A 72089-nucleotide genomic window follows, 5' to 3' on the forward strand; every position below is an offset into this window, starting at 1 on the left:
TCAGTTACTCAGATTCAGGAAGATAGTAATTCTAAATTTTCACAAGTACCTCAGCTGTCAATCACTGCAAAACAATGTCAAAAGCTTATGGAATTCCTACAAACCAATCCTCATCAAGTTTCCACCAATCAAGAAGGTTATTTACCTACAAACCAAGATCACATCATTTCAAATATGTCAATTAACATTTCTCAACATTTTGTCATTAGTGTTTAGTATTTTGTTTTTCATTCAAATTCTATTCTTAATATTCATAAGCTAGATCCAAAGGATAGTCATTAGATTGTTGACACAGGTGCAACTGATCATATGATCAGTTGTGTTTCCCTCTTTACAACCATCACTGCAATTGTTTCTACTTATGTTAAACTTCCTAACGGTGATTTGGTTTTTGTCACACACATAGGCACAATTAGAATATTAGAATATCTTATTTTACCTGATATGTTTTGTGTACCTTATTTTTCTTTCAACCTTATTTTTGCTACAAAACTAATCATACATCTCAAATGTTGCCCCATTTTCATCGACAATCACCGCTTTATACATAATTTGGTCAAATGGAAATCGATTGGAGTGGGTGGGAAAGATGAAGATTGTTTTACTTGATGTAACCGCTTGCACAATCTAGGGTTCTTTCTGCTTCTCTCAAAGATCATTCCACATACTTATGGCATTATAGGCTAGGTCATTTCTCAACTTCTAGAATAAATCGGTTGCATAATTTAATTCCTTCCATTTCCATTGATTCAAAGAAAGTCTGTAATATTTGTCATTTGACAAAACAGAAACGATTATCTTTTCTTGTCAGTAATAAAGTTTCAACACTCTTCATGTATCTTCAACTTCTTACTAGTTGATATCTTCATTAAACCACTAGATTTTGCGCAGTTTCATAATCTCTTATCCAAGATGAACATATTGGATTTATTTCGTCTTGAAGGGAGTAACAACATATTAACAAACTTTCCTAATTGATAATGCTAACTAGATTAACATGTGTATTCAAGTTAGTTAACATAGTTTGTTTGTTAGTAAGTTAGTTAATAGTTGTAACTGTTTACACATTCACATACTCTATTTCTTGTGTAAGAAAACATAATATATAATATAAGCACATTCAATGAGAATACGTTGATTTTTCTCATGTATTATTTTGTTTACACTAGATTTGATGTAGCATATGGACTTCTAGCAATTTTCTATTTCATTCATTAAAAAACATAAGTATCCTTAATAAAACAAATGTAGGATACACCAGACATCGACCATGTTCATTTTCTTCTCTTGTCATTCACATGGCAAAGCTGTAGTTGTCCGATCCAACTTTTCCAAAATAAGAAAAAAAGAAAGAAACAAGTCATCATATGGTAAAATGAAAAAAAAATATGAACGTTGGGCCCGGTCCCCTAAACTGGACAAAGACGACGTGGCAAAAAAGCCTTGCGAGCGTGTGCGCAAGTCATTGCACATTTTTGCACGCACAAACATAAACAAAAAAAAAATTCGACTTTTTTCCTCTCCCGTTTCGAAACGACTCAACGCACGTTTGCCTTTAGATCCCATCTCTCTCCCCAACCACCGGTTTATCTGAAAGCTGTTGCCGTTGATCCCCACCGGCGGTTTCATCGCTCTCCGGTCTCACGTTTTCACCCGCAGCGATCTGATACGACCAAATTCAAAGGAGCACAGCACACTCTCTCGTCATTCTTTGCTAGTGCGGCTGGCGTCCTTTTTCGCTTCCGCTCTGCTTTGAAATCTCCGAAGTCTTCCATTTCAAGGTTTCATATTTTCGCTTTTCTGTTTTGTTCGTTTACCTATTTCTCTGTTTGTTTGGTTGCTTGCGTTTTCGCCTGATATTGCAATAATGTGATCAGAGAATTTGGTGGGTGATCATGGAATCTATCGGTAGACTGTATTGAAGTAGAATTCGTATAATGTATCTGCATTGTCACCGATTATTTTTCTCTCTTGTTCTTAACGATTATTTGCAAGGATCTGGGAATGATGTTGGTTGATGAGGAAAATTATTCGTTCTCCTCACTGTTTGGCTGTTGAGAAAGCCTTACAGAAAAGGAAAGAAAAAGAAATAACATTTTCTATTTTGTGCTCACCAGTGGGTGCTTTATCGAAGTTTGGGGGAGATTATGAATATTTTGGGTCCCACGTTGTGAAAGCTGCATTTTCCCGTTTACAACAGGAAAGGCTTAAAGCAACCCATAAAACAGAAAACAAAAAGCACCCACTGCTGTTTCACATTTTTCCAACTTTTTCGTCATGTAAGACGATAGTTGTACGAAAAAGCATTTGGGTACAATAATTAATTATCTGTTCGGTTTCTGAGAAAATTATGAAACGGAAAGGAAATTGGACTTCCCAGTTTTTGTTACACAATATATTTGGTTTCTCACACCTACACGAACGTCTCTCTCTCATCGGCCATAATTTACTCGGACCCTTTGAAACCGACGGCACACCAATCTCGGAAATTTGGTTCCCATTTAAGCTCTCATTTGCAGCCGATTAATCTTAGATTCTTTCCCTCCGGTAAGAATCCACTTTCTCTCCCTCAATATTTTTTTTCTTAAAGATTTTTGCCTTCCCAAAAGTTGTCGATGATGCCCGTCATGTCCCAGCGTCTGAGACATTGAGTTACAAAGCGCAAAAAGCTTTCGTCTTTGAAGCCAGGAGGTCCAAGAATTTGGTTTCTGATTCATTTTTGGCTTCTGGGGTTTCCACACTCTGGTAATTAATTAAGGGTTTATTCTTGAGTTCCTGGGATTTTAGATTCTTTTTCCCATGCTTTGTATAGTTTTTCGTTTTTGGGATTTACTTTAAATGGTGGGTTCTTTGATCGAATTTGATTGAAGGACCTTGTTGGGCTTGGAAATATTGATGGTTTGTTATAAGTTTCAGTAAAAATTTAAAAATTTAAGGCAATAAGAAACAGGTCCGTGAGTTTCTTGTGGGCTTTCTCAAGTTTTTCGAACAATGTCTATTGCTGGTGTTGCTCTGAGTTCGATTTGCAAGGATCCAATGGATTATCGAAACCGGAAAGGATGAATGTTTGAAAATATGAGTGTTGTCAATAATATAATAAAAAAATAATGAAAAATGAAATTTAAAGAAAGTAGAAAAAAGAATAGAAAATATGTTGTAGTGTGTATTGAAAAAGTAGTAATTAAAGTAGAGAATTGTACTTTTTGGTTAGTTATTTTAACTAACCTTGCTGGAGATGCTCTTAGTGCATGTGTGGTGTATTTGGAATTTGTATGCCAATTGTTTTTTTGTTATTTTTAACATGTTTCTGACTTATATAACACGGCACAATTGCTTTTTGTCTGCTTATTGGGAAAAGTTGTATTTTGCTTGTTTGTAAAAGCTGCAGCAGTCAAACTCTCGGGGTCTAGTGTTAAAGAAATAAAGGTTATGGGAAAAAATAAAATTTATGAAGAAAGGTGTCACCAAAAGCTGTAGGGAGCCGATTCATGGAGTTTGGAGAGCATGAGATAGGCATCGAGGTTCGAGAAGTCTATGCAAATGGCGTTTGGATGAAAACAACAGAAGTTGAAGCAAAGCTTGATGAGGGAAACATTCAAGAAGCCGAATCTTCATTACGAGAAGGCTTATCGCTCAATTTTGAGGTTAGGATGTTCAAGTTTATGATGTTCTTATCAAGTGAACATTCATGCATTTTCATTTTTATGTTGATAATAACAAGCAATTAGATAGAGTTTGTGTTTTTTTTTTTTTTTTTTAATAAGTAATTCAATTTTATTAAAAAGCGCAAATGGGCACAACCCAAGTACACATAGAATATACAAGAGTGACACTCACTTAGGGATAAGAAGAACAAAAATTCTAGAATATTAGAAACGCGAGAACTATTGATAGCAACCGTCCACCCATAAAGGGTCTTGAACAATATGTTTTTCAACTCTACTACCATTTCACAATGTTCGAAGTTTCGGGAATTGTGTTCTCTCGAGGTACACCACAACACACAAAGGGAAGCCATGCTCCAAACTTCTAAATTATGGTGATTGCCAAATTGGCCTTTCTAACTAACCAATAACTTCAACACTTGTCGGGGCATTACCCCACTCTATCGCAAAACACAAAAAACCAATACCCACAAGTCTCTAGCTACTTCGCAATGGAACAGAAGATGATTGAGGGTTTTTCCACCCTTCTTGCACATGCAACACTGTTTCATCAGTATGACATGTATTTCTCAGATTATTCAAGGTCAAGATCATCCCTAACACTGCTGTCTAAACAAAGAAAGCCACTCTAGAAGGTGCCTTGCTTCTCCAAATGCTTTTCCAAAGGGAACGAATGCCCAGTGGGAGGGCTAAGTGTTTGATAAAAGATCTGACCTCCAATGATCGCCTTTTGGAGGGGGTCCAATAGATCCTATCATTGCCCCTTTGACTCAGAGTACAAGAGTTTGAAGAATGAAGTGTCCAACTCCATCTCCCTATCATGTCTGCATTTGATGAATGTAATTTTTCACCAATAGGTGTTATTCGAAAGCAGCATATGCCTACCACCGAAGCTTCTTTAAAGCATGCAATAATAATCAACACCAAAAAAGATTCCTTTAGGGTTTGATCTCCACACCATATGTCATGTTAAGATTGAATTTTAGAACTGTCTCCTACCTCAAGTCTCAGAAATCTAGAGAAATTCCCCCACCCCTCCTAATGTTTTTCCACACCTCCACCTCATAGGACCCGTTAGGGGTGGCAAAATGGGTACCTGACACGACCCGATTACGACCTGCAGGTACCCGTTACACGATTAGCCTATATCCAAACACGATCTGTTTAGCTAAACGGGTAATCGGGTTTGACACGATTATGACACGAAAATAGCCGGGTAACCCGACACGACCCGTTTTACCAGTTTAAAATAACCGGGTCTAATCGGGTAGACACGACCCGATTACCCTAAACTATAAATTTTTTTTTTAAAAATTACAAAAAAAATTTAAAATTCAAAATTGTAATAAATTAATAATAATACTAATACATCAATATAGGCAATGCAAAAAATTGAGTTCCAAGAGATTAAAGTCTTTAATAAAGGATAAGAAAAAAAAAAAAAATTGGAAAGTGACCGTAATTGACAAATTGTACTCCAAAAGAAATTACTAAACTCATAATTTCACCTAAACTTAAAAGTTAAAAGTTAAAACAAGTAAGTTCATTTATTAAAATAGTCCACTTATTATTTAGTCCCACATGTAACAAAAGTGTTAAAAAATTAATTTAAATAATGAAAATCACAGTTTCTTGTCAGCTTGATGAATAGAATTACTCCTTTGGAGTTTTCTTGTTGGCTTTCTCTTTTGTTGGTAATTATGTCCTTAACTCCTTTGAAGTTTGATATATATGCATCTGTTTGTGCACAAATGGCCTTAAGAGTACGGAAAATCTTCTCACAATAGTACTTAACTAGTTATTAGATCTGCTTGTGGATTGAGTGCCAATAACAATATTTCCAAAAATTTCTTCAAACAAAAGGTGGAGAAACAATTAAAGAAAAAGAAAAAAAGAGAGATAATTTTGGTAGAAGAGAAATTGAATCAAATAGAATCTGCTTTACCAATTAAATCGGAAACTTCCACTTCCACATGTGTGATTGAAAAAAGAGAAAAGAGAAAAGAGAAAAGAGACTTTTTGTTCAAAATGGTAAAGTAAAAAAACATGGTCTGTGGCAGTGAGACGTGAGTCGTCTGACTCCTCACGCGAGGCAGAAAAAAAAAAAAAACCGGGTCTGGCGGGTCGACCCGCCAACCTGCCAGACCCGCACAGTAATTGTGTTTGGCAGGTCGACCCGCCAGACATGAAAATTTCCGGGTCTTAATCGGGTAGGCTCGATTACGACCCGAACCCGATAAGCCCAAACCCAATACCTGTTTTTTCGTGTCGTGTTCGTGTCGGCCCTAGGACCCGTACAATGTATTGGAGCACCACCCACCCCACATGCGCTTATATTTGGTTTTTCCACACCTCCACCTCATAGGACCAGTACAATGTATTGGAGCACCACCCACTCTAACTGAAGGCATAGGTACTTCGTAGGTAGAGAGGACACCTTACAACCAAGGATACTGGCCAAGCCTCCAACATCTTCCATGGTCTAATTTAGCTAGGTTAATTTTCAATTCCGAAACAACTTCAAAACATAAGAAAAGACAAAGTAAATTACGGAGATGATTAGGATTTGCCTCACAAAAAATCAAAGTGTCATACATCAATAGAAGATGACGAGACAAAAGGACCACATAATTATTCCTAGATCCCACTGAAATTCTTGACAAAAGCTCTCTATCCACAGTGGTAGATAACATTCTACTCAACGCCTTAATGACAACAACAAACAATGGAGGGGATGAAGGATCCCCTGTCTTGCGCCATGGGAGTTGTTGAAGAAGCCGAATGGAGTCCCGTTAATTAAGACAGAAAAATGCACCATAGAGATGCAATGAGCTATCCATTTTCGCCATTTCTCCCCAAAACCACATCTCCTCAATAGGTGCAACAAGAATTCCCAATTAGCATAATTGTATGACTTCTTCTCTAAGTGCAGTTTGCAGAGTACATCTGGGACCCTGATCTAATTCTACTATTGAAACATTCATTCGCAATAAGGATTGAGTCTAAAATATGCCTCCCCCTAATAAAACAATTCTAAGGCCTGAAAATTACCTTCTCCAACAATGCTTTCAGATTGTTAGCTAGGACTTGAGAGATGATTTTATAGAGGCTGCTGACAAGACTGATAGGATGAAAATCCTTAATATCCACCACCTTGGCTTTCTTGGGAATAAGAGCAATAAAAGAGGCATTGAGGCTTCTTTCAAATTTACCTTGATCATGGAGCTCATTAAAGACGTTCATGACATCTTCGTTTAGAACCTACCAACAAGACCGGAAGAAAGCCAAAGAAAAACCATTTGAGCTAGGGGCCTTATTGTCGTTCAGATCTCCTCAAACACTCTTTCCAACCATGTAGCCTCTTCCGCACCAACAGAGTTAAAAGTAAGATCATCCAGTTTAGGCTGCCAATTGTTTTGAATAAAGAAGAGTGTGAAACTGCAGTGTATGCTTGCTTCTTTCTATATAATCTGAAGAGACAGAGCTGTTAACCACTAAGGAATCCATAATGTTGTTACTTCTATTCGAATTTGCCACAGGTGGAAAAAATTTGTAGTCTTGTCTCCCTCCCTCAGCCAAAGCCCAAAGGGCCCTCAATTTTTTTTTCTCCAGCTCACTTTTTCCAAAAGAGTAATCCTTTCCAAGTCATTAGTAATCTCAACCTTCTTTCCTTTTCCTCATCTGATAGGGGTATGTCTACCGCAAAAGCATTAAGTCAGTGTTCCTATGGGTTTGATGGCTATCTTCTGCATTATAGATAGTATATTTTATTTCAGAGACAATTTGCGAAAGAGGAGAATTGTGGTAGTAGAATGGTATTGTATGTGTAAGAAGAATGGGGAGTCCGTAGATCATCTGTTGATTCATTGTGAAGTGGCTACTCGGTTATGGAACTATGTTTTTACTTTGTTCGGTATTGAGTGGGTCATGCCGCAATGGTTCATTGATTTGATGTCTTGCTGGAATCAGGTGGGGGGTAGGGTTATCTCTAAAGTCATTTGGAGAATGGTTCCTTTGTGCATCATGTGGTGTATTTGGCGGGAGAGGAATGCACGAACGTTTGAGGATAAGGAGTGTTCGGTGGATGGGATGAGGAAGAACATGATCTCTATGCTACACTTGTGGGCGTTGGCTCATCATCGTAGTGTGGTCCCGACTATAGATGAGTTTTTGAATATGTGCTCATTGTATATTCCGTAGGAGTTTCTATTGTATATATTTTTTGCATTAGGGTTGCGCCCTTATGCACTTTTTCAATAATATTCTCATTACTTATAAAAATAAAATAAAAAAATGGTATATTTTATTTCTAAATTTATCAGGTGTAAAAAAGAATATGGTCTCATTCTAGTTCTTTGTTAACGTTGTTGTCAAGTGCATACTTTTTTATCAGCATCATTTACAAAGAACTTGGAAACATTATTGAGTAATCTGAACTTTATGTAATTTTTTTTTTTTTTCTCTTTTAACTGGGGTTGAGGGTGAGAAGGGGGATGGCTTAATTTAAGTTCTTCTTGTACATTTGAAATCCCACTTCATATTTATATTATTTATTAGCTATTTAGTGAGACAGAGTACCTGGATATAAAATAAAGCATGTCGATGCTTTGTAAGACCATGAAGCACCATTCTGATAAATGGTTAATTCTGTCTATTTAAACGTCAGAGGTATAAGAGCACGTAAGAGTGATGCTTTATGTTTAACTGTCATAATTTACAGGAAGCAAGATCCCTTCTTGGTAAGTTGGAGTATCAAAGAGGTAATATAGAAGGTGCTCTTCGTGTCTTTGAGGGCATCGATCTCCAAGCTGCTATACAGCGATTGCAACCTCCCATTGCTGAAAAAGTGCCTTCCAGGAGGGGTCGCTCTTACTCTGAGCCACTGCATGCGGTCTCACAGCATGCTGCTAGCCTGGTGCTTGAAGCCATATACTTAAAAGCCAAGTCTCTCCAAAAGCTGGGGAGATTAAGTGGTAAGAGATACTTTTAAGTTTTCTTCCCATTTTTATTTCCTTTTCGCTTTTTTACCTTTTCAGATTTGAATAAGAGCATGCATTGAACCTTGTATACTGGGGGTTTGCAGAAGCTGCTCGAGAATGTAAAAGTGTGCTTGATGCTGTGGAGAGGCTATTCTATCAGGGCATACCTGATGTTCAAGTCGACAATAAATTGCAAGAGACAGTCAGCCAAGCTGTAGAGCTCCTTCCAGAGCTTTGGAAGCAGGCTGGTCACTATCATGATGCGATTTCGGCTTATAGATGTGCGCTTCTTAGTCAATGGAACCTTGATAATGATTGCTGCACAAGAATTCAGAAACGTTTTGCGGTGCTTTTGCTGTATGGTGGAGTGGAGGCTGGGCCACCCAGTTTAGCTGTCCAGATTGATGGTTCATATATACCTAAAAATAATCTAGAAGAGGCAATTTTACTTTTGATGATTCTTATGAGGAAATTTATCCTTGGTAAGACCCAGTGGGATCCATCTGTAATGGAGCACCTAACATTTGCACTATCTTTATGCCGCCAAACGCCTGTTTTAGCTAAGCAACTTGAAGAGATCATGCCTGGGGTATATCATCGAGTTGACCGTTGGAATTCTTTAGCTCTTTGCTACAGTGGAGCTGGACAAGACGATGCTGCGTTGAATCTATTGAGGAAATCTTTACATAAACATGAACGACCAAATGACCTCATCGCACTGTTATTGGCCGCCAAGATATGCAGTGAGGATTCCCATCTTGCTGCTGAGGGAGTGGTATATGCACAGAGGACAATTAATAATGCTCAGGGGATTGATGAGCACATAAAGAGTGTGGGTCTTCGTATGTTGGGCCTTTGTTTGGGAATGCAAGCTAAAGTTTCTTCCTCTGACTTTGAGAGGTCTCATCTTCAGTCCGAGGCATTGAAGTCATTAGGTGGGGCTATTGCTTTGGACCGCAATAATACGGACTTGATTTTTGAGTTGGGTATTCAGTATGCAGAGCACCGAAATTTGAATACTGCTTTACGCTATGCAAAGAAGTTCATTGATGTAACAGGTGGATCCATATTAAAAGGTTGGAGATTGCTTGCTCTGGTTTTGTCTGCTCAACAGCGATTCTCAGAGGCTGAGGTGGTCACTGATGCTGCTATAGATGAGACTTCCAAATGGGAGCAAGGACCACTTCTCAGGCTGAAAGCAAAGCTAAAGCTCTCCCAGTCACTACACATGGATGCTATTGAAACTTATCGTCACCTCCTTGCATTGGTTCAAGCCCAGAGGAAATCTTTTGGGCCTCTTAGAATGTTTCCTCAGGTAAGATAATACATCTACTCTACATGCTGTACTTGAATTAAAAAAGTGTTTGTTATATTTTCAATCATAATTTCAGGCAGATGCGAGAGTCCATCTAATCTATTGGTATAAGTGGGGCAGAAGTGGTATTATTCTGTGATCTTGTAATGTCTCTGAGGGATGTTTAGCCATCACTTATTAAATCTTTGACTTGGAGGGACATTATGTAAGTTCAAACTTTGAAATTTAATCAGATGCAATGGATTATAAGGAACTAATCGTAGAATCATTCCTTTCCTTGGTTTAGGATATTTAAATCTTGCTATCCTTATAAAGGGGAGGTAACTTCACGTTATAAAAATTATAAATGGTGCATGGGAAAGCTACTATGCATGAAAACAATAAATAGATCAATAAATTAGTAAGTAAAGAGTGGAGGACAAAGCTATATGTTAGAATAATATGATTTGTATATATTCTAGAAGTGGTGTCATGTGTCCATGTTCGAGAAACATGATGAGGTGTTCCTAGTGAGCTGTCCTATCCAGAATATTGTACCAAGACTTCTATTTATAGAAGTGAATGTCTAATAGAGGGCAATGATAATGAAGCCCATTTTCACATAATCTGCGTAACACTATACAATATATTAAAATGATCCACTACTTTCTAATTTATTATGTACTTCCAAGTTTTCTATCTTCTAGAAATATTACTTTGTTGCAATTCATATGTCCTTAAACTTATTTGGTTTTCGTTTGGTTCTTTATGAAAAGATAATGTTTGACAGTGCAAAAAGAATTTTGGACTTCCAGATTGACGAATTATTGTTTCATAATTCATCTTTTGACTTTTTCTTATATGATAGGCTGAGGACGATAAAGTCAACGAATTTGAAATTTGGCATGGACTGGCAAATTTGTACTCTAGTCTTTCCCATTGGAAGGATGCAGAGATATGTTTAGGGAAGGCCAGAGAGCTAAAACAGTACTCTTCTGAAGCACTGCACACAGAAGGTAAGAACTGATACTTTAGTTACTAACAAATAAATTTCTGAGACTTCTGTTAAAACTCCTTGAAAATTGACAATATATGCCAATTGCCCAAAGATATCTATTACATGTTTCTGGTCATCTACCAAGGAGAAATGCTGAAACTGATTGACTTATTTTTGTTTAGAAATATGTATGCCCAAAGAGTTTTCAAATACTAATGTTTTCATATAGAGGACCAATAATAGTGAGAAACAGCCTGAAACTGACTGACTGACTTATTATCATTTAGAACATTTTGTCCTTCCTTTACTGGACTGAAGAATTGCTACAGATTACTCCTTTTTGCAATAGTAGCCTTTATTCTTCCAAGTTCACACCAAGTTTGGTACATGGAATTACTAATTATGCAATGCCAACTCACAAAGTTATGCATGGCCACACAGTGGGAAGGATTTATGGAAAAATTGCAAGAACTTTTAGAGTTGATCTCTGATACAACTGGGAGGAGAAATATCAATGTATTGTTGTGTTTTTTAAAATTACAATGTACCAATAAAAGAGACATTGTAGGCTGAATTTTAGGAGATTCAACTTTGAACATGAAGGGATTGTAACCCCAAGGGGTTGGCCCATGTGGTTGAGGCCTTAGTCTTGGGGTTTGCTTCCTTCAAGGTCCAAGGTTTAATACCTCATGGGTGCAAACAATTTTTAGGGGCCGCACCCCTTGGTGAAAAGCTAGCGATTTAACCAGTTCCGTATAAGGAAACTTTCGAGGGTGCAGTGCACGGGACCGGGATTTACTCTGCAGGTGTAGGTCCAAAGGACCCTGCCTTGGAGAGGTTCCCCGATATCAAAAAAAAAAAAAAAAAAAATGAAGGGATTGTAGGTTGAATTTTAGAAAGGTTACTGTAAATTCCCCTTTCCTGTAAGAAGATATAAGAATTCTATAATTTGAAAGCAAACTAAATGTCTCATTGAAACTTTCATTTTTATTTTATTTTATTGTTTTATGACGAGGAACCCCTCCAAGGTAGGGTTACTTCGTGTACCAACTTTAATCAGGTAAACCTTGGACCCATGTAAAGTGTCCCCTTCTCATGGATTGGGTAATATTCCAGCTTCACCGACAGGCTGGTGCCAAGGAATTGTTTGCATCGAAGGAGATTCGAACTTTAGACTTGATGGAATGCCACCAAGACCAAAACCCCTTACCACTTGAGTCAACCTCTTGGGATTAAAATGTCTTATTAAAACTTAAAAGGGGAAACTATATTTACCCCCCTCAACCTACTACCCTTGTTGCAATGTCCCCGCTAAAGAAGTTGAGGAAAATCTTGGTTATCAGTGAGTTGAAAAAAACTACTTTATTGGAGGAGATAAGTTGGAGACAAAAGTCGAGGGGTTTTTTTTTTCTTTTTTTTTTTTGGTGGCTAAAAGAGGGTGATAAATGCACAAAATTTTTTCATAAGGTGGCCAACTCAAACGAGAAGAACAATTGAATCGTGGTCAGTAAACGACTCAGTTTCTTTTGACCACCAGTTTGCAAAGCATCCCTGGAACACCGTATTTCATCTTACTATCCAGACATTCATTCGTATAAGCACAAAATCAAGGATTTGTCTACCTTTAACAAAGGAATTATGGGGCTTCGAAATAATCTTCTCCACAACCCTTCTTATCTTATTGGCAAGGACTTTGGCATAATCTTATAAACTACTCCACTCACAAGACTAACAGGCCTAAAGTCCTTAAGATCGATAACCTCAGATTTCTTCGGGATGAGAGCAATGAATGTGGCATTGTGGCATTAAGGCTTCTTTTAAACTTGCCACTAGCATGGAAGTCATGGAACACCCCCATAATGTCTGCCTAAATCACCTCTGAGCAAAGATTGGAAGAAAGCCTTAGAAAAACCATCAAGACCCTGGAGCCTTATCACCGTTCATACCTTCACCACCTCTAGGATCTCACTCAATAGATGCTCTAACCAAGAGGCCTCCTCAACAACTATAGGTTCAAAAGCAAGACCATCCAACTTGGGCCGCCTGCTGAACGGCTTTGAAAAAGGGCTCCCATAGAACTGAACCATATGTTCCCTGATAACAGGTTGGTTCGAAGAAACTAAGCTGTTTACTAACTGCGATTCAATGGAGTTGTACCTCCTATTCAAATTGGCTACTTGACAAAGGAACTTTGTACATTTATCACCCTATTTTGGCCAAAGAACTTTTAACTTTTGTCTCCAACTAATCTCCTCCAACAAGGTAGCTTTATCCAACTCACTGATAGCCAAGCTTTTCCTCAACTTCTCTTTGGCAACTAATGCTCTCACTTCCTCCATTCTATCAAGGGTGCACAACTCTTCCAAAAGAGCTTTTTTATGGATCTCCATATTACCAAACACCTACTCATTTCAAATTTTTAAATCAGCTTTCGAGGCCTTATGCTTTTGAGCCAAGATGAAGCTAGGAGAGTGACGACCACAACTGCCTCACCCTATCCACAAAACCTTTAACCTTTAACCACATATTTTCAAATTTAAAAGATCTTTTACCCCTCTAAATTCCTCCACAGTTAAGAAGAATGGGGAAATGATCTGACCATAGCCTATGTAGCCTCTTTAAGAATAGATTGAAATACTTAGCTTCCCATTCCGGAGAAACAAGAAATGTATCAATTCTTGACCAAGATGGGGGAATCCCAATTATTAGACCATGTAACCCCTTATAAGGAGAAGATCCATGAGGCTCTGCTAAAAAATGAACTTAGTGAACTCCAACATAGCAGGAGAATACCGTGCTTCCCTCAATCTATCATATCACTAAGAAAAAAGGTGATGTTGAATCTATCTATCAATCTTCCCTAGTGATTAGTTTTCCTGATTTCCTTTTTATGTTCTCTTCTTATTTTTCTTTTTTTTAGTCGCTCTCTTGTATACTCCCTGTGTACTAGGGTTGCGCCCCTCTGCGCTTTGATAATGCATATTTACTTATCAAAAAAAAAAAAAAAAGTGATGTTAAAATCACCTCTAAGGCACCATAGCATATCCCACCAACTAATCAGACCACAACTCCTCCCATAAAGATCGCCCAACGCTTGCTGAATTAGGTCCATAAACCCCAGCAAAAGGCCAAATAGAGCCATTTTCTACGTCTCTGAAAGAGAAGACAACATCAAAATCCCCCACATACTCTTCAATCTTCTCCTCAACCCTCCTATCCCACATAAGCAAGATACCACCGGAGACCCCTCTCAAAGCTGAATAACACCAATCCACATGCTGACATCGCCACAAGCTTTGCACAATACTGATAGAAATGAGTTCCAGTTTAGTTTCCTGCAAACAAACGATGTCCGCCTTCCATTGCCTAAGGAGGTTTCCGACTCTCAATCGCTTGTCCCCCTCATTCAACCCTCTCACATTCCAAGAAAGAATCTTGGGTAATAAAAATCCACTTGCAGCCAGCCCTCCCCTTATCCCTACTATGACAAGTACTGCCACTGGTCACATCATAATTAATGGAATTGGATTACCTCCTTGGTTCTCTATTACCTTTCTTTCCCAAGGTCAAGCTTGAACCCTATCCCTCCTCATGATTGCTCGCTTCAATGGCCGCTAAGAGGGCCAAGAGTTCCTCTTCAAAACCATCGCATGAAAGTCCCCACTGAAAGGTGTATCTCCTCTACAATCTATAAAACCCAGGCTGATGGCAAAGTCCCAGTTTTTCTCTTATTCCTTACTGCTGGACAGAAATTCGACAGTGTAGTCTCCACCTCCGAGAACAAGTCCACCTCCAGACAGGGCCAGGTTACAATTGCATCACCTACCCACACCTTTAACCTTACTAGTCCCAGCACAACGCCCCTTCACCACATCTTTGGAAATAGAGAAGACTGGTAGAGGGACCCACCCTTCTCTCCCCTTCGGGATAATGATGAGACCTTTCTGGCCTCCCACCACATACTCCGCCAGCTCCAGGAACCTGCCTGAACTATTAGCCTCTCTCTGGGCAATAAAAGCTGTATTCCCCTCCCTACATGTATCAATAAACTCCAAGACCTCCGGCTTATTCACCAGCGACTCCAATGAGTTTTTAAGCCAGACAACACTCCACTTTCCCAACGCCACAACATGGGCTAAGCCTTTTCTTCTCTCAACCAATCGGAGGAACGAACCCCCTTCATCCATCAAGAGCTCAAAGGCTTTAGCATAAAACCAACTCACATACCCCATTGTCCACAATGTCCACCGAATACAGCAATCACTTAACCCCAGAGATGAAGGGCAATATTAGCACAGAAGAAAACAGTGTTGGCTTGCGCCTACACACGCCGATGGGGGGAGGGGGTGGGGGAGGAAAAAAGTAGAGAGAAACCAACCCTCATTATCACAAATCTGGAACATGTCAAGAACCTTCCACATATATATGAGAATAATTTGCAATATGACAGAATATTCTGGAAAGAGAGGTGGTGGGGCAGCTGGTCAGGGACACCTCATCAAGGCTATCTTCTAGAAGTGTACAACATGGCATAGCATTTTCTCTCTACAATCACAAATGCTTTCAATGGTCTTAAGGTAATCAATAGCAAATTGGTTACCTTTTCGGATTGTCTGCAGTTCTCAGAATAAGTCCTAAGTTCTCTTTCTTGGGACGCATCAGCTAGATTTTCTTCAACACAATTCCGGTTCTGTCTTGCTGTGGTTGAGTGCTATAAATCCATGCAATTCTGGTGTAAGAGTTCCTGAGATCAGTCTTTCTAAAGGCTAATCATTTTTTCCTCTAAGCTGCGCAGGCTGGGTTCCATTCCTGTCACCAACTATATTGAACTTTTGGGGCTCTTCTACTTCTGTAGAAATGTGATCAAGAAGATTTACATTCTCAAACAATGGAAGAATTCGATCCTTCCATGCTAAATAAGTCTTCATGATAAGCTTAGTAGTCGTAATTGAAGTGATTTGAGCTATCATGGCAGTTGTTAATGATGCCAATGACGAGAGAATCATGATTTCACACTCTTGATAAGCTCTGATACCATATAGGAAAGTTAGATATTTCTCCTCATGTTGTAGAATTGATCTATTTCACAACATGAGGAGAAAATATCTATGTATTATTGCATTTATTGTAATATCAATAATAGTCTTACAATATTGTACTGAAAATTTGAAAATTTTGTAGATACTGTCACTAAATATCTATTTAACCAGCAAAATTGATAAATATGTATAATAACAAGAGTCACAATGGTCTGTCTTTTTTATTTTTTTTTTTATTTTTATTTTTTTATGATTTGTCAAGCATCTAAAATAACTAGTGAATTACAACACTATTGTACGCGCACTTTATGCATTGGTCTTTCCAGCTTTAATACTTTTTGCTGGTTGGTTCCAATACCACAAAGATGCTTTGTCGAGATTTTTTTTTTTTCTTTTTTTGCGTTAAATCCACACAAAAGAAAGGAGTCCTCAAACTATCGTTAATAATAATATCATTAATGTTGTTGTTGTTGTTATTGTTACTGCTATTATCACTTATAGTTAAAAAAGTATTGTTAATATTGTTGTTGTTATTGTTATTGCTATTATCACTTTTGAGTAGAAACCATTAGTTGTAAAGCTTGTTACTACGGGCTTAAATGAGAAGAATCTCTTGCCAGACCTAATATGGCTTAGAAACCCTATATTCTTTGTAAAAATTGTCATTTTTCCTGGTAATTTCTACCAGGTTCACTGCGTGAAGGTCGTGGACAGATCCGAGAAGCTCTTGCTGCTTATATTGATGCCCTTCTACTGGAACCTTATTATGTTCCTTGCAAGATCTTGATTGGTGGTGTGTTGTCAAAGAGAGGCTTGAAGGTATTGCCTGTGGCAAGAAGCTTACTGTCAGATGCATTAAGGATAGATCCTACCAACCGAATGGCATGGTATTACTTGGGGATTGTTCACAGGAATGATGGACGAATAGCTGATGCTGCAGACTGCTTTCAGGCTGCTTCCATGCTTGAAGAATCCGATCCCATTGAAAGCTTCAGCTCTATTCATTGACAGCCTCCAATCTATCATAGGGTTATTTTATTTATTTTTTGTTTTTTATTAGGTGAAATTTTTAATATTTATTTGTTCCTTTTTTTTTTTTCCCCCTTCAATTTTCTGCAACAAAATTTACTCCCATGCTTGGGAATTGTTTTCTTGTTAAATATTTGTGTCTGACTCCTCCATGGTCAAGGCACAAGGTAAAGCTTAGGTTGATGAAGAGGACTTATAAACATGTCTTGGTTAATTTGCAATTGTTGCCCAGCTGTGTAAATCTGTGTTGTCTAACTTAGCAGCTGTTGAAAGAAATTTATAAACTCATTTTCTTTGTGATGTATCGATTTTTATTGTATATTGCTCTCTCTCTCTCTCTCTCTCTCTCTCTCTCTCATGTACCGATTTTATATTTTTTATTCTTTATTTGTTCTAGGAGAAAATTGAGGACAAAATCTCTGTGGAGCTCTACCACAGATATCACCCAATACATTCGAATATAAATCAAGAGTAATACTATTTAATCAATTGTCACATCAGACAGTCGTATAATAACACTCATAAATCAATAGGAAATTTGGAATGCTAAACATAATGGATCAAACCATAAAATCAGTTGTATGATCTTTCCCTTTATAAATGTATTTTATGTGTGTGTGTATATATATATATTTTTTTGCCATGACGGAGAACCCCTTAAGGTAAAGGTTACTTTGTGTATCAACCCATAAAGGATAAACCTTATAACTGTGTAACACACTCCTACCACACGGTATGGATCGGTTAAATTTGGCTTTCACTAGAGATGTGTGCCAACCCCCTGGGATTATTTTATGTGTATATATTAGCTTATAGATACATCAAAATAAAATTTTGATAATAAAATAACTCCTATCAATATCATTTAAAATGGAGGGATCCTATGCCTTTTACAATAAGGTTGCCAATAAGCCAATTCCTTTGTTCCTTTAATTATTACGAGTTTGTAATTAATCCCTAAAATGATTTCAATCATTCAAATAGAAAACTCAATCCATCACTGCAAAAAGTAATTCCCATTCAACATAAAATAAATCTCTTTATCCTCAACAGCCCCCCCAAATCATCCACCTCTGGTGGCGCGTGAGCACTGTTTTGGTGTTTAGTTTTTAGCTTCTTGGTTAGTGTCATGGCTGGTTCGAGAAGGTGGTTTGTGGAGTCCAAAGTTTTTGATGTGCAGATTAAGGGAGGGGCCTTAGGGGTGACGATTCTTGAAAGAAGCAACAGGAAACAAAAATTCATTTTCTTGCAGAAGGACGAGTTAGTGTGGTTGGTGCGCATAGTGGGGGATTTGGTGGCAGTGGAAACTTCTGAGGTCTTTTGTGATCAATCCAGAGCAGGGTACCCATGGATAATTGCACAGAAATGCTCCAATAGACATGGGCGTTTTCTGACAGTAGGAGAATTTGATGGAAGGCAAAGATGTGGTTCGATTATTATTCCAAAAGGACGTTATGGACAAGGTTGGGAGCGCTTTATCATGGAGGTGCGCCTGGCAAAGTCATCTCTTTGTGAGGTCAGAGAGGCCAAGGAGGGGAATAAAGATAAGGAGGGGGCGGGAAGGAGGAGTTATGTGGAGGTTTTGGGGTTGTCATTGCAACCAGCAGAGGATTTTTTTTACTCTTTTTCTGAGCTGATAGCCAGGGTGCCAAGGTGGCTGAAAGAGGCCTCTGCAGAGATGGACAAGCAAGAACAAGTTTCTGCCAAGCAAGTGGTGGGTTCGCAAAAGATCAACGCCCCGGTGTGGACTGTCGGTGGTAGTGTGGAGGGTCCGAAGAAGATTCATTCTTTTGTTGTGGCGGGAACAAGCAACCCAAAGGAAGGGGAGCTTTCGAGGGATTTCAGTAGGGCTCTGGCGAGTTGTTTACCACCTCCGGTGAGCAGCTTGTATCCCACAGCGAGGATGCCAGCATCGAAACTTGGTGCTGATAACGTGAAGGGGTGGGAGGGGGATGGCTGCTATGATGTGCAGTCCTTCTTTCGTGTGAAAACCGAGCTCATTAATGCTAGGGAGTCGTTGAGCAGGCTAAAAGGAGAGGTTGACGTGGGATTGGAAAGGCTTGATATAACAATTAAATATTTAGAATGTCAGAGCTTTACTTCCAAGCCTGGTGGGGCTTGCTTTTGTGGATCGGCAAGAAGGAATAAAACCAAGCTCGGTGTGGCCCAGTACAAGAAAGATTATATGGTGCGGCCCAAGTTGAATCGTGGAAAGCCCTTGCAACCTATTAAGACTTATTTCAGAAAGAAGAGTGCACGGCCAACTTGGATAATGGTCTCGTTAATGGCCCTGTTAGTAAGGCCCTCTTTTTGCAAGATATCTCGGCTGTGGAGTTTGGGGCGAGGCCAATGGAGAAAGGGAAGGGTTCACATGCAGGGTTGGAGCTGGTAGGTGCACTGGACATTTCGGCGGGCGGTCCCAATGCTCAGGTGGGCATCGCCAGTACTCTTGAGTTGTTCGTTTCTAGGTCGCTCCACTTCGCCAGGGATGCCCACGCTGGTTCTCCCAAGCCGATCATTTCCGCGGCTATGACAGAGGAGCCGATGAGGGTAGCATCGTCTGGAAAGGGGCTGGTGAGGAAGATTCCGGTGAGGGTTGGTGTTTTGGGTATTGTTTTGATGGTAGGTTCCACTATTCAGGCAAATTCGACGATGGGTTCTGCCTCGGGTCTTTTGGTAAAGATGCAGGTTGTCCTTCTCGTTCCTGACGCCTCTCCTACTCTGGTATTCGGTCTTTCTGATCAGTGCTCTCCAAAGAGTGGTTCGAGCGTCTCTGCTATGGGGATTCTGGGTAAGAAGCCTGGCAAGTGGGTGTCATCGGTTTTCTCTGGGTCTGTTGCCGGTGTTTGTGAGGAGCTTGGGAGGGAAGAAATCTTGGGGTGCGGCCTTGTGGTTCAGTCTCTAGGTGGTTCTGAGTTGGGTATTCTGGGCAAGGAGCCGGGTACCTGCGCAACGCTGGTTGTAAATTTGGGCGGAGATTCCCTTGTAGAAAAGGTATCCTTGTCTCAGGAGTCTTTCGTCCCGAATTCACTTGATGAGGAACCGTTGGTGGTGTAGGAGAAGGCTTTCATTATTAAGGCTTGCAAAGAAGTTGGCCTCTCTTGTGATGGAGAAGAAAGAAAGCTTGAGGAGACCATTGGGATACTTATCGCTGACAACAAGGGCAATGAAATAGAAAGGGAAGGGGTTACACCTGCAATTAAAAAAGGTAAGAGAGAGCTTAATAATTTGCATTCTTCTGTTAATTTTTTGGAGTATTCTATGAGGGACAGGAATAAGGGGAGGGCCAATCGAGTTAAATCATGAAGCTTAAGATTCTTTCATAGAATGTGAGAGGTTTGAATGACAGGGATAAGAGGTTGAGGGTTAGAAATCTGCTCAGAAGTTGGAAGGCAGATTTAATTTGTTTTCAAGAGACGAAGATGGATTTTATTTCGTTCGGCTTAGTGAGGAGTTTATGGGGCTGCCTGTATGTGGAGTGGTGCTATGTTCCTTCTATTGGGGCTTCAGGTGGCATTTTGCTTATGTGGAACAAGAGGGTTGTTGAGAAGATAGATGCTACTTTGGGAAGTTATGTGGCGGCCTACTCCTTCAAAAATGTTAAGGATTGTTTTGTTTGGGCGTTTGCGGGGCTGTATGGGCCTAATAGAGTCAATTCCAGACGTCTTCTTTGGGAGGAGCTAGCAGGGGTTATGAGTTGCTGGGACATGCCGTGGTGTATTGCTAGGGATTTCAGTGTTACTCTTTATCCAAGTGATAGGTCGAGGGGAGCTTTTTCTAGGTCTACAATAAGGAATTTTGGTGAGTTGATTTTGGAGCAGGGCCTCATGGACCTTCCCTTAGTTGGGGGGATCTCTACCTGGTCTAATAATCGTTCTTGGTCTAGGCTTGACCGTTTTCTAGTTCCTCCAGATTGGGAAGCTCGTCATCAGGATTTGTGACAAAAGAGGATGCTTCGGGTTTGCTCCGATCATGCTCCTATTATTCTGGACTGCAATTCTTCTTCGGGAGGCAAAAGACCTTTCAAATTTGAGAATATGTGGCTCAAAGTGGAGGGTTTTGTGGATAAAGTTCGCAGCTGGTGGGACTCGTACCAATTTCATGGTACTCCGAGCTTCATCCTTTCTAAAAAGATGCAAGCTCTAAAGTGGGACATTAAAAGATGAAATGCTCAAGACTTTGTCAATGTGGGGGCTTGTATTAAGACTCGTATGGATGATATTAAAGCTCTTGATAGGGTGGAGGAAGACAGGGGTTTATCTACTGAAGAGATTGAGAGGAAAAGGGTGCTTGCTAGAGAGTTATAATCCTCCCTCCTACAAGAAGAAATCAGTTGGAGGAAAAAATCTAGGATCTGTTGGTTGAAAGAGGGTGATAAGTGTACAAAATTCTTCCATCGGATTACTAATGCCAACCGTAGACAGAATTATATTGAGTCATTGAACATTAATGGCACTACTACTTCTGATCAAGAGGCTATTAGTAATCATATCACCTGTTTTTATGAGTTGCTTTTCACAGAGACTCTTAGTTGGAGATTGAGGTTGGATAATCTTCATTTCGACATGTTGGATGTTGATGAGCCTTCTAGTTTGGAAGTTCCTTTCGAGGAAAGAGAGGTGGTTAAAAAAATGGATAGGGACAAGGGTCTAGGCCCGGATGGTTTTTCTATGGCTTTTTTCTAGGATTGTGGGATGTGATCAAACTAGACATTATGGCTGTTTTTGCAGAGTTCCATGATAGAGGTAAATTTGAAAAAAGTCTTAATGCTATGTTTCTTTCTCTTATTCCAAAGTCTCATGGGGCATTCGATTTGAAGGACTTTCGTCCAATCAGCCTTGTTGGGGGGGGGGGGGGGGGGCTATAAGATTATTGCTAAGGTTTTAGCCAATAGAATGAGAAGAGTTATGGATCGGGTCATCTCCAATCCGCAGAATGCTTTTGTCAAAGGCATACATCTTTTGGATTCGGTTCTTATTGCCAATGAATGCCTGGACAGCCGAATCAGATCGGGGGAACCTGGCCTCTTGTGTAAGTTGGCTATGGAAAAGGCTTATGATCACATGAACTGGAAGTTTTTAGTCTACTTGTTAAGAAGGTGCGGTTTTGGTGAGAAATGGTGCTTATGGATTGAGTATTGTATCTCGTTTGTGCGGTTCTTGGTTTTGATCAATGGTTCTTCTTCTGGCTTCTTTGTGAGTTCGAGTGAGGTGAGACAAGGCGATCCCCTTTCACATTTTTTGTTCATCATGGTCATGGAGGCGTTCAACACGATGATTAATGCTTCTATTAATAGGGGTTTCATCAATGGTTTTTATGTGGGTGCCAGAGAGTCTGATCGAGTTATTGTTTCTAACCTTCTTTTTAATGATGATGCCCTGATTTTTTGTGGGGCTGCTCCTGACCAAATTAGATTTATTAAAGCCCTTCTTATTGGCTTTGAGGCTGTCTCTAGGTTAAAAGTAAATCGGGCCAAATCTGTTTTCATCCCTGTCGGAGGTACTGGTGAGGCAGGTGAGTTGACTGGCATTCTGGGATGTGGCACCAGCTCTTTGCCTTTGAAGTATCTGGGTCTTACACTGGGGGCTTCGTTCAAGCTTTTGGCTATATGGAAAGACATGTTGGAGAAGATTGCTAGAAGGTTGGCCCCTTGGAAACATTCGTATTTGTCCAAGGGGGCTAGGCTCACTCTCATCAAAAGCACCTTATCCAATCTTCCTACCTACTTTCTGTCTCTTTTTCCTATCCCTGCCTCTGTGGCGAATCACATTGAGAAGATTCAACGGGATTTTTTATGGGGTGGGCTCAACGACGAGCCTAAGTTCCACTTGGTCAGTTGGCACGAGGTTTGTTCTCCGATTTTTGAGGGCTGTCTAGGGATTCGGAGTTTGCGGCTTTTTAATCAAGCTCGTTTGGGGAAATGGTTGTAGAGATTTGCTAATGAGGAAGAAGCTTGGTGGGGAAGAATCTTGGTGGCAAAGTATGGGGTGTTTTGGGGTGGTTGGCACTCTAAAGTTCCTCATGGTTCGCATGGGGTGAGGTTATGGAAATACATTTGTAGAGGTTAGAGGTCGTTTCACTGTCACTTTAGATTTGATCATAGCTTGGGGTTGAAAGTCAAATTTTGGGAGGATATTTTGTGCGGCGAGATGTCCCTCAAGGATGCTTTTCCCAGTCTATTCAATATTGCTAGCAATAAGGATGCTTTCATTGAGGATATCAGGGAGTGTTTAAATGATATGGTTCATTGGAATGTTATCTTTACTCGTAGAATTCATGATTGGGAGGAGATGGCATTAGCCTCCATTTTCTCGCTCTTGTATTCGCTCTCGTTGCGTGGGGAAGGGGAGGACCGAATGTGGTGGATCCCATCTAGAAAAGGGAAGTTTGAGGTTCACTCCTTTTATAGAAAGCTTGTCCTTAAAGAGCCCAACCTTTTCCCTTGGAAAAGTATTTGGCGCACCAAGGTTCCTTCGAGAGTGGCGCTTTTTGCTTGGTCAGCCACCCTTGGGAAATCTCTTACCTTGGATAATGTTCGGAAGAGAGGTATTGTTGTGATTAATCAATGTTGTATGTGTGAATCGGAAGGGGAGTCGATGGATCATCTCTTTCTTCATTGTGGGGTTGCGCTCATTTTGTGGGATGTTATCTTCTCTCGTTTCAACATGAGTTGGGTTATGCCTAGAAGCGTCAAGGAGATGCTCGCTAGTTGGTGTCGGTTGATTTGAAGTGCTGTGGTGTGGAAGATGGCTCCCCTGTGTCTTTTATGGTGCCTATGGAAGGAAAGGAACGCTAGATGCTTTGAGGATTTGTCGAGAAACCTTGAGGACCTTGTTCATTTCTTTTTGTACACGCTTTTTACTTGGACTGCAGGCTGGCTTGCATCCCTAGTGATCAATTTTCCTGATTTTCTTTTTATGTTCTCCTCTTCTTTCTCCCCATTTTAGTCGCTCTCTTGTATACTTCCTGTGTACTTGGGTTGCGCCCATCTTCGCTCTTTAATGCATCATTACTTATCAAAAAAAAAAAAAAAAATCATAACACAATCTACCAGCTTTTCTTTAAAGTACTACGAACTTGTACCCCGTGCAATGCATGGGTTGTTTTTTAAAATGACATGATGGAAAAAAAAAAAAATAATAATTAGTGGGTGGATAAATGACAGGAAAAAAAAAACAAGTTTGAGTTTGAGTTTTTTTGTGAGCATTAAACCTCCCAAAAAAGATCCATTGTGAGCATTAAACCCCACTACCTATTCTCAATGCAATGAATATCAAATAATGAGCCTAATGAAATATTTTGCAAATTATTTTATGATGACATAATATTTTGGCATGACAGGTTATTAATATTAGATTTTTAATCAGACTTATGGTTAGTTTGGCCCTTTTCCATGACTCATCAGTTATGCCAAATCTTCGTATTACCAATGGACATATTGCATCATTTATATTCTAATATAACATGTTATTTTTTACCCATATTATATTCTAATATAACATTCATGTAATAATGAGCGTAAGAACAATTTTTCATTTATGAGTTTAAGGAAATCTATTTGAAATTATTTAATTAGGACATTACTTTGAACAGATATCAAATAGTCATAGCAAGAAGCAAAAATGAGGCAATGTGAATAAGTATTAACTATATAAAGTAAAAGTTCAAGCATGCAAATTATGATTAAGTGGTGGAGTTATTTCCCAATTTCTTTTCTATAAGTAGTTTCTACTTTCTGTTTTTTCTACATTCGGGTTTGAATGCCAAATTTTGAACCATAAGTAATAAACGTTTTGAGATAATGAAGAGAGAAAGCTCATGTAAAAATTGCAGAAAAATTCCAAATGAGTATCGGTCAAAATGTTCTAAAACTTTTTGGGTTCTTATTATCATAAAAAATCATTAAAATCATTTAATGATTTATAAAAGTGGAATTGGTTATAAATGAAATTAATATCAAAAGTATTTACGAAGAAAACAGTCATCAAAACACTGCAATAGAAATTGAAAGCAAGAAAAAAAAAAAAAAATGGAAAAGGAAAGGCATTAACGAATTCTAAGTAATTAATTCAAGAAATCATTTAGCTTTTGAGGGAAAAGTTTGAACTATATGTTTTTTTTTTTTTTTTTTACTGTATTGAGGGTAGAAGTAAATTTCACCGCACAAAGGCAATCTTTAGGAAATTGTGAATGACAGTTTTTAAGAGAATTTTTTTTTTTTTTTTTTTGCAACATAATTTCCATTTCTTCCATTAATATAAAACCAAGTATCTAGAACCTATCAGGGTTCTAAATTTGGGAGAGCATGGAGCTCTAAATTCACGGTGTGCAAAATACATGTTGGGGTCTCATCCACCCATATGTGTTCAGAAGGACATTGGACACCCATCTTCGCCAAACCATGCGCAGCTTGATTGCCCAGCCTTAGGACATGACGCACCATCCAGCTTCTCCGCGTCCCGAGCAAGGCTCGTGCATCGTCGATTATATGTCCAAAAGGACGCAAGCTTTGCTGAGGATCCTTGAGAGTTTGAACCACCATCAAAGAGTCCCCTTCAAGTATAATATCGTGGATATTTTGCTCCTTACTAAACTCCACCGCCGCCAAGACTGCCATTGCTTCTCCCACAGTTGGCTCTTGGATACCAGTGAGCCTTTTACACATAGCAGCACATACTTGTCCCCAATGATCACGTATTAGGACCCCAATGCCCATACAGTGCTGAGTTTTTAAGAGAATTTTGATTTTGTAAGGAACAATTTTTAGACTTTTTTGAAATAACAAAAATGAAAACAGAATGTTTTTATTAAAAATGAGAACAAAAGTCTGGAAAATTCTCATTAACAAGAAAGGGCATCTTTGCATTCAGAGTTTTATGTGTTTGAACAATATGAGTATTCCAAAAATCAAGCAAAAGAACATCGTGCAAGAATAGAAAGTAAATCTTAACAACAGAGTAAATGAAATGTTCTGGAAGGAAAATATATCATATATAAACATAATTAACACAATTTAAACTAAATTTTTAAAATGAATATTCAAAACTTACTCGGAGTACAATGATGAATGGATGGTAAGCAAATTGTAAGTGTTCTAATGGTTTGCCTTTGGGTAAAATGATTTACTGTTCAACCGTTTTTTTTATTTTTTTTATTTAAAGAGTTGATGGTGGTTGTGGTTGAGGGTGGTTGGGAAGGGAGATAAGACTTTTGTTTTGAATGTCTGCACTGTTTCATTTTAATTTTTGAATGCCACGTGTATAGTTCTTATATTTGTCAGATATGCCCATTTTTTAATGCAACGTGTCAAGTTGTAACATTTATCAAATAAATGTCATGCCACGTGTCACAATATCAGACTCTCATGTAGAAAACTCCCCTGATAGGAAACTCTCTCTCACTATCATTTCTCTGAATTCAATGTAAAATTTACCAAAGAAAAACAATCAATTTGAATGAAAAATAATATATAATTTAGTAGAAAATTTAAGGAAAAAACAAAAATGGAATAACATAACCGCATGAAATAAAGATAAAAAACTAAAAATAGAATTTTTAATATAATTGAAAGTATTGTCTTTTTCTGCCGTATACTTTTCCTGATTCGAATGAAACCTTGAAAACCAATGTCATCCATTAATTAAGCATGTAAACAGAAAAATGAATTACTTAATGAACAACAACGCAAACTAAAAAATCATCAACTAAAAATAACGATAGAGAACCATCTTTTATTATCATTTCTTGAATTCAATGTAAAATTTACAAAAAAAAAAAAGAAAAAAAAAAGTAATCAATTTGAAGAAAAATAATGAATAAATTAGAATATATATATATAAGGAACAAAAACGAAAAATGGAAGAACAAAAATACACGATAAAGATTAAAAAAATGAAAAAAAATGAAAATACTAATATAATTGAAAAGAACTATTCTAACAAAAACAAAAAAAAAAAATAAATAAAAAAAAAAAAGAAAACAAAAGAAAGAAAAGAACTTAAGTATATTTTTTCATTTAGAAACAACAATTGGAAACTATCTCTCTCGTTTTTTTTTTTCCTTTTTTCTTTTTTTCTAACTAAATTGAGTGTAAAATTGGCAAAATAACATTGAGATATAAATAGAAAGTAAGAGAAGAAAAAAGAAAAATAAAGAGAGAGAGAGAGAGAGGGAGAGAGAAAGAATTTTGGAACCTTTTGTTTTCTTCACTAAGACATCAATTAAATGCATCCTAAATAAAACCCCTAGGTTTTAATTGTAGGATATAAACAGAAAGCAAAAGAAGACATAAAGACAAATAGAGACAAAAAGGCAAAATTTGGGAACCTTTGTTTTAGTCATTAAGAAAATTAAATATATTACAAATAAAACCCCAACGTTTTAATATAAAATTTATGAAAGATAAATAATCAATTTCAATTTCAATAATATATAAATTTCAAAAAAATGTAAGGGACACAAACGAAAACAGAAAGTGAGAGAAGATAAAAAGAAAAATAGAGAGAGAAAGAGAAAATTTGGGAACCTTTTGTTTTCTTCATTAAGACAATTAAATGTATTACAAATAAAATTCTTACGTTTTAATTGTCTCACAATATTGATATATAAAGAGAGAGAATTTCAGAACATTTTGTTTTCTTGATTAAAATAATTAAATGCATTACAAATAAAACTCTTAGCTTTTAAATGCCCGAAACTTGTTCATTCTTTAAAATGCCACGTGCCGCAATTTTAGGCACTTCCTAAAACATGGAGGATCCGACTTACATGCGGTTGATAAAATAGCCGCATAGCTGCTGTTAAAATTTGAAAGGTCCAGATTTAATACTAGTAGTTGAACGGTCTAGATTTAATAATAGCAGTTTCAGGAGACGTTGTGACTGACTGAAAGGAAAACAAACGCCGTTTATTTTCTGGCGGAAGAGTGCTTATGGAGAGACACAAGGCTTTGAGGAATGAGAAGCTAGAGAGAGATTTGGGAGAAAGACGATTAATACAGAATGCTCTTCTTCATCCAGTCACCATTTTATTTTTCAGTCTCAAGCTCTCTCAGTCTGTGCTCTGCTGAAAGGGGTTTCTGGAAAGGAAATTTGAGGACAAGACGCTGGGCATGGAAGGGATAAAAAAGACGAAACAAAATGGATTGGATAGGGACACTCCTTTCATATTCCTCTTTTCCATGTTTTTATTTCCTTGCTGCTTTACAATTACCAGTGTGTTTTTTTTCCCCTATTTTCCTCTTCAAAAGCCCCAAAAAGAGGAGTAATTGACGAAACAAATATTTTAAGCAAACTCACCGATCCAAGAAAATATTAACCATATTTGTGAACATCCACGCCCAGACTCATAAACTATTGATACCAAATGGGGAGATGTCCGTGGAATTACTGGAGTAATTGGGAACAAAGCTTTTAAGCAAACTCACAAATCCATGAAAATATTAAGCAGACCCAAATTTTTAAGCAAAGCTAACATCAATCTTCGAAGAGAGAGAGAAAGAAAGATGGGAAAGGAAGGCACAGCGGTGGGAAAGGAAGAGAGAGAGAGAAAGAAAGATGGGAAAGGAAGGCACCGCGGTGGGAGCGAGAGCAAGAGGTGGTGGAGGAACGAGTGTGGTTCAGTCTCTTGAATCCAACGCCGTTTGCTTTGCCTTCTTGTTAAATCAACATCGTCAGTGTAAAACTACTAGTATTAAATCTGAACCGTTCAAATTTTAACAGCAGCTATGCGGTTATTTTGTCAACCGTATGTAAGTTGGATCCAAACATGGAACCTTTTGTTTTCTTCACTAAGACATCAATTAAATGCATCCTAAATTAAACCCCTAGGTTTTAATTGTAGGATATAAACAGAAAACAAGAGAAGACATAAAGACAAATAGAGACAAAAAGACAAAATTTGGGAACTTTTTATTTTCTTCATTAAGACAACTAAATATATTACAAATAAAATTTCTACGTTTTAATTGTCTCACAATATTGATATATAAAGAGAGAATTTCGGAACCTTTTGTTTTCTTCATTAAAATAATTAAATGCATTACAAATACAACCCCTAGGTTTTAAATGCTCAAAACTTGTTTATTCTTTAAAATGTCACGTGTCGCAATTCTAAGTACTCTCTAAAACATAGGTTCAAGGCAGGTGTCGTAATTCTAAGCACTGTTTATATCATAACTTGACTTATATATATATATATATATATATATATATATATATATATGATTAGATGAGGGAGGCATTCTTGCTAAAACAGCTATCAAAAAACATTAACACATCTTTTTGATCTATATTCTTATTAGGAAATAAAAAAGTTATCTTTAATTTATTGTTAGAAATGGTCATGATAATTTTTTTTTGAAGTTGATAACTTGTGCTCTACTTGTTCTTTATTTGATTGGTTATAAATAAAGACTAGGCACAAATCAAGTCTTTTGTACCTGCCATTAGGAGGATGACATATCAACATTAAACTTTAAAAGTGAGTGTTGTGAAAGCACCAAATCCATCCCTTATCCACAAAATAAAAAAAATAAAAATAAAAATAATAATAATAAAAACCATGAGATATAGAACAAATCAAAAAAGAAAGATAAAGATTTGGTGTTTTCGTAACAACCACTTTTTTTGTTTCATGATATATTATCCCTTTAATGGAGGGTACAAAAAACTTCATTTATACTAAGTCCTTATAGAAGTTATTCTCAAAACGAATACCAATTGAAATCTTTTTTTTTTTTTTTTTGAAGTAATACCAATTGAAATCTTGAATAAGAAATGAGATACCAATTCTTGATACTACTATTAAAGATTATGTGATAGGGCCAAGTTCTAAGGATGGCGACCAAAGAAATGTAATTTTAATGTTAAGATAGCAGTTTGGCTTTATGAGAAATAGGATGTAAAAAGATTCCCTATAACTTTTCTTATCGATTTGGATACTGAAATTTAAATGTGCTCCTAAAATAATTGCAGGATTACCTATAAATGTGTACCTTATGAATAGTTAAATTGATATTGACTCTTAGGGCAAGTTTGCTATGTAGAATGACTATTTTATTGAAAAAATAAATATTTATGAGAGCCCCAACTATCTGGTCAATACTTAAAAAGTGGTGTTTTGCAGCATCCAATCACCTTATGACACATCATCAATTTAAGAAAAATGCAAAAAATAAAAATGAGAACAACCACAGCAAATCAAAATGAGAAAGATAAAAAAAAAAAAACAAAACACTCGTAGCTGGTGATGCTAGACCCACGAGACCCAGGCCAGATCCACGGCCTCAAACCCACTGTCCGTGACCCACAACAAACCCCGTTGGCGCCATGACCTGCCTCAAAACCCGTTTTTAATGCCCAAAATCCGTCTCTAAAACCTAGAGAGGGGCGGTTAACCTTTCAGGGATTTTATCACTCTAAAGGCTAGAGAAGATGACTGTCGACACCGAAGATGGTGACTCTCGGCGCCGAAGAGGGTGACCCAGCTAGCCGTGGGTCTGGCCCCAGCGCCGTTTCAAAAGACCCAACGCCATTTCTTCTTTCTCTGCCAAACCCACGCCCATTTCTTCTTTCTCTCTTTTCTACTTTTTCCTTCTCTCTTTTCTACTTTTTCCTTCTCTCTCTCTTTTCTTCATTTGGTGTATTTGGTTGTAAGTTAATTTTGTGCACTTGTTGTGCTTTAGCTTAGGTGTTAGTTGTTCATTGGGGGCTGTAAAGTGTGGGTTTTACACCATGTCCGAATGTAAGGTTTTCCCAATATTTATTATTGGGAATAGAAGAAGCTAGAATGGAATAACTATTATTATTCCTTATTCGGTTGTATTATTGAAATAGAACACTAAATATGTATTCATTTGTTTGGTACAATGCAATACATTGATGTAATACCCGCCCTAAAATAGGATTGAGAACACACTTTTAAGTGATGACATTGGAGGTGGAATTAGTCATTGGATCCCAAGAGGGAAGAAAAATGAGATTTTAAACACTCATGAGAAAATTTACGTGAAAACCGGCATATCGATATCTAATAAAAAAAAATAGAGGAAAAATATAAAAAGGTTATCCAAACTAACAGTTGTTTGCAATAGAGCCCAATAATGTTCAAAAGGTACTAAAGTAGCTCATCAAACTAGTAAAGTGTGTCAAAAATGCCACATTGTTTTTTATATTCCTATAATACCCATATTCTTTTAAAAACTAAATAAAAAATAATGAAAAATTAAGGGGCGAATAAATACCATTTTTTTTTTCTTAGAATGAATAAAAAATTAGTCAATATAGTTAGCTTAAATTATAAATCCCTCGTGCCGTATAAAAAATATGAATAAATACAAAATCAAACCCTGTTGTTGGCTCAACTGGTAGCCATCCCTTTCCTTTTTATTTATTTATTATTATTATTATTTATTTTGAAAAAATAATTTTTTAATATATTAATTTTTGTTTTAGTTTTTAGAAGAATAAGGATATTATAGGAATATAAAAAAAGCATGTGGCATTTTTGACACACTTTGGTAGTTTAATGAGTTACTTTACCACCTTTTGAACATTGTGGCTCTTTAAAAAACCGCTATTAATTTGGGGGGCTTTTTAATATTTTTCCTAAAAAATAGGAAAGCTATTTGATAAGTTTGAACAACCCATGTCAGTTTTGAAATTTAGTAAGTGTCCTAACAGTTTGAGAAGTGTCCGAATGGTGATAGTTTGCTTGCAAATCAAATGAAGGCTCAAGGAGGGTCTTTAAAAGCCCCAAGTTAAACCCTAGATGCCACTCTTGCATGTTTTTCAGCCTCCCAAACACCGAAGAGAGAAAGAGGAAGACTAGAGTGCCAAGAAGCTGATTTCTTGAAATTTTTAGCTTTAGCTTTAAATCTTTAAGGATTCGTTTGATAAACGATTTTGTTTTGGTTTTGGTTCGATACTGTAGCAAAAAGTGATTGATGTAAAAAAAAAAGTAAGAAATGTTTTTTTTTTTTTTTTTTTTTTTTTTTTTTTCAAGTGAAAAAGTAAGAATGTTTGGTATGGAAAAATGAAAAAATTTTGTTTTGTAGTGATTTTTTTATTTGAATAATAATAAAAAATAATTGATATGATGTAAAAAGTAAGAGAATATTGAAAAAATAAAAAAGTGAGATGAATAGTGTAGAGCCAAAATCTTGGCAAAATCGGTTGTCAAACAGAGCCTAAGAGAAGTAACCCCTATCCCAAACCTTTTGTTGCGTTAGGTTGTGAATAAGTTCTCTACTATGTTATTTTCGTGGGTGGATGGATGTATGTGCTAGAATTTTTGACTAGAAAGTAAGGGTTTTCTTTAGAAAAAATTTAACTCTAGGGTTTGGAATTTGAGTTTTAAGAATGTGTTCCAGAATGCTTTTCACACGGCAAAAGAGTTGATCTTTAGCTCTTACATTTGTTGATGTGTTGGCAAAGGAAAGTTGAGATTTTTGTTAAAAAAAGTGTTCTTGAGATCACATACAGAAAATCTAGAATTTTCCAATATCTATTCGCTTTACTTAACAACCATGTATAGAAAAATCTAGAAACACTAATTATTAGACCTACTCAAACTCAAATTCCTAGAGATAATGCAGAGGATGATAAGCATCAAGAAGAAGACTTATGATAGGACTCTAGTACTATCATAGTGTTTAAACTTATATTGTATTGTAGAGTTTAAGAGTTACTCTAGTCACTACAAAACAATACAAGTTTAAACACTATAGGATAGTACTAGAGTCCTATCATAAGTCTTCTTCTTGATGCTTTATCATCCTATAGTACTAGAGTCTTATCATAAGTCTTCTTTTGATGCTTATCATCCTCCTAGAGAAAAATGTTTTTGGCAGAAAATATTTTTAGGAAACTCATTTTTCCAAGATTCCAAAAAAGACATCTTTCTTGTTGTAAATGCAGCATCAGGGTGACCAAGAGCTCCACAATCATACTTATCAAACTTCATATAGCAAATTTTAGTGTCCTTCCCACCAATTAAGCGGAGGCACCTACAAACCACATAATGCCTCCCACTAGCATAATTCTCCGATTATTAGATTCATTTTTTTTCTGACAGTCCAAGTATAGATAACTACATGAATGTCACACAGAAGGAGACTATTACACATTAACCAACATCTGGCAAGCCATGGGAAAATGGAAGTTTTCCACAACATTTCCCAATCGGGCCAATCCAATTGGCTATAATGTGTTAGCCAGATTCCATGTTAACATACCTCCTATTGCATAATTATTATAATAATGGTGGGGCGGCCTAAATCTACAGCCGAGAGATCAAAAGTGGGACAGACACCAAGCTCTCCTCACCCATGACTGGCTGGAATAAATCCAACTCCCCATAACGTTCCAAGACTCGCATCCTGCAGTCTTCGGCGGCCATCAGTCCGGTCGAGAAAGCACCGTGCACCGACCCTGGGTAGTTAGCGCTTGTTGCCTCCCCTGCAAAGAATAAGTTGTCCACTGGGATCCTTAGCCTGTCATACAGATCATGGGGCTTGCCTATTGTATCATAGCTATAGGAGCCGAGCGAGTTGACGTCGGTGCCCCACCGAGAAACGAGATGTTGAATCTGAGTAATTCAAAATAAAATAAAATAGGTAAGTCTTCTATGTATGTTAACTCAAAAAATTTCAAAAATGGACAAATAAAATGAAGTGGAAGTATTACTGGGGCAGAAGCATTTGGAAGGATCCTTTTGAGTTGCGTATAAGCAAAATTAGCAGCAGCTTCATCAGACATTTTCTCAATGTCTTTGGCTAGCTGCCCAGCGGGCATGTACACAAGGACAGAGTGACCAGTAGCCTTGTGAAGATTTAGAAAGTAGCTGCATCCGTAAGATGTCTCAGAAACCACTCCCAAGAACTCGACATTTGGCCAGAACACCTTTTCGAAGTGCAACACTATTTTATTCTCAATCCCCACACCAAGCTCAGCAATGGCTGTTTCCTTCCACTCTGGGAGCTTTGGCTCAAACTTTATGGTCTTTGATTTCAGCACACCAAGAGGCACAGAAACAACAGCGGCGTCTGCCACAAATGTACTTCCATTTTCTACTGTTACCTTCACTCCATTATAACGCCTTACAATCTTTGTAACCCTGTGGGTAGGACAAGAATTGATAATTTACGTGACGAAACATAAGGATTGAGCAAATGAAAAAGAATGCAAATAATAATTTATCCATACCTGTGCCCCAAACGGATGTCGAGACCTTTGGCAAGAGTGTTTATAACAGGGATGTAGCCCCTGACCATAAGCCCATGACCACCAGGTAGCAGCTCTTCCTATATATAAGAGGAAAACAATTGCAGCATGCGGTCAATACATGTCTTTACCAATATGCCCAAAAACGCAACAAGCAGGAATGAAAAACAATATCATCAAATGTACACATTAAAAAGGACAAAGGTTTCTAACAAAAATTTCCAAGACTATTTGATATTGATCACCAAATGAAATCTTCTAATCTTCGAGTTTTTTTTCCTTTCTATGTAACATATGGCTTTAACATTTAATTCTCATTTTGTTATTTTCTATAACCATACTTGATGGTATATCCCCTAACCCAACATCAAAATGTTTCCCCAGAGGAATGACAGGAATATTTCCCGCTAGAAAGAGGTGGCCTTTATCTCTCTTTTTGACAACTATAATGAATAGAATCCAATATGACAACTTTTCCACATGGAAAGAAAGGAATATTTCTTGCTACAAAGGGCAGTGGGCTCACTACTCTCACACTTGCTGGAAGGCATATTATCTCTCTCACGATAGAGCTGTATCAGTACCAGAACTTATATCTGTCTTCATACAGCGATTGGAGAAACAATTTCATAGAAAAAGATATGTGGGCCTTTGGCTAATATTAGCTAGACTTGGCACTATGTTGTAGCTTTTATAATACTCTTACATCTTTAAAAAATGAAAAAAAAAAAAAAAAAAAGGGTGGGGGTTGGTAGGGAAGAAGTTATTAGATGTGTAAATAGTCCAAATTATTGATTAGCCTCCCAAGAACCACTACATCTTAAATGATAATTTGTCATACAAGATCAGGATGTCGCTGGATTTGTCACTATAAATTAGGAACCAATCCATTCGGACTAATAGCAATAAATAATTTTGAAATCCAGCAAGAAAAAAAAAATTAAGTTCTATCAAACTGAATTATAAGTTCACAAAGTCCAATTATGAATTGTTCCAATTCATTTAAAATGCAATCCATGAGAAAGAGTGGGTATGTGTCTAGGACAAGTATTTGTGAAGCTGGCCAGCAGTAAACCCAAAAGGATAAGCACAAGATGTAAAAATTCTAAAATGAACGCAATAATTTTTTTTTTTTTTTTAAAAAAAAGTTCTATAAAACTGAATATATGTTCACAGAATCTAATTATGAGTGGTCCCAATTCATTTAAGATGTCCCATTTATGCATCCATATGCAATTACAAAACATATTACACAATTTCAATATAGAAATAATGGGTATGCGCGTAGGACAAGTTTTCGTGCAGCCAGCCAGACGCAAGCCTAAGGATAAGAGCACTCAAACATATTAAAAGATTCTAAAATGACCTATTCTTAGAAATTGCTTAACTGAACAGAAAAATATTGCTAAGTTGATTATACTGCTTAAGTTTCAATATACAACAAATGCATAGAGGTGTTACATCAAAGTTATTATATAAAAGGTCTGTAAATTTTTGCATGAAGGACCCCGGACAGGAAAAAAAGAACTTCATTGTAAGACTCAAAGCAAAGCATTCAAAATTTTTATAATAAAGGTATTGTCTATCTATACATTCTGCGCTATGCAAAAGGCTTCCAGGACTGTTCCATTGAAATCCATTAAAAGCAACATCAACTTCATACAGAAATTTTATGGATAATGGGGGTCAGTATTTTCTCTATATCTGGTACATTTCGTCTTACAAATCAACTATTAGATTTGTATACTTATGTGAACCTTACATAAGTTAATGGTAGATCCCACAAATCTAATGGTTGATCTATTGAATTTGTATGAAAATATGGGCCAAATATAAAAAACTTGTTGACTCCTAGCATTTCTCATAATGCAATTGTCCTTGTTTATTTTAAGATCTGTGATCTGAATATTTATAACATAGTATTTCCTTTGGAAGTTAAGACAAGATTATACGAGGCGTTCCTGGGAGACAGGACTTCCTAATTCCATAGTTCTGCGGATTCAAAGTAACCACTTTGTCTATGCTACAAGTAGTAGAAGAATTAAAGAAAAAGATATCTATGATTGGACATGGGCTTATAATCTAAATAATTGAATACCATATAGATGTTACTCTGCATATTAAAAGCAAGAACAGTTTTCCACCAAATATTACTATGCTACATTGCCACCAGGTAAAATGAAAGATTGGGCACAAAGAAAAAAAAAAGCGCATTCTAAAAGCTTTAATCATGTCAACAAGCACTTGCTCATTTCAAGTTTCCACATAAGAAACCATCTAAGATTCTACTGTTGCCATTATACACTTCTTGTTTTGTCATTCATCTTGAAAATATAAAATTCCCCTTTAATGCACAATGTAGATTTCAAGAAGTCATGCAATATCTAAACTTCTGATGGATAAAACTTGCCTGATCCCAACATTTTAGCGAGATGGTATCAGCATCCCCAGAAAACCAGCCTTCCATTCTACATAAATACCACTGAAGCACATTATGGGCAAGGCCCTCCATCCTGTATGCAAGAGTCAATTTAAGTAATTCATCTTTTCAAAAACAATTATGGAAACATGCAGAATCGAAACAATAATGGAAAAATGCTATTAATGTGATTGAACCTCAATTCTGGCCTCCTGTCAAAAACAATTGTGAAAGCACGGAGGATGGACATGTCTTCAGCATATTCCTGTCTTATTTTATCTGTCTGCATTCATGAAAGAAAAACCAAGTCAATGAATGTCCATCATTAGACACAATACCACCTGAAGCTCAATTACTAGAAGCATAAGATCCAATTTGATTGCATTTGCAGCAACTACATTCGACTTTGACAATGGTATCTATGAAGAAAACAGAAAAACTAAAATCAAATAATTAAAAATAAAAGATCACTTGCCTCCTCCAAAATGCTCTCAAATACTTCACCAACTTTAGTGACCAACTCTGGAGGAACTTGATTCCCTTCCATATCAAAGAGAGCATAGCTGCAAAGAACAAAGAAAATATGAAATCAATACAATTATCCATTCAGAGGTTCAAATTTAGAGATTTAAGCAAAAATTACTTCAGAGTGTAGGAATTCCAGTTACTGGAGGAAATGTCACAAAAATAAAAATGGAGCTTAAACTCTCGATGTTACCAATACAATCCATAAAGGGAGAAAATCTTATGAAGTGAAATTACTGCTAATTTTACAGGAAGACACAACACAATAACATAAAATAGTACTTATGAACTTTTAATTAGTGACAACATAATCAACTAAATTTTACAAAGCTTTGCTATAATATTTGGGCTTTTCAACCACCAGTTTTGATACAACTACCAGAGTTTAAGCAATTTAAAAGAAAACCCTGCGAGAAGCACAATCATTAAATTCAGCCAGAGTTAGAGAGAGGGAACCTACAAGATGTGGAAGCCATAAACATGAAGGAAAAGATATAATAAAAATGTATCACCAATTTTAGCACAATCACTCGAACAGTACATTTTAACGAGTTATTTGTCTTTCAATGTATTTTAGTTTATGGCTGGCAGAAATGTTATATGGACTTACATTTCATTACAATACTGTGACATAGGGAGAAATATAAATGTAATATATAATTAAGATGCATATCTGGCTGAATGTTGGTTTAAAAATCTAAAAATGCACAAGAACCTCTCCTTGGTCAAAATTAAAGCAATCAAATATTTTAGCTTGACCTTCTCATACTTATCAAAAAAAGAGAAACAACTCAACAAATCCACATACCAGTGCTCAATAATAATTCAAAATTCAGTGTATCAATAAACCTGACTAGAACCAGAGGGGCATTGCCACATTAGGGAATAGTCTTAATGTGATTCAGTAAGGGGATCCAGTCCCAATTTCAAATGGATCTCTTTTGATAAATTCAAACTTTTTAAATTTTACATATTACAAACAGGCTGAAAAGATGAAATTTGGAATTTGAAATGACAGGAACCCATGCATGTTGGCAGAAATAAGAGAAGCTTTAGCACATCAAAACCAACAAAGTGCTACCTACTCACCTTTCCAAATCATGATCATACAGCACAGAGTTATCCTCACTAGTACGGTATAAGGGTAGTCCTAGTCTCCCAATCAATCGTGCCAAGGGATTCTCCTTGCACACTCCATGCAACCTAAGGCATCACCTTAGATATATAAGTTTTATAGTTAATAAATAGATGACACTCCAATTTCTCATAAGAGGGATACTTTACCATGATGCACCCAGGTCAATAGGAAAACCAAATGAGTAGTCAGTATAAACTCGACCACCAATCCTATCCCGTGATTCCAACACGACAACCTGAAAAAAGAAAAAGAGCATCTACTTAGGCAAATATAAATAGGGAAATGCATGCATCCAATTATATATTGGAACTGCTCAGGAAAAATAGTTTAGATCGCGTTATATATTTGATGCTGTTCTTCCTCTGTCTCTCTCTCTCACACACACAAACATCAAACTACAAATTATAGGTAGCAAAATTCCTACCACATTAGTCTAGTATTAGTTTGCTATCCAGTAAGCATAGATGAAGTCAACTAGGCTTAACTATGCTTGTGAGGGGTTTGAGGATACGACTTTGGCGCTCCTGATAGCCATTGAAGAGGATCACCATCTGGAGGTAAAGGGTGCATGTTCTAAGACTAAAGGTAGATGGGAGCTGTTAAACTTAAAATGCTCCATTAACCAAGACACTGCAGGCCCGTCCTCTAGGCGTGAGAAAGGCAAGGCTCATTCGTTGTAGTATTGAGTGCTTTGTGTGGGTTTCGGGTAAGAGGGCTTATGGTGTTTTGTGGGTTTTGGGTCAGAGGGCTTATGGTGTTTTGTGGGTTTTAAGTTGGTGTGCTTGTCTGGTTTGAGGGCTTTTCGGGCTTTGTGGTTTCTGCTGTTTTCTTGGGGTTTTTGTAGGTGTTTCCGGTGTATACTGTATGTGTAATTAGGGGTGCCTTACACTTTTTAATAAAATCTTTATTACTTACAAAAAAAAAAAAAAAAAAAACTATGCTTGTCTTTGCTGAACTTAAGGCGACACTAAAATCCTGAATTACCAGTCACAATACATCAGCTTCAACCAGGCATATAACAACAAATTATGCAGGCCTTCTGACATTAGATCACCTCTAAGACTCAATAGTCCTAGCTCCACCTCTACAGCTCAACTGAACCTCAACTAAATTGGGGTCAGCTTCATACATCCATTTTTCAACTAATCAGGGTCAATCACATTTATCATTTTCCAACAGTTATAATGCAAAAAATTAGGCAGCTTTTTAGCAGGGAGCTGGCAAAGAACCGATCACAGCCAAGTAAACACAATGTGTAACAATGTCAAGCCTAGAATGAGGCATTCTGAAGAACAACAGTTTCTTATACAAAATAATTCCATTCAAATTCTATTATGAATACCCCAAATGAGGCGTCATGAAGAGCACGAGCAGCAGCCATTCCAGCCATACCACCGCCGATGACAATTACAGATGGCTTTCTCTCCACATTTGAGTAGCAAAGACCTACACAACACACGATTGCAGTCAGATTAGCAACACCACCAAAAACGGCACAACAAATACAAATTGAAAAAATTCCAAATCATCACAATCATTTCTCTTGAACCTCTTTTCCTTTTCCATACCCCAAACAGGGCCTAATTAAAATTTTTATCACATAAACCTAAAATTACTCCTAAAATTAACCGCAAATTTCACAAACAGCACCTAAGAAATTCTTCTTTTGGTACCAGTAACCTCTTAAAAAAACTCAAAAGTACCTGCTAACATGTTGAAAGTAAAAACTCAAATTGCAATTATAATAATTCGATAATTTTGAGAAAACCGCAACGCAGATTTTTTATCTAAAAAAAAAATAATAATAATAACGAAGCAATCAGTATAGCAATAATTTTCTTTTCTTTTCTCCAAGGGCAGTAACAATAAAAAATAAATAAAAAAAATAAACAAATAAAATAAAACCCGCAAATAAAATTTTTTATTTAAAGAAAAAAAAGAAAAGCGAACCTCTGCGTAATTGGGGATTACTATTGGTGCGTCCAGACTCCATTTGGCAGCGACGATCGGCGATCAACAATACGGCAATTATTTAAATGATTAAAACTATTACTAAAATTAAAATTAAAATTACTAGTATTATTATTAATATCAATACAAATTAATAAAGGATCTAGGCTTTTTTTCTCGAATTTAAACAGGGACGGGGGCAATTGAGGCGAGTAATGAAGACTAAAAATTAAGAGACACGTGGTGAAATGATTGGAATTCGAAGAAGAATTCGAGTAATTCAATAAGAAACCCAGCTTCCCAGACCAGCTCATACAGTTCTCTCTCTTTTAATGTTCCTCCAACGGGTTCGAGCAATTCAATCGGATTTCAAAATCCTATTGGCCGATTTCGTGTAGAGGAGAGAAAAAAGGGAGAAGAATTGGGGCGCGACTTGCAGAGCATGTGAGGAAGAAAACGGATTCTAGGGATTTGGTTTTTCCGGAAACGAAAGGACGGAAATGTAATTCGGAAGGTTGAAGGAAAAAGGTGAATTCCCTAGAGAGAGAGATTGCTGAGAACTGAGATTGGTGTGGTTGTATGCCTCTGCGTCCGAGCTTTTAGGTGGGTTTTATAGAGACCAAGGCAGCGGGGAATTCGCATACTGTACACGCCGGCGTAGGGGAAAAGGTTGTACTCGCTCCATTTGACTAGGCACGTGGTATGGTTGGTTTGGTAATTCCATTGGGTTTACGTAAGTGGGTCAGTGGGTCTATTTGTCAGATTTTTCGGCATATTTGGGGCTTTTTCTTTCCTTTTTTTTTTTTTTTTTCCAAGTAGTGCAACGTTTGCAAGTTTCTTCTGTTCTGGTCTTTTCAGGCATATATTCTTTTGTTCTCACCAATGGTGTGCAACAATATCAAAATATGTTTATACGTAAATAGACATAAAGTTCAAACAACATAAATCTATCTGTTAAAATTGAAAACTTACAAAACTTTTTAATACCAGACAAAAACACAAGAAATTGACTTGATATTTTTTCAAAACGATGATAAGACTCGCATTTAAGTGTAAATAATTTCTTAGGGTCATGTCGGACAAAAGCCCAAATTTTACCAAACCTTTGTGGATAATATGTTTTGCACGGTGTTCAGGGTAAAGCCTGAATACTTTGATTATTAAAAAAATATAGTGAAAATGGGAAAATACATTTTACCCCCCTTCAACTATTCACTTATTTGAACTATCCATTCATTTGTACTTTTAACTTCAATGTTTAAAAAATAACACGTTACCTCCCAAAGTATTTAACATTGACATTTACCCACATGAAGTATACTTTACCCCCGTGAAGTATATTGAGTTGACACTTTACCCCTTGAAGTAATTAAGTTTTTGGGGGTAAAGTGTTAACTCAAGGGGGGTAAAATGTCAATTCAAAATACTTCAGGGGATAAAATGTATTTTATGGGGGTCAAGTGTCAATGTCAGATACTTTGGAAGGATAAAGTGTCACTTTTTAAATATTTGGGTTAAAAGTACAAATAGGTGGATAATTCAGGGGAGTAAAATGTATTTTTCCCTAATGAAAAAGATGGATACAGCTTAGGAGAAAAATGGAGTTGTTAAATGGAGGGCACTCATAGTGGGTGCGTGCCCCTCCTATGTTAGTTACATTGACAAGCATTATGCCTATACGAAGCAAGCATTACTCCGGTCCTTCTTCCTTCTCGTCAATGGGGTTGAGGCTATTATAACCTTCCACTGGATAGGTTGAGATATAGGAGAATTGCAAAACACTTTGCGCAATTGTGTGTGTTAGGTAGTGATAATGTCTCTCTCAGTGTATGTGTGTTCTAATGCTTTTAGACCTCGGGTTTGTGAATATTATTCTAGTTATTCGTTTAGTTTTAGGTTGGCTAATTCGATGTCCAAAAGTGTAATTTCTTCTCAGTTGAAGCTTCGTTTGCAAGAGCATTCGCTGGCATCCAAACAGTTGCATTATATACTGAAACCCGAGAGCTCTGTTCGCTGCATGTTCATTGGGCCGTCCGAATGTGATGAGTTACATAGTAAATCCCGAGAGCTTCCTCCGCTGCATGTTCGCAAGTCCATCCGAACGAAAGTCAATTACATATGAACGTAAGTGGGGTTGTTGTCGCATTAGGGTTTTCCATCTTCTGCTTGGATTTCTGTAAAACCTTAGGTCCATTCGAACGTGGTCGTCAGCTGTCCAAACACTGCCATAGGTTTTCCTTAATAAGGTTTTCTACTTCAACAAGAAAACCTAATTCTCAATTGCCTATATATAGGACTCTATAGAGCACAGTTTTTCTAAGCAACTGAGAGGGCAAATTCTATATTGTGCTAAGAGAGGATTATCAATATTTAGAGCTTCAAATCTATTTTCTCTTAGAGTATTACTGTGTTTAAGAAGCATTTTGTTCATCAATGATAAAAAGCCAACCCTGCTGAGAAGGGATAATATCTTGGGTAGACTATATATGATAGTTATGACCTATAAAACATTAATTTTGTTGCATTAAAATACTTAGGCGATTGTCGCCGGTAGTACACTACTCTCTTGTTAACCAAACAACACTTTTATGGTGTATTAATGAAGGCAATACCTCGTTTTAAATGTTTATCAAAACTGCATGTTTACTTCTACTTAATAATAATGAGCTCATGTTATATCCAATTGTGAGGTTTACTTACTAAGTCGTTAGATTTACGCGGTTATTACTCTTATAGGAAGCTTGTTCCTAAAACCCAAGAGTACTGCAGTTACCACTACAGACTTTGTCTTAAGATCTTCATGCTATTATTAGGTTTGCCTTATATTATTGATAGTTGCTCCATGTCTTTAATTATTGAGGATTATACTTGTGCCGTAATGATCTATAGATTTCTCAAATTTATTTTACATTTCTATGCATTAACTTTAATAATGCTTGAAGGGGCAGTTCCCCATTTAGCCACCAGTTGGTTAAACTGTGGTAATTGTCAGTAACCCTACCAGGCTGGCCAATGTCGGATTTGGGGGCGTGACATGATGTCATCCATGATCCACAAGCTCAAAGCTACTAGAAAACCACCTTACCAATGAGCAGTAGGTCCAAGCGATGATTTGTTCACTGCCTAGCTTCTGGGAGACTATGAGCTAGAATCTTACACACAATAAGATCATTAAAATTTTGATAATGTGTTGCATTATTTGGAAGTTGAAGCTAAGTGCCTAGATGCTAGTAGGACTAATAGTTTCACGTACCTGGTTGAATCAATTTCACACATGCAATTTAAGCCTAAGTGCAAGAACAATGACAAACAAGGAGCTGCTGGAGTAGCACCTAAGAAGGCAATGACTATCAAGCACAAGAAAAGTAAGTGCATTGGTAAAAAGGATAAGTCCGAGGTGGTTTGCTTTAACTGTAAAAAGGAAGGCCTCTTTGCTCGTGAGTTCACTAAGCCAGTGTGATGCCCCAAAACATTAGAAACCCAAAAAGAAAAATGTCACTACTTGAAAGCAACATTTTTACAATTTTCCAATGATCCATTAATTGCAAAGGTGCTTTAAAAACTCTCTACTTGAAAAACAACCCAAAAACCCAACTTCAGCTTCTAGCCGAACATTTGAAGGGGATCACTGAACGTTTGAGCTTAACCCCTAGTGTGAACGTTTGACTAGGGACCACACCAAACGTTCGACCTGCAGCCCTAGAATTGTTGGGTTATAGTACACCGAACGTTCGAGCACAATACCAAACGTTCGATGACAGTCTATAACCCATTATTCACCTTTTCAACTTTATGCACGCCCCTCCCCCTATTAAACCAAAAACCTCAATCTCAGAGTGAGAAAAAGATTTTAGAGAGAAAATAAGCAAAGTTTGAAGTAGAGTTGCCATCTCCAAGGTAAACCCCTTTGTGCTAAGTTTGTTTTCATATTAATCTTATGATTTTCATGCTTCTCACAAAGTTTTAGAGTGCCATGATGAGTTAGTGCTATTATTCTCTTTAAAAAGCAAAAATGTTTTCAAATGTTTTAAAAACACTTCTTGTTTGCGTAGGCTTGCATGATATTATGGTTTGCTATGTTTGTATGAACTTATTAAGAGCCTAGGATAAGATGTGTTACGTGATGATTTGAAGATATGAGCCTTGTAGGCATTCAGACTGAATGTTCAACCTCGAGTCCAAATGTTTGACCTCAAACTAGAAGGTCTGAACAGTATCCTGAATGTTCGAACAATATCCAAAATGGGTAAAATTAGGGTTTTGTGACCTTCTAACTAGTTGCTTCTCGGTTAGAACCTTATGTGTTTATAATAGGTTCTCTAGTATTACGCGTAATGATAAACTATGTTTCATTGTAGCATGGACTCGAAATATCTGAGGATATGAGCGGGTGTATGAGATAAGTAATATTTATGACTACTTTCTAAAAAAATGTGTTATATGTCAAATGATTGAGCACACATATGATGTGAGCATATTTACTTTTCATATGATTTGGTAAGTGCCTTAAATAATTGATTAATAAAATACATTGTATGACATGGTACACTAGTACGTGCGGTATAATGGCCATGAGCTTATTATATGAACTTGATTTTATGGTCAAATGTGTGTATGTTTATATGGATCTTGGATCCAGTGGTTATTCGTGACCGACGCAACCATGTTTGATTGGCAGGTCACTATATGACGTACATCATTAGTAGCGTAGGCCACCCGAGGTGAGACTTAGTCAGACTGCTAGTGTTATAGACGGTAGCGTGCAGTAGCTGGGGCACCGGTATTGTATTACAGGTCTATCGGGACAACATCAACCTTGGTGAGAATAGGTAATATCTCAGTAGACCATGTATGATAGTTATGACTTAAATACAACATTAGTTTTCTGCGTCAAAATTTGCAAGTAATTGTCACTGGGATTACACCTATATTCCTCAAAAACAAAACTATACTTTAATGGTGTAATGGAACATGCAATACCTAACATGTATACAAAAATACACGTTCATTTCTACACTCATAATGAAAGCTCATTTCAAGAGTAATGCTATTCAGAAGCATTTCTTGCGGAACCTGTCCTCAAAAGGGTTGGTTAACCTAGGTTGGGTTAACCAGCCTTTTTATTAAAAAAAAAATTAAAAAATTAAAACTACACGTACGTTCACTTTAGGTTTCACTTTCACTATTACCCCTCAAAATCCCAAATCTCCTGCCCCTCTCTGTAGTGCCCCAGAATTTTCAAAGCTATTTAAATAGATTATTTCGATAATGATGTTATTTTAATATACATTGGAGCCAAGGATTTTAATTCTTAGAAAATTTATGGTATTACAGAGAGCGGTAATTAGAGTATGGTAATTGGTGAAATAAAATGATAGTAAATGGTAGGAAGAATTGTATGGGTAGGTAGAATAGTAAAGATAGAATAGTCAATGGTAGGTATAAGAAATGTAGACTTTTAAACAAGAAGGTAGAATAGTCAATGGTAGGTATAAGGAGGGCAGAATTTTAAACAAGAAGGTAGAATAGTCAATGGTAGGTATACTAAGTGGGTAGGTGGAATAGTAAAATGAGGGTATAATTGTAAATTGAAGGTAGAATAGTATTTGATTTTCTCCTATAAATAGAGCTCTTCTCCTTCACAATTTCACTACTCCTATCCCATCTCTTGCACATATTCTTCCTTCTTCCGCTTTTTACTCGGTCTTTCTTCTTTCTAAGAGTGTTTACTCAGAACAGAGAGAGAAAGGGCGAGACCAAGCGCTACAAGAAAGAAAGAACACAAGAGATAGCAGACTTTAGAAATTAGTTTCAAAAGATATACTAGTGGTGTTAGTCATATTGTAGCAACTAGATTCCTTCATACCACTTTCAGCTTCAGTCTAGAGGTAAGTAAATTCACTACCCCTTCTAAAATTACTTCATGTCATGCTATTTATTCATTCTTTAGTAAACTGTAAATAATTATTTTATTTACGTATTATGAAGTTATGCTGCATACATGAAGGATTTCTAAATGAATTATGTAGAAAGTTTCTATTTCTTTAAACGCTTTCTAAGTACAACAAGTTTATATTTGAAAAGGTTTCCATTTTGAGAAAAGAAAGTTGATAAATGATGATGATTATAAGAAAGAAAAATGATGATAAACCCTCCTACATGTTGCCCTAAGATGCATCAAAAGAAGTACAAAGCAAAGTACAAGAGATGAGATAAATGTTTATGAAATGAGGGCACATGTATGGAGGAGAGTATTTTTGGTCCCAAGATAAGTAAGAATGAGAAGAGTTCGGTACTGATACTCGGATGGAGGCGAAACCACTGAAGGAGGCTATGCCAGAAGGTGGTATTCCATCAACCAGACCGTTGAGTGCACCAAGAAAGAGTTAATTGACGGTCGGGCATGGCTGAGGCCTCAGTTCAGTGCCATGGTCATAGGACCCGCAACCCTTGTACACAGGGGTAATAGTGTACATGGGCCCTATTATGAGAAAATGATACTATAATTTCAACGATGATATGCTATGATGATTTACAAAGATGATTTATAATGATGCATTATGATGATGATTTATAAAGATGATTTACAACGATGATCTATTACTAGATGTAATAGTATGTATATGTTACGGGAGATGCAATCGTACATACATATATTATTATGGCTAAAAGTATATTTATTTGCGAAAATGATTTTCAAAACTGAGAACAATGAGTAAAACTATTTATGGTTGTGGATTTTACTTGCTGGGCCCCTTTGGGCTCATTCAGTTTTATTTCTTGTTTTCAGGTAGAAAGGATGCTGGAATAGGAAGCCGGAATGGGGACGGGAATAATTATTAATTTTCAAAGTCTTTTCATATCAGTAATTGTAATAATATTCCGCACTAAAGTTTAATGATTTCTAATTTCACTTGTAATAAAATCTCTTGAATAATGTTTTATACATTTATCGTATCCTTTAAATTCAAGTACTCTGGTAGACCTTATAGATCTTTGCAAAAATTTTTGTTGTGAAAGAAGAAAAGTAGCAAACTCGGCCTTAACGAGCTGGGGATGTTACACTCTCTCTCTCTCTCAATTTCTCCCACCTCCACCCACCCACCACCACAATCGGCTGCCACCACTGCCGACCACACCATTCAGTGGCTACGAAGCACCGCCAACCACCACGTTATACTTATGGAGCACCAACCCGAACCTAGTTTCTCCCTCTCTCCCAAACCACCGGCCACCGCAATCCAGTGCACCGGCCACCACGAAGCAGCAGCGCCGCCGCCCTCCATGGCCTTTTCCCCTGTAAGAAACTCTTCTAAAACTTAAAAGACTTTTAGTCCGTTTGGAATAGCTTTTTGTTCAAGTTTTGGTATCATGTTCAGAACTAATTTTCTCAGCAACCAAACATAGATTAAGGATAATGGGACCTTTTAAAAAAAAAGGAAAATTGTACCTGACCTAAACATGAAGCTTGTGATTCACTAACTTTGAAACACCCCCACAGAAATAAATCATAGCAAAGTAAAAGAATTAAAAAAAAAAAAAAAAAAAAGGAAGGAAAAATTGAAGCAAATTATTGGGCACCGAATAGGACATATAATAGAAAATTTTGGGAAACCCTAGAAATTGCTTGGCGAGGGAATGGGAAAATTGGTGGGGTTAGAATGAGGAAGCTATGGAGGTCTTGGAGGTGGAAATGAGCTCCATTTTTTGTGGAGTTGGGTTGAAGATTCAGTGCTAATTTTGGAAGGTTTTGGACCATTGAGTTCATGTTTTTCATGCTTTGAGTTCATGTTTCTAATTTGAATTTTTTTTCTTGTAATAACTCCTAGATGGACTTAAAAAATGCGAAGATGACAACTTACATACACATATTCATGTTGGTGATGATCTACCCTTTGAAATTGTCCTTGAAAATGGTGTGTTAGGCTCTTCTTCTCTCATTCGTACATTTTATGCATCATTTGTTGAATGATGTTTTGTTGAATTTTTTTTATATACACATCTTGGTTTGTTTGTTTATTTATTTATTTATTTTTGTGTTGTAGATGGAAAAGAAACTATAAGTGATGAGGACGACAATAATGGCAAGGGCAAGGGCAAGGGCAAGTCTAAGTGGAAGCTCATAAGTGAAGATGAAAATTTTGAGCAACCTTAGCGAGGTATGACGTTTAGCTCCATGGATGAACTTTTCTCATATTATAGGCGGTTTGGCTGGAAAAGAGGTTTTGAGGTGGTAATCAAAAAAATTACTAAAGACAAAATCACTAGAGAAGAGATACGTGTCACCCTTGCATGTGAGCGTCAAGGCAAGCCACAACCCATGACAAATAAGCCATATCCCACAATAAAAACGGAATGTAAGGCGAAGTTGAATGCAAAGTCAGTTGAAACAAAGTGGTATGTGACTAGTGTAATTATTGACCACAATCATGATTTAAGTCCAAACAAAGGAAGATATTTTAAATGCAAAATGAATTTGAATTCTAACGTAAGAAGAAAGATTATAGTAAATGATATATCTGTGATTGGACTAAGTTAGAGTTTTAACTCTCTTGCTGTTGAAATTGGGGATTGGGGGGGGGGGGGGTATGAGAATCTTCCTTTTATAGAAAAAGATTGTAGAAACTTTATTAACAAGGAAATACACATTCGGCTTGGCCAAGGAGGTGCTAAAGCACTTTTAGACTATTTGAATAAGATGCAAGCAACCGATAGTGGTTTCTACTTTGCACTTGATTTTGATGATGATTCAAGGTTGAAAAATGTTTTTTGGGTTGATGCAAGAAGTAGGACATCGTATGAAAGTTTTGGGAATGTCGTGACATTTGACACGACATACTTGACTAACAAATACGGTATGCCATTTGCTCCGTTCGTGGGAGTGAACTACCATGGTCAGTCAACGCTTTTTGGGGCAGCATTAATATCTAGTGAGAATACATAAAATTTTGTATGGTTGTTTCAGAATTGGCTGAATTGCATCAACGGCTGAGCGTCGATTGCAATTATAACAGATCAAGATCGGGCTATGAAAATCGCAATTGCAAGAGTTTTCCCAGGAACCTGACACAGATATTGTTTATGGTACATTTTGAAAAAAATTTCAAACAAGTTGAAATCATATAAAAATTATTTTACCATTAAGAGTGTCATACATAAATGTGTTTATGAGTCTCAAACATGTGGTGACTTTGAGGTAGGTTGGCAAAGTCTACTAGATAGTTTTGAGCTTAAGGACCATGATTGGTTGCGCTGGTTATATAATGAGCGGACTTTTTAGGTACCGACATATCTAAAAGGTGTGTTTTGGGCATGTATGAGAACTACACAGTGGAGTGAAAGTATGAATGCCTTTTTCGATGGCTATGTGCATCCATCTACCACTTTGAAGCAATTTGTTGACCAATATGATGTTGCTTTGCAGAAGAAGGTTGAGAATGAGAGTCTTGCAGATTTCAAGTCTTTTAATACTAAGCTTCGATGTGTAACCTTCTATCCTTTTGAAGAAAAATTTGAAGAAGTTTACACCATTACCAAATTCAAAGAAGTTTAGCATGAGATAATAGGCAAAATTTATTGTGTTGTCTCCCTTTTGACTAAAGAGGGTGCAATTTGCACCTACCAAGTGACTGAACAGGTAAAAGTTTAAAATGAAGTAGTTGAAGATGCATACATGAAAGTAGTAACCTATGCTGTCTACTTCAATGAAGATGGAGATGAAGATGGAGATGAATTTGAAGTAAAATGCACATGTGACTCCTTTGACTCAAAAGGCATCTTTTGCAGACATAACTTTGCTCTATTGTGTGCACATAACGTTACATTTTTGCCTCCCAAATATTATCTTGACCATTGGAGGAAGGATGTGAAGTGAAGATATACTTTAATTAAATGTAGTTTTGATGCGTTGAGTGACAACCCTGAAGTACAAAGATATGACAGCTTGTGCAAAGGTATGCATACATTAGCAGAGATCGCTGCAAGAAACATGGATCACTACACAAAAGTTCGGACGCATATTGATATGTTGAAGGAATTACATGCTTCAAGTTGTGAACCCAGTCCACCTTCTCTTGCACTTCCAGGCGTATCTTTAACATGTAATGAGTCCATTGATGATGTTGAGTTGGCGGTAGATGGTGATGAGGTTCATAGTCCTATTGTAGCTAAAAAAAGAGGAAAGTTACCGCATAAAAGGAAGATGTCTACGGTGGAAAAAGCGACAGTGAATAAATCACAAAGAAAAAGCAATGAGCCACGTAACACTAATCCCATTCCGAGGAAACGAAAAAATAAGGTTACTTACTTTCCTTCCCCTAGTGCTTAATTAATATTATTAGAACATTTTGTGCATTTCTTAACATTTTTCCTTTTTTTTTTTTTTTTTTTGCACCACGTAAAACATTTACTTAAAGACTTCCCATGGAGATGATGTTTTGTATTTATTCGAAGCTCCTTGTGATGTTTTTGAAACTCAAGAGAGTGCAAGTACTCAGGTATTAAAAATGAAAATAAATAATTATTTCATAAGATTTGGTTTATATTGTGATCTGAAATCTTGATCATAATTTTGTAGGATATGTGCCCACCTGAGCTATTGGAACGGTAATTGGAATGGAAGGAATGCAAGTTACAATGCTTTTTTTTTGGGCTATTGTGCCAGTTTTTTTTTTTTTGTTTTTTGGCACTTTTTTGGTGTTGTATAGACTTGTTAGCCTTTTTTGTGGTGTAATGATTCTGGGTGTTGATAGTGAGAAGGTTATTAGTGGTTCTAATGACTTCAATTACTGTTGATGTAGTCGTACTTTCTTCTAAATATTATCAATTTAGTATTCAGATTAATGTTGACGGCCTATTGGTTGTTTGCAATATCTTTTTACTGCATACTATAGCTTTTTCCTTCTTGATTTTTTAGGTGATCAACATGAAAAATAAAAGCGTAAACCTAGAGGGTTTTGCTAGTCATAGTTAGTGTTTTGCTTATTGTAACTCTTTGAGGATGATAGAACCAAAAAACAAATTATGTAACTTTCTTGAAGTTGATTTTTTGTTTTAATATTTTTGGTGTTAATATGTATTGTGTATTGGAAATTATGTAATGGGAGAGTTAATTTGTTATGTAATGGGAGTTATCAGGATTACCAAGAAATGCCAAACCCTTCAGCAATACAAAATCATTTCCCACCAATATCCAGTTAAACCAATCAATTAAATCAACAAGGTACAAAATTATATAACAATATGAAGCCTTCAACATTACAATAAATATGAAGCCGTTATTATTATCAAGTTGGAATTCACAAATCCTTCAGCAATACAAAAAAATCATCTCCCAAAGCTATCAGGATTACCAATAAATGCCAAACCCTTCAGCAATACAAAAAATCCTTTCACCCAAATATCCAATTAAACCAATCAATTAAATCAACAAGGTACAAAATTATATAAAAATATGAAGCCGTCAATATCCTTGACAAGCCTTTTGCTATGATGGCATCCTTGATGGCATAAGAAAATCTATTATATCGTCATAAAGCTAGCAATGATCAGGAATTGTGCCTTCATCAACTGATAGAACAATAGTCATCTTTGGAAGTTGATCAACAATGCCTGCAAGGGCAAAAGCTTATAGTTTTCAGCACAATAGAAATATTATATCAACAGTGTTTATCATTCTTTTGATTGAGAAGATCAAAGTTACTACGTGTGGCTGACCATAAGAACTTGGAGCTAGGTAAGTTAAAATAAATCACTCACATAATTTGAAATTTATTTTTCATTGTTTTCCTCCTAACATATATAGTTTCAATCTTAATTTTTGAACAAAAAAATCAAAACATATATAGCTGTTTTGATTTTCTGTTCTTAAAATAAAACCGAAACCGAAACCAAAAAATCAAAACAGTTATAGTAGCAATCGCAACAAACTCATTAGAAATTTTCAAGTTAGGAAGGGGAGGTAAAAAGCCTAAATCACAACAGAAATCAATTTTTATTGTTCCACAAAAACACAAATTCCATTGAGAAGAGAAGCAAATTGATCTTGTGTAAATAAAACCAAATCTAAAACCAAAGAATAACCGAAGAAAGCTTCTCCCAAATCCATTCAGCTTAAATAGAGAAATTCCTAAAAAATTTCAATGCATTGACCAAGGAAATTAGGACTCAACAAAAATCAATCTTCATCCGAAAATCATTAATCCAAATTCCATCAAAATAGTAAAGAAATCAAAAAATTAGAACCAAACCCATAATCGGTTACCCAATGAAAAACAAAATATACCCAAAAATTCTTACTCATTTTCAAAATCAAACAAAAAACCACTAATTCTTACTATAATCAATCCTAACAAGAAAACGCATCATCAACAAGATAAACAGCATAATCAACAAGATAACTAGATTCTATTCCCCAAAACAAGAGGAAAACCAAATAATAAGAGAGAAAAATTACCGGTGTTGGCGTTCGGCCGGATTTTTGAACTGGTGACTTGTCGATTTTTGGATGGTGGGCTTCGCCGGTCATTGTGGCTGGTAGAGGTCAGCCGGGTTTCGAGTTGGTGATGTGACCGGTTTTGGATGGTTGGCTTAACCGGTGGTGGCATGGGTGGCGTTCAGTGGCGGCTGCCGTAGATAAGGGGAGGGAGGAAGCAACGTGGGAGAGGAGAGGGAAACGTTTTGGGGATTTATAGGAAAAAATGAAAAATTTGAAATCGTAACCTGTTTTTAGTCCTTCACTCGTGATTTTTTTTTTTCTATTTTTAATAAAGCTGATGACCGTGGTTCAGTTAACCACGCCAGCTCAGCACCTTGCTAACAGGTTCTGTAAGGAATGCTTCTGAATAGCATTACTCCTCATTTCAATGGTTGGGTAAGTTCCTTAATAATTGGTTAATAAGATACATTATATGACATGGTGCACCGGTACGTGCGGTATAATGACCATGAGCTTATTATATGAACTTGATTTTAAGGTCAAATGTGTGTGTGTTTATATAGGTCTTGGATCCAATGGTTGTTCGTGACCGGCGCAACTATCTTTGATTGGCAGGTTAGTATACGATGTACATCATTAGTAGCGTGGGCCATCCGAAGTCAGACGTAGTGGGACTGCTAGTGTTATGAACCGTAGCGTGCAATATCTAGGGCATCAGTATTGTATTACAGGTCCATAGGGACAACGTCAACCCTGTTGAAAATGGGTAATATCTCAGTAGACTATGTATGATAGTTATGACTTAAATACAACATTAGTTTTCTATGTCAAAACTTACATGCGATTGTCACTGGGATTACACCTATATTCCTCAAAAACAAAACTATACTTTAATGGTGTAATGGAAGAGGCAATACCTAACATGTTTGCAAAAAGACATGTTTACTTCTACACTCATAACAGAAGCTCATACTCAACTGTGAGATTTACTTATTAAGTCTTAGATTTACGTAGTTTTTGTGGCTTGTCACATTATCTATTTTAAAATGACTTTTTAAAGGAAGAAGCGAAGAGTTTGTTTTTGTAACGCTCCCAAATCTAGCCTGACCAGTCTGGTAAGGTTACTACAATTACCCCAATCAGCTAATTGGTAGCTAACTAGGGAACCACCCCTCTTAGCATAATTAGAGTAAATGCATAGGAAAGTGAAATAAATCTGAGGAATCTAAAAATCATAATAATTGCATACATTATCCTCAGTCATAGACATGGAGCTACTAATTGAAATACAGATAATCAAACATGACTAAACAAGGTGGGTCCCCATCTCATCCTATTAACCCGAAGTGGCAATCTCACCAATATCCTCTTACTAGAAAGAGGTTTCCTACGAAATGTAATAATTGTGTAAATCTAAAGATTTAGTAAGTAAACTTCACAGTTGGGAATGAAATGAGCCAGTTATCAATGAGCAAAAATAAACTTGCAGTTTTGATAAGAATTTAAAAGAGGTGTTGTCTCTGTTAATACACCATAAACGTATCGTTTTATTTGAAATAAAGAGGTATAATTCCAATGGCAATCGCCTAAGAGTTTTAATACAGAAAATTAATGCTTTCATATGTCATAACTATCGTGTATGGTCTACTCGAAATATTACTCATTCTCAGTAGGGTTGGCACTGTCTCAATAGACCTGTAATCGATGCCCCAGTCATTGTACGCTACCGTCCATACACTAGCAGTCCGACCGAGTCCGACCTCAGGTGGCCTATGCTACTAATAATATGCGTCTTGTAGTGACCTACCAATTATGGTTGTGCCGATCATGAAATAATCATTGGATCCATGGCCCATATAATACATCCGCACACGTTTGATCATAGAATCATGTATATATGGTAAGTGTATGGCCATTATACTGCATGTCCAGTGTACCATGTCATACGATGCATCTTATTAATCAAATTATTAAGATAGTTACAAAGTTACACAAAAAGTAGGCATGCTCATATCATACGCGTGCTTAGTTATCTGAAAAATCGCACATTTTTAAGAAAAGTAGTTGTAAGTGTTTACTTACCTTGTATGCTCGCTTGAGTCGTCCAAAATTTTGAATCCTTGCTATAATGAAACATGGCTATCGTTATACGCAGTGCTAGAGGGTTTACTAAAGACACAAAGGTCCTAATTGAATACAGCTAGCTAAAAGGTCACAAAACCCTACTTTTATGCATTTTGGACTCTAGGCAAACGTTTTGTCCAAGTGGCGAATGCTTGGTCACGGGGACCAACGTTCGGCCATACTAGGTAGAGAATGTCTGGGCAGAGTGAAAAATGCCAAGTTTGGGCTTCTATCCTCAGGTTACCATGCTAAAAACTACACCATAGGCTCTAAACAAGTTCATACACATAGAAAAACATGACATCCAAGAAAACCAAATAAATAAATGAGCGTTTCTAAAACATTTGAAAATTACTCTTTCTCCTAAGGGGGAAAAATGACACACAAGTCATAACATCTTTAAAAACTTAAAAACATCAAAGATAAAAGCAAGATAATATGAAAGCTTAGTGAAAGTTTAAGGGTTACCTTGAAGATAGCAAAACTTCCCCCGAAACCTTCTTCTTCCTCTTTAGAAACTCTCATCTCACTTTAGGGTTATGGTCTCTAGTGTAAAAGGAGGCTAAGAGACGAATGGGGTATTTATAGGGGTGAGGAGGCGTGCCCTTTCCTGCAGAGGTAAGAATGGGTTAAAAATGCCTTTTAGACTGTCACCGAATCTTTGGTACTATGGGTGAACGCTCGGTGTACTATTACATAATGGTTCTAGGTTGCAAGTGGAACGTTCGGTCAATACCCAGTGGGTCAAACTTCGGTCAACGAACATTCGCTATAGTCCCCTACTGAACGTTCAACCAGAGAGTTTGATTTGAGTTTTTAGAGCTAAATTCAAGTGAAGGCTTGGTTTAAGGTTAATGCACACCCTTGGGGTTTACAAAATTTTGGGATAATTAACGCTTGGAAACTAAGGGCATCACAGGTTGCAATGCCAAGTTTGATTAGAATGATCATTTTGGTTGTACGCCCTAAGTCTATGATTGATGGTAATACTTGCATAACTTATGATTTTTAGATATCTTAGATCTGTCACTCTCACCTTTCATTTACATTTACTTTGAGTATGTTAGAAAGGTGATCCCTTCAGTTAGTTACCACCAGCTAATTGAATTGGAAAAATTGTTAGTAACCCTACAAATATGGTTTATTCCAGTTTTGGGGGTGTTACTGTCAGAGAAGGTATATACTCTCTAACTTTTCTTGCTATCTTTTTGTAACTTACCATGTTATGGTTGCTCATTCCTCTATTGTGTGGATTGTAGACTCAGTAGCAACCGAGTATGTAGCACAAATTCTGTTCGGATTTGTGGAGTATTGCTAGATAGGTATTGGGAATTTAGACATCAAATTGGAAAATGAAGCTCGCGTGGAGGTACTTTGTATTGGTACTTACAAGTTGGACTTACGAGCTGGACACTCTTTTGCTCCACAAGGTGTCATACACTCTTGAGATTCGGCAGAATATTCTTTCTATAGTTACAATACTTAAATTTTGTTTTCAACTTGCATTTGAGAAGAATAGAATTTTTCATCTATTTGGGAACTTTATTATTGATGTAGTTTTTTTATTTTTATTTTACTTTTTATTTTTACACTTTTATGATTTTTGATATGGATTATTTTAATTTTCATAAGTCATTTGCTGTTTTGACTTCATCTGATAATGTATATTCAATAAAATGGCAAGCTAGACTTGACCATATTGGGCAAGATATGATGACTAGGTTAGTTAGAGAAGGCCTCATATGCAATCTTGTTAAGGTTTTTTCGCCTGTGTGAACATTTTCTGATGAAAAATTCAATTAGAAAACCGTTTGGAAAATCCTCTAGGGCATCTTTCTATTGCAATTAGTCCACTCGAGTAATTGTGTCCCAATAAATGTGAGGGCAAGACACAGGAGGGTCTATTTTATCACATTTATAGACAATTTTATGTGATACACTCATGTCTATTTGATCTCCCATAAGTCTACATCATTAGGTTGCTTTAGAAAATATATGATTATTGTTGAGAATCAATTAAACAAGAGTATTAAGGCTCGAAGAATTGATCGTGGACGTGAATATCTATTTGGAAAATTTAAGAGGCTATGTGATGAAAAGGGAATCAAGAGGCAAGTAATGATGTATATTGCAACAAAATGGCATGGAGGAAAGGAGAAATCGAATGCTACTGGAGATGGTTAGGTCAATGATGGCACAAGCAAAATTACCAATATCATATTGTGGGATGCACTTTTGACTGCTACCTACATTCATAAACGAGTGCCCTCAAAGTCAGTGCATTCCACAACTTATGAGATATGGATTGGCGAGAACCCAATTTGAGTTACTTAAGGCCATGGGGGCTCAACGGGTTTTGTTCACGACAATTCTCATAAATATGAGAATTTTGGCTACAGAGGAAAGAACTGTATCTTTATAAGATACTCAAAGCATTCTAAAGCCTATGTTGATAGGTGAACAAACTAATGGAAGTGTGATTGAGAGAGAGAGCCACGAGGTGTGAATTTCATCGAGGATGAGTTCCCAAGCAGGAGTAAGGTTGATAGAAGCTTAAAGCTTTTTTGAGATTGTGGATCAAGAGAAAGGTGTTCTAGTCTTAGTTGAGAATGAGGAAGAAATTCCTCAAACTCTTAGGGATATAGGGAGCTAATTTCTGACTAGTAGAAGCAGACTACTAGATGAGGATTCACAACAATCTCGGCCGTGTAGAAGCAAACATGGTAATGTTCCTTGTCGTCATTTTGAGATTGAAAAGGAAGCTTTCATGATTGCTCCCTATAAAGATGATGAGCCTAGAATAATTCAAGAGGCATTCTCTTCTTCCGCTAAAAATGAGTGGATTAAAACAATGAATGATGAGATGGAGCCTAGAACAATTGGCAGCTTAATATATCGCTAGTAGTTCGTCAGTGTGGCTCTAAAAAGAGCCAACCCCTCATGATTGGCGTCATAGAACTATTTGACCATCAAGTCTACATAACACTGGCTCAAACCCCATGAATTCAACTCTCGAAAGAGCCATTCCCTTACAAGAGGCGTTTGTAAGAGAGAAGAATTGTGTCTTCAATTTTATAACCAATAAAAGCTACACAGAAGGGTTATTTGGCAAACAACACTTCCACCTCCAAATACTATTCATTTCATTCTTCAAAAAAATCAACATCAAAATATTCTCATTTTTATATTACATAATTTACTTTTTATTACTATACTAATAAAAAAATACTACAAAACAAAAATTTTTCACTTTTTAATACAATTTTTTTTACTTTTCTATACATATCATTTTTATTTTTTTATTTTTTAAGTGAACAATGTTTTTGGGGGGGGGGGGGGAGGGGTTGTGTTGTTTAACAAACCACCCCTTAGAAGATAAAAACACATAAAAATTTCTTTATGTTCTCAAATATTCATTATCAAGTTGTTGTTTTCTTTTTACATTTTTAAAATAGAGTATACATAATTACAAAAAAGGAAACAAATAAAAGTAAATACGAGTAATCCCTCAACTATGGCTAATAATATTCTAAAGGTGGTTTTAACCTAAAAAAAAACTAAATCACCTAAGAAGGAAAACATTATAAAATATTAAATCTTAAAGGCAATAAAATAAACGGTAAAATCCTAACTAAAATAGAAAATTTATAAAATTGATTTTGTGTCAACCAAAAGGATACTGTTTATGAAAGAAATGTTTACAAAAGGAGAGACAAAAGAGTGACGCGGTGAAATTACGAAAAACAAAAATTGATTGATTCTTTGGAAGCGAAAGAATTGACATTTCTCTTTATATAAATATTATAATTAAGTTAGTGAGATACGGATAATACACGTTTTAGCCTTTCATTCATCTTCATTAACAAAGCAGATGTGCTGGCAGTATTCTGTATAAACACGTGTAAAGGGTAGTTTGGTAGTTGGATAGGGCATTAACCCCACGCCACAGGCCGGCTACAGGGTACGGCTTCAGAACTCTTAATCAGGGTAGTTTTGGTAATTGGCAAGAAATTAAAGGAGCTGCATAAATTGGACGGAAAGTGCCTTTTTCCGCTCACTTCCTATGGAAAAGTAGCATTACCTTTTCAAATTCTTTCTTTTTTTTTTTTTTTTTTTTTTTTTTTTAAGTTAGTGTATTTAAAAGGGTAAAACTGTCTAATTTTTTTTTAAAATTAAAATTTTTGAACAATACTATCTTTTTAAATACATCGAATGAAAAATAAAATAAAAATAAAAATTTAAATGAAAAGGATGTTTTTCCGCTCTGTATAATTGCGAAAAGCAAGGGTATAAATGGAATTAAATGACATTGATTTTTTGTCCGGTAGATTGGTAAAATTTAGATGTCGTCGATTCAACTGTTGAACCCAAATAATTGATTCTGAGGAGAAAAGTCGCCATGCAATGCAAAATCATTATCACATGTCCTAACTTTTGTGGTAATGATAACAAACAAAAAAAACAAAACATTTTGGGCTTCGAGTGTGTCGGATTCTCTAATTTTCATGTTACTTTGAACTTGATGCAAAGATATTTACAAAAATAATTTTGTACGCGTCATGGAATGATATGATATTGTCACCTCATTTAAAAAGAAAAAACAAAAAATTAGAGTGTATGAAAAGTTGGATTGACATTTTTTTTTTAATATCAAGGACAAGATACAAAAGACAATTTTTCGTAAAAATACTAACATCTTTTTTTGTTTTCTTTGTTTTTTTTGTTAGGAATGATGTCTATAATATGAGAATATTTCCTATTTGGTAGTTGCATAAATGAGGGGTTTTTTGCCCACCAATAAAAGAAAGACGCGTTGGCTCGAGTATAAAAATTACACAAAACTTTCCTATAAGCAAAACACTGGATTATGAGCTGAGAGAGAGAAAGGAAAGATACCCACATCGAAGGAGAGTTAGACCCAGGCATGGGTAGCTGCGACCCACGCCTAGGTCTGGTCGTGACCCAACGTGGGTCGCGGCTACCCAGGTGTGGGTCACGGCCAGACCCACGCCTGGGTCTAGCTCCCCTCGGACGTGGGTCTGACTCCCCTCAACTGCATCTCCTCTGGCATGGGTCTCTCTCCTCCTACCCATGGTGGGTTGATTTTTTTAATCAACGGTTTGGTAACAATTTGGTTTTTTATCCATTCTACCATGACCGCATAGAAGCATCTCTCCTATAATATAACAAGTCCTCTAATGTTATGAGAGCACTCCTAACAGCCTTACCAAAACTATTTTGTGATTATTTTATCAAGGCAATTTAACAAAAGTGGTTTAAATTTTCACTTTTCAAACTCACCATTTTAACCAATTGAATAAAAAATAGTTTTTCTCTCTCCCTTTCTCTTTTATGTTTCTCTTTCCTCCTTTAATAGTTAAAAACAAATAAAATAAATAAACAAATCTTTAAAAAATAATATTTAAATGAAATAGTGAAAGTTGATTGTTAAAATTTGGTGGGCCTGATAAGAATGCTTGAATAGGTAATTGTTGGTTTTTATCTTTTAGGAAAAAGTACACAATTCTCTTCAAGTTAGTTCTCCCATGTTATGAGTAGGTAATTGTTGGTTTTATCTTCTAAGAAAAATTATACATATTCTTTTTAAACTATCATCTCATTGTCAATGTATTACTCAAACTATTAATTGTGTCAATGTTTCCCATAAACTATCAACAAAATGTCAATTTCCCCTTAAGAAAAAAAAAAAAGGCTTAAAATTATTTTAAGAAGACAAAAATACTCTTATAAATTCAGAAAAAAAAATCTAAAAACCTAAAACTGAAAGAAAAAAAAGAAGAAGAAGAAGGGCTGGTTCGAAAACTGCCCCTAGAGGTGGCCGAGCCACTCCCAAACACCTAGGGGTGGTCTTACCAAGGGTATTTTTGTTTTTTTGGGGGCTATTGACATTTTGTTGGTAGTTTAGGGGAATATTGACACAATTAGTAGTTTGAGGGACATTAGCAATGCTATGGTGTTTGAATGAGGTATGTGTACTTTTCCCTATCTTTTAATAAGCAGTTTTTTTTTTTTGTTTTTTGTTTTTGTTGATATTTTTCAATTCTATCAATAGTATTTTTCCCTAAAATGAAGAATTTTCATTAAGATGAGACCACATTAATGCTTTTACGATTTTGAAAATATTAGAGCCTTGACCAATATTTCTTTTATAGTTTTATTTCCATTATCAATTTATGGACACAATCACCCACGAACAACTACATGCATCAACAACTTGGGAGAATATCTTGGCTTCATCAGAATCTCAACATCCTCTTCCAACTTACATAAATAATACACTCTTCTTCACCAATTCAAATTGCAATTAGCATGGACATCAAAGATTTATGGTCCCCGACTTGCCCTATAAAGAATATATTTTATTACTTTATTTTTATTTTTAGAATTTCCTTATTCCTCTCTCTTTCTTGTTACTTTTTGATATTCTATTTCATCAAGTTTTTTCAAAATATAAAATTTTATATTTTATTTAATATGTAAGAAGAAAATAAGAGGGGGGAGATGGAGGAGAATCGAATATACGTGCAACTTAAGTCCATGTTAATCTTGCCCAAGAAGTTGTTGTAGTTGCAGTTCTTAGTGATCTTAGGTTATACGTTTGGCACGCGGAATAATTATTCCATTAGAAGAAAAAAAAAAAAAAAGATTTTAATAGAAATGAAAGAATGTGGAATGAAATAGCCTTATAATAGCCATTCTCATGGCTCATGAGGACTTTGAATCAATTTAAGGAATAGTCATTCTCTTATGGGCCATGAGAATAACTATTCCAAGCGTTAGAATATATATATATAACCAAAACATACCCTTTTAGTGATAACATTATTGCAGTTGTTTCTAAAAACTTCCCTGGCTGGAAGTTTAGTGTAGTTTGCCTCCTCCTTTGGCTGCAATTCTTTTTATCTAGAGGAGATTTTCTTGAGAGAGTCTGACTTACTCAGATTGTGAACAAGTAATATGATGCATCAACGCATCTAATGGGGAGCTATGTATAGCGCCTCAACCCTATTAATGGTCTAATGTTCTTAAAATTAATTAATTAATAATTAATTTGAAGTATTACTATAATTTTTTCGAGCTTACTTATTAAGGAAATAGGCAAAGCAATGAAAGAATAACATCTCTTTTAACACCACAAGGTAGCCCCACAGGTCACAACTAGTTGGCTTTTCTACCCACTTTGGTTGTTAATGGATATGTTTTTATTTTTTTATAAATTGTTATTAATGGATATGTAACATTCATGGTAATGCTTATACCGGTTTTGAATTTGGGATTTGTTAGCATTTTTCTTTCTAATGCGGTGGGTTTTCTAATTTTGATTTTTCTACATCCAAAAATTCATTGTTGATAATCCACATGAAATATAGTTTTGAATATTTGTAACTTAGGTTGGCAAATAAACACAACCCACCCCCTCCCAAAAAAAAAAAAAAAAAAAAAAAAATTCAGTTTTCTAGCCTTGACTCAAGAGTCAATGCTGATGATAGGTCGACGCTGATAAGATGCTATTAGCCTCAACTTCTCGTTTCGAGTTCTAAATTCATCAACATCAACTATAAATATTATCAGCTGTATGAGACAAATGTCTGTTGATAATAGGCCGACGCTGATAAGATGCTATCAGCCTCAACTTCTTGTTACGAGTTCTAAATTCATCAACATCAACTATAAATATTATCAGCTGTATGCGACAAATGTCACCGTTGATATATCATTATTAAAATCAACTTGAATGTCGGCATTGATGAGCATTAGTATTTTAGTGTAGACTTTTTGTTTACCCTAACAAATATTTTTTCTTTTTTAGTGAGCTAGGAAAAGAAAACATTAGCCATGTCTAGGGCTGTTAAGAGAGCAAGCCGCTCGCAAGCGAGCTCTGGCTCAGCTCGTGCTCGACTCGAATATTAAGTGAAGCGTTTTGTGAATACAAATTCTAGCTCGAATATTAAACGAAGCTAGCTCGGCTCGACTCGGCTAAGCTCGTGAGCAGCTCGTATAAAGGTCGAGTTGGTAGTTATTAAAATAATTCCTCATATTAATATTAAAAATTGATAATTTTTTTTTTTTTTAATAGCATCATTTTATAATAAAATGATGCATATCCTCTCTCTTCGAAACTAAGTGCCTTATTGTGTTGACTCGGGCTCTATACTCTATTAGCCAGACTAAGCAGATGCTCATATGCAAGTTAGCCTCTTGAGCCGTTTAAGATTACTTGGAGTTTAAATTTATAATAAAAAAATAAATTAATAAATTAAACAAATTAAATTAAATATAAGAGCCAGCTCGTGAACTGGCTCAGCTCGACTCGACTAATTAATGAGCTTGAGCTCGATTTTTTTCGGTTCGTTTACACCCCCTAGCCATGTCTCAATTAAGCCTCCGGGAGTTTCGATAACACCAACCCCTGCCGATCATTACGCCGGTGTCTACCTTTTTCTCCGATTTGATTTTTCTTCCGGGCATGATGTAGTTAATGTGTTTTCATCTGTCCATTTATATTTGACAGCTGCAGCCGGATCTATTTATTATATGATTAGAAAAGTTATACACACACACACATATATATATATATATATATATATATAGAGAGAGAGAGAGAGAGAGAGAGAGGATTGATTATGAAGGTTCACTTTCAGCTATATATATATATGTATGTCCCTATCATCTGCCACTTGATTCTTTGGTTGAATTTCTTAATCCAAGGAGGTTAATGCTTGAAACATTATTTTAATTTGTTGAAAGTATACATCAAGCAATAAAGTAGTAATTAATAATTGATTTCATGGATTTCTTTATTTATGTTTTTTAATTGATTCGGGAAAATTGTTACAATAGATGATTCTTACCATTCTTAATCGAAAAAAAAAAAAAAACAGAGAATGGAGGATCCTAAAAACAAAAACTGAAAACAAGATGGGCTCTTCAAAATAGACCTGATACGAACACTACAATGCGAAAATAAGAACAAAACGGTAAGAAATTGGACAAACAAGTATTCCAATCCTCTTAAATTGGCGGCATAAAACAGTAACAAAAGCAAAAAGGAAACATATTAAGGCGAACATATCTAAATCATCACTTAAAAACTGCAACAACCCAAAAAAGAGGCATCTAGAAGGAAAAATAAAAGAAAAGGAAATTACTCTCCATATATAGGACATGGTACATCTAGATGCTAATTTTTATATCCAGTGTTTACACATAGGACTTCCATTGGCATTATGCTTCTATTCCATGGGTCTCCCATTAAGATTTAATTAGATATAATGAAAAGATAAAAATGCTTTCTGTCAAAAAAAAAAAAAAAACATAAATGCACAAAGACAACTTTGGATAATCACCCGCACCCAACAAAATCCTAATCCAAGGATTATCTAAGATTTCAAAAAAAGTGTAGGTTCTAAAATTATGAGAATTTAGACCGTTCTTTACCTCAAACGACTTGAAAAACGTTACTTATTAAAAATGTGGCATATAACCAATAAAATTTTCAAGAAGGTCGATCTTAAGCTTTATGTTGTATAAAAGCGTTGATCAAAAGCCGTCTTTTGATTTTCTAAAGAAAAAAAAGTCTCTTCACGAAAAAATTCTTTTTAGCTATTTGCGTACTATATCACCTTTTTAATAGGTGGCGGCGAATTGGTTATATTTTATGCTAGTCTTTCTAAAACCCTAATACGTTTTTTTTTTCCCCCTTCGAATATTGCAAAATATTAATAGAAAGAATTAAAAACCCATTAAATGACTGAATGAGTAAGTCTAGATTTCTATCAAGGGTAATTATAATTTGACTACAGAGAATAGTGCTTATACTTATCTTTTAAAAAATAAAAGTCCGAAATATTAAGCAAACAAAAGAAACAAAATCATCATATACATAAGACCTTTCTCTCACCAGGAATAAGATTATATACAGAAAAATGTTATTCAGAATTCTCAAATATTCAGCTCATAGCATTTTTTTTGTTTTCGTTTTAACAAGTACATTTGAATATGCCACATAGACAAGAATGCTAAGAAATAGACATTTGAGAATGCTGAGTATCATTTTTCTTATATGTAAATGTTGGAGATAAAATTCATTATGGGTCCCACTCAAACAATTTCATTCAAATAAACTACAACTACATAGAGTTTTATAATAACTCAGATATTTAAGTGAAAATTATCTCTCAACCACTGCATGAACGTGTAAAGACCATTATCCCTCAACACCAGATAAATGTGAAACAACTATATAGAAGATAGTTACCCAAAAGTTTAAAAGAAATGCAACACATCAGGTAAATGAGATCGAGTTATCCATCTCCAAAAACTCCTAACTCATTACTAAATTCACACTTCAAATAAGAATGCTAATTTATGCATCGGAGTGTCTCCGACCAAGGTTAAAGATTCTTTGATGCACTTACTATTTTATAGGCAGCTCATCACTGTTCAGATCGTACCAAAAACTGCTCTATCATAATATGTATCTCGAAGAGATACTCTCATAGTATCTTTCTCTATGAGATCTCTCGAAAGTCATTTAATTTAAATTTAAGAATTAAGTTAAAGATAAGAGTTGGTTGGTCGGTGCACTAGGCAGAGGGCGTGCAACCTCCGCATTATATATGAAGCTTTTTGAGAAGCATGCACACCACTTATATAATTAAAAAGTTACATTTCCTTTTTTAGTATGAAATGCGTCCTTTAAAAGGTTAGGTAGATCTTGCTATGATGCATTCTACGTGGACTTCATTAATGATTTCAATATATGTTTTGGGGTCGTGATTCACAGCACGCCGCGTGCTAAGCACGCCAGGCCATTTTTTTATTTTATTTTTAATTTGTTAATATTAAAAAAAATAAAAATAAAAATTGGCAGGCGTGCATGGCACTCCGGCGTTGTGTTTATCTTCACCCTATGTTTTGTCATCAATATGATTGGAACCCGTTAGTTAAAAATTGAGAAGCAAAATTGTAAATTTGTTTTTTCTTATTTATAATTTTGATTAAATTGTTCTTTTTCATTTCATTTCTAATTGAGAGGTTGCTTTTTTGAAAAAAGTTATGATATAGATGATATTGATTCTCTTGCATATATTTTTAATTCTCTTTTTATGTGAACAATTCTTTGGGGCCACGTCTTCAGGTAAAAAGCCGAGCTTTACTTTGCAAGGTGTTCCAAAGATCTATTTGGGGCGAAGTCCCTAATACCTTAGTTATTAAATAATAATAAAAAAACCCTAAATTTTTTGAATAATATCATCAAACTATAATTCATTTAATTTATTTATTTATTTATTATTATTATTATTATTATTATTATTATTTCATCTTGTATAAAAGTTAAGAGGCCACAACTCCTTCAAAGTAGCCACTATATATTTTTTCCATTGCTTACCCAAATCTATCTCAAAAATAGGTCATAAATCTTCTAAGAGTGCCAAGTCCATACCATTTAAAAAAAAGAAAAAAAAAAAAAGAAGAAAAAGATATTGCTGGGCATGTGTGATACACGTGGTGTCTAAAAAAGGTTGTCAGCCAGCCTTGACCCACCACGTTTTATGGACCTGTGAATCAAAACGACAACACATTATCCGTGCAAATGATACATGTGCTTTCTTTAAAAAAGGGCTCATCACCCACCACAAGCAGTGGCAAATTGTGGACCCCTGGATCATGCATGTGTTCAAATCAATATTTTGTCCTATTTCTCAAACAGAAAAAGCAGGAGACCATTTTTACATCTCTTTTAATTATGTAGGGTCCGAGTAGTTACAATGTCGCACACAGAGTGATTGTTCTATAACTAAATGATGTGTCGGTAAAATTAGTTATTGAATTGGCACTTGATTTAAGGACGATTTTTTATTATCACGCCATTCTGTTTTATAAAAGTTGTATAACAGTATACTAAATAATATTATTCAATGACAAATAGTTTGTTTTGAGAAGTGAAAACTGCTGGAACATTTAAATGTCAAAAATTATTAAATATGTGAGCTCAAATGCTTTTGTTTTGAGAAAAAATAAAAAATAAAAAAAATGTTAATAAATGGAGCTTAAGTTTTCATCGAAACTTAAAAATAAATTCACCCCAGTCTCTTAAACTAATAAATTCACCCCAATCTCTTAAACTATCATTTGATTCTCACATACATTTGGAACACATGTCATTTTAATAAATTAAAGAAAAATTAATCCTAGAATTGTAGTTGTACCAAATTAAACAGAGTTATAAAAAATGTCCTCAAAATCCATGAGATGAGCTATATACTTTCAGAATTGTCCTCTTCGTCCAGCCAATTGATGAAAATTGTTAGATGCCACATCATATCCTAACTCGTTGATTAACAAATAGCATGCTTATGACTCATCTCTTGTTGTCATTATATGATTATAATTTTACACTCAGATTAAAAATAATAATAAAATTAAAAACAAATTAAAAAAATATATGGGCCACACCCCTCACAGATGTGGGGTGGTCAAAAGCTCCTTTGTGAGGGGAGGCGACCCCTTAATTACTTGATGTGGGGTATCTATAAATTGTAGCTGTTTAGGGATAATGCCCTATGTTGAGGCACTTTTTCGATTGTTGTCTAGGTGTCAAAAATTGAGTGGGCAACCTCTTTTGAGTCCAAGTTCATTAGAAATTGAGTCAAGCTTGAAATTTAGACCAACATTAATCTGGATCGAGTTTTACCTGCAAAACAAATGCATAAGCAATTTAGATAACCAAATTGAAAAGCTGTTGTGTCAAATTATAATACTCGCAAGTGCACGAATTAATTGTAGTTAATGGATTGCAAGTGCGAGGTCGATCCCACAGGGAAATGTGTTCTTGAAAGTAATTTTAAATCTAAATTAATTAAACCCTAACCTAGTTCTAAATTTTGAGAGATTATTGTTTGAATGAAAAATCAAAGGCATAAGCAATGTAAAATGAATATAATCTAATGACGAAGCACTAGGGTTTTAGAATTCGCACTCACAAATTCATAACAACATAGTTCCATGATCTATAATATTCTCCAAAGTTCTCATATGTAAATCTTAGGTTTGTTTTACTATTGTTTCAACGAATTAAGCAAAACATCCAATGTATCCATTCATAACCCAAATCACAAAAGAAATCCAATATTTAATCAAATCATTAACTGTATCCGTAAATCACAAGAAAATATCCAATTTTATCAAAACATCAATTGTATCAAGAGAATAAATCACAGGGAAAATCTAATTTTTAACAAAGAAAACCACACAATCAATTGTATTGAATCATCAAGTGTATCTTTATATCACAAAAAATATCCAAGAATTATTCAATCCAATTGATTAAAAGTAAAACAATAGGGCAATTAAACCATTAAATTGGGAAACATATATACATGAAACAAAGTTGCTAATCATAAGTGAGGCTTCATCTTCAACCTTAATTGAAGGTTTAGCCTCTAATGGTATTGAAAGACAAAACACAATTCATTGAATTCATCATAGAAAATTGAGTACTTACAAATATGGAATCACAAAGTTGAGATCCAAAAGTTAGGAAACCCTAAAACTCTCTTCTTTTTCCTCTGAAATCTCGAAATTCGCAGCCTTCCTAAACTGATCTGAGAATTATCTATTTATAGGCCTAAAACTAGGGTTTACAAGTTGAATTAGAATAAAACACCCTGCCAGATCGGACAAGTGCGCTTGATCGCACACTTGGTGCACTCGAGCGCACTCGAGCATCAATTCCTCTCTGCGGCGCAAGCATGTGTGCGCGATGGGCTTTGGACTGGGCATGTTTGCTCTTGATTGTGGGGCACTGGGCTCGAGTGCAGGTGCGATCGAGCGTAGTATCCTCTGCCCAATTGTAGGTTTGTTGGCAACTTCTCCAAAGCGTGCAACTTTCACATAAATCCCACAGTTTTCCCATAGCAACCTACAAAATACTAAAGACACAAAACTAACCCAGAAATCAAATAATAACACAGCTAAATGATTAACAAAATTAATTTAAGGGGTCTAAATATACAATATTTGGCACACGTCAAACACACCTAAACTTAACTTTTGCTAGTCCCTTAGCAAAACAAAACAAAAACAAAAAAATAAAATGAAAGCAATAAACATAAGTCCTCTTCCGCGAGAGAGACGGTTGCATTTAGCATATGCAACAAGCCTTTTAAACCTCTAGGCACCCCTAGCAGACGAGTGAAGTCTCGTGAGAGTTTAATAGAAATGATACCCCACAAACATTGAAACACTATGGTATCACCAATAAAGAATTTCTACACAAACCATGATTCTTACTCATAAGCAAGCTTAAAAAGACAAACACCATCATCACAATCATAAGAAAATCTATAATCAATTACTCACAAATGGACAAATTAGACATCATATATTTTGAAAAGTGCAAAGTGAAATTAGCATACAATCATGAAGCTTTCAACTTAAACTCAAGACATGTTCCATAAAATTTGTAAAAATTCCTAAAAGGTGAAATAACAAAGGCAAGATATACATTTTTTTTTTTCTTTTTCTTTCTTTTTTACCGGCTTTGCAATGTCTAACTTCCTTAAACTTTCTAATTGACCCATGCAACAAGTGTTAGGCCAATGACTCCAAAACCAAATGACTTTAGGGTACTAGATGTAGAACATCCTTAAGGGCTTATTAACTTAAGTCAAAAAGGCTATAAAGCCAAACTAGAACATTCACACCTTTTGACGCGAACACCCAATGCTTAATGATGCAAGAGGTCTGGTTACTCAACGAAAAACTCAACATGATATTTCTTCCCTTTTTATTTTTTATTTTTTATTTTTTATTTTTTTTAATATCTTTCAAGCCAAGGTTTCATCAATAGATCATCCAACAAATCTCAAAAGAAACATGCTTAAGCTGAAACATCATACTTTATAGAAAACATGCTAATGTGCTCATAAAAATTTATCTCGAAATCTCTTTTACCCAAAAATAAGTCAAAGGACTTAGACTCCTAATGACATAATGATGATGTTCAACTCTTCAAGCAAGCTAATGAAATGCTAATCACAGTTACAGTTTAACTCAAACTTGACAACAACATAGGAAAATATATATATATATATATATATATATATATATATATATATATATATATATATATATAGCACAAAAAGATAAATAAAACTAAACAAATAAGAACTAAAATAAACAGACAAAGTTTTTTTTTTTTTTTTTTTTTTTTTTTTTTTTTCATACCCCCAAACTTGAATTACACATTGCCCTTAATGTGGGCAAAACTACAATACCAAGAGGTGAAGAGAATCAGAGTGAGTAGAGAGACATCCTCCAAACTTACTCGTGAAAACACCCATCCTGAAAAATACAACAACAATAATAATCATAAACAAAACAAAAACAAGTGACAAAAAAAATAAAAGGAAAGAGGGGTGCCTCCTAAAAGCGCTAAGTTTACAGTCTTCAGCTAGACTTTTCACCCCAGATGATTAAGTAGAAGACGTAGGGTCCTCCAAGGTCAATTCCTCAATCTCCGGAATCTCCAGTTCCAAGAACGGCTTCAACCGCTAACCATTGACCTTGAGAGTACTTCTTTTCTTGGGATTCTCGATCTCGATGGCTCCATGAGTAGAAATTGCACGCACTATGAATGGTCCAGTCCATCGGGGTTTGAGCTTCCTTGGAAACAGATGCAGACGTGAGTTGTAAAAGAGGACTTTCTAACCAACTTTAAACGATCTTCTCAAAATGTTTTGGTCATGAGTCTTCTTCATCTGAGCTTTGTACCGCCTGGCACAATCGTAGGCATCATTCCACAATTCTTCTAATTCATCGAGCTGTAGCTTCCTTTGATCGCCAGCCTTGGTGAGACTGAAATTCAGTTGCTTGATAGCCCAATAAGCCTGGTTCTCCAATTCCACAGGAAGGTGGCAAGCCTTGCCATACACGAGTCGGTAGGGAGACATGCCAATTGGAGTCTTCAATGCAGTCCTGTATGCCCACAAAGCGTCATTGAGTCGAAGAGACCAATCCTTCCTTGTCAGGTTCGCTGTCTTCTCTAATATCCTCTTGATTTCTCTGTTGGATATTTCAACTTGCCCACTTGTCTGAAGATGGTAGGGAGTTGCAACTTTATGAGTTATGCCATATTTCTTCATGAGTTGCTTAAAAATCGGTTGCTAGGGGGATGCATTTCTTCATGAGTTGCTTAAAAAATCAGTTGCAGAAATGCATCCCCCCATCATTGATGATGGCATGTGGTGTCCCAAAATGTGCGAATACATTTTCCTTCAAAAATTGCAGCACGACTCTATGATCATTAGTCTTGCATGCAATGGCCTCTACCCACTTGAAAACGTAATCAACGGCCACAAGGATGAAGAGGTACCCATAAGAATTAGGGAAGGGCCCCATGAAATCGATGCCCCAAACATCAAAAAGCTCCACAATAGTTATGCCATATTTCTTCATGAGTTGCTTAAAAATCGGTTGCTAGGGGGATGCATTTCTTCATGAGTTGCTTAAAAAATCAGTTGCAGAAATGCATCCCCCCATCATTGATGATGGCATGTGGTGTCCCAAAATGTGCGAACACATTTTCCTTCAAAAATTGCAGCATGACTCTATGATCATTAGTCTTGCATGCAATGGCCTCTACCCACTTGAAAACGTAATCAACCGCCACATGGATGAAGAGGTACCCATAAGAATTAGGGAAGGGCCCCATGAAATCGATGCCCCAAACATCAAAAAGCTCCACAATAAGGATCGGGTTCAGCGGCATCATATTCCTTCTTCCAATACTCTCTAACTTCTGGCATCTATCACAGGCTGAACAGTAGGCATGAGCATCACGAAAGATGGAAGGCCAATAGAATCCACTTTGAAGAATCTTCGCCGTGGTCTTTTTAGAATTGTAGTGGCCTCCACATGCATGATCATGGCAAAAAGAGAGGACATTTTGCTGGTTACTCTCAGGAATGCATCTCCTTATAATCTGATCTGTGCAGTATTTTAATAGATAAGGATCATCCCAAAAGAAGTACTTCGCCCCAGCCAAGAATTTTGATCTGTCTTGCCTGGTCCAATGTGATGGCATCTGGGTGGTGACGAGGTAGTTCACAATGTTTGTGAACCACGGTGTAGGAGTTTGAGAGATGTGTATAAGTTGTTCATCAGGGAACGTCTCAGCAATAGGCACAACATCTTCATTGAAGTCCACAACCAGCTGTATGAGTGGTCAGCTACCACATTCTCAGAA

General features: G+C 36.2%; 3 protein-coding genes and 2 pseudogenes across 6 annotated transcripts; 2 read left to right on the plus strand and 3 right to left on the minus strand.

The window, feature by feature from the left end:
- Positions 1-1571: 1571 nt before the first annotated feature.
- NPG1 (tetratricopeptide repeat (TPR)-containing protein) lies at positions 1572-17134 on the plus strand. 4 transcript variants are annotated; one of them, XM_059594202.2, is made up of 7 exons: positions 2259-2547; positions 2637-2745; positions 3383-3644; positions 8386-8638; positions 8749-9959; positions 10807-10954; positions 16663-17134. In XM_059594202.2, the coding sequence occupies exons 3-7, from the start codon at positions 3489-3491 to the stop codon at positions 16980-16982; spliced, it is 2088 nt and encodes a 695-aa protein (XP_059450185.2). In that variant the 5' UTR covers positions 2259-2547; positions 2637-2745; positions 3383-3488; the 3' UTR covers positions 16983-17134. The 4 variants fall into 4 exon arrangements, with proteins under 4 accessions (XP_059450183.2, XP_059450187.2, XP_059450185.2 ...); XM_059594200.2 differs by lacking the exons at positions 2259-2547; positions 2637-2745 and adding an exon at positions 1572-1781; XM_059594204.2 differs by lacking the exons at positions 2259-2547; positions 2637-2745 and adding an exon at positions 1572-1781 and having other exon boundaries at positions 3389-3644.
- An 8150-nt stretch (positions 17135-25284) lies between these two features.
- LOC148585873 (uncharacterized) lies at positions 25285-25719 on the minus strand. Its single transcript, XM_088516800.1, has one exon. It carries the CDS (start codon positions 25717-25719, stop codon positions 25285-25287), a length of 435 nt encoding a protein of 144 aa, XP_088372926.1.
- A 7220-nt stretch (positions 25720-32939) lies between these two features.
- On the minus strand, positions 32940-40845 carry PAO2 (polyamine oxidase 2). The gene is made up of 10 exons (XM_059594156.2): positions 40258-40845; positions 39650-39753; positions 38454-38542; positions 38259-38372; positions 37120-37207; positions 36842-36927; positions 36636-36738; positions 34208-34305; positions 33689-34118; positions 32940-33590 (listed from the first exon to the last, which is right to left on the minus strand). The coding sequence occupies exons 1-10, from the start codon at positions 40298-40300 to the stop codon at positions 33282-33284; spliced, it is 1464 nt and encodes a 487-aa protein (XP_059450139.2). The 5' UTR covers positions 40301-40845; the 3' UTR covers positions 32940-33281.
- A 2686-nt stretch (positions 40846-43531) lies between these two features.
- Positions 43532-51051, plus strand: LOC148585874 (protein FAR1-RELATED SEQUENCE 4-like; annotated as a pseudogene).
- A 19497-nt stretch (positions 51052-70548) lies between these two features.
- LOC148585875 (uncharacterized) overlaps positions 70549-72089 on the minus strand; it is a 4080-nt pseudogene continuing 2539 nt past the window's right edge.

This window comes from Corylus avellana, chromosome 5 (genome assembly GCF_965113065.1).
Source record: "Corylus avellana chromosome 5, dhCorAvel1.hap1.2, whole genome shotgun sequence".
NCBI classification, from domain to species: Eukaryota; Viridiplantae; Streptophyta; class Magnoliopsida; order Fagales; family Betulaceae; genus Corylus; species Corylus avellana.

Excerpts from the sequence above, each read along its gene's own strand:
- NPG1 (XM_059594200.2), top strand. The coding sequence starts at position 3,489 with ATGGAGTTTGGAGAGCATGAGATAGGCATCGAGGTTCGAGAAGTCTAT. Across the intron at positions 3,645-8,385 it reads GCTTATCGCTCAATTTTGAG|GAAGCAAGATCCCTTCTTGG; the intron begins GTTAGGATGTTC and ends CATAATTTACAG. Across the intron at positions 9,960-10,806 it reads CTCTTAGAATGTTTCCTCAG|GCTGAGGACGATAAAGTCAA; the intron begins GTAAGATAATAC and ends CTTATATGATAG.
- LOC148585873 (XM_088516800.1), bottom strand. The coding sequence starts at position 25,719 with ATGGGCATTGGGGTCCTAATACGTGATCATTGGGGACAAGTATGTGCT.
- PAO2 (XM_059594156.2), bottom strand. The coding sequence starts at position 40,300 with ATGGAGTCTGGACGCACCAATAGTAATCCCCAATTACGCAGAG. Across the intron at positions 37,208-38,258 it reads TATGATCATGATTTGGAAAG|CTATGCTCTCTTTGATATGG; the intron begins GTGAGTAGGTAG and ends TGTTCTTTGCAG. Across the intron at positions 34,119-34,207 it reads GACATCCGTTTGGGGCACAG|GGTTACAAAGATTGTAAGGC; the intron begins GTATGGATAAAT and ends TCCTACCCACAG.